The sequence below is a fragment of the Haliotis rubra genome, unplaced genomic scaffold (genome assembly GCF_003918875.1).
Source record: "Haliotis rubra isolate DU_JTF1 unplaced genomic scaffold, ASM391887v1 Scf981, whole genome shotgun sequence".
Lineage (NCBI taxonomy): Eukaryota > Metazoa > Mollusca > Gastropoda > Lepetellida > Haliotidae > Haliotis > Haliotis rubra.
The window spans coordinates 268612-332500 of NW_025767725.1; the positions used below are offsets into that span (position 1 = coordinate 268612).

The window sequence follows — 63889 nt, forward strand, 5'->3', positions numbered from 1 at the left end:
TCCTGTCATTGAATCCCTTAAAAATCGTATGTTATGTTAATGCTGTAAAATTAAACTGATATTAGGTACCAAAATTGTTCATTAGGTATATTAACATTTTGTTTCAAGGGAGGGCATCCGAGTGCGATCGGGCAGGTCCTGGTGGTGATCTGACATATACTTGTAGTATAAACACTGATGAAGTTGAATGCCTGGATGCTCTGAAGCAGATTCTGTATAAAATTTGGGGACTTAATGTTTTTTTTGCATATGTCATGAAAACTCGGTAAATGATCAATAAGCTTTGTGCAGCGTGAAGTGATTCAGGCAAAATTACTCAAAAGGAGGCACAAATACCAGCAATAGAATCTAGATCTGCTTCCAGCAATACACTAGCATTGTACCCATGTGAGGAATCGAACCAGGGCCTTCCATGTGAGTAGCAACTGTTCCCATTAGGCTACCAACTGCCTCCATTCTGAGATGAAAATTGTTTGTTGAAACATGGATGAAAAGAAACGTTGTCTCTATAAACAATGCAGCAACCCATTAAACATTAAACAGTCGTCCCCTTATAAATGTCTACTGTGCTCTCAGACCAACAACACACTTCTTAAAAATAAATAGTTGCATGATGTAAACATGTGACATTGAGACATCTCCTCTTGTGATCTGCGATCTCTTCAATTCTGATTAAGTTAGTTTGACTTGAGCATATACACCAGACATTTAGACATCTCCTGTTGTGATCTGCGATCTCTTCAGTTCTGATTAAGTTAGTTTGACTTGAGCATATACACCAGGCGTTGTCCTACAGGATGAGTCTTGCCTCCTTCTGCCACAGTCACTTCGTTCTTCTCCACACGGATGCTGAACACAGAGGAGTTGCTAATGGCAACAAGTCCTTTCTTGAGATTGTTCATGTCAGGGAGCTGTCTTGGTCCAACCACTGGGTCCTCGTACCTCAGCATCACGACCGAGGAAGGGTCTGGAACAAAACGAGTGAGTGAGTGAGTTTAGTTTTATGCCACCCATGTGGGGAATTGAAACCAGGCCTTTGGTGAGACAAGCGTACACTTTAACCACTAGGCTACCTCACCTCCCATCTGAAACAGAGAGTGGGAGCAGGCCTTGCTGAGAGTTGGTCCTCTTAGTCTTAGCTGATATTCCAAAACAACCCACTTTGGCAACAATTTTGACCACGCAATTCCCCATCTCTCTACTCATGGCTACCATCCCAGGAATACCTTTCAGCCTTCAGATTTATCAGTGATTGAGTGAGTGAGTGAGTTTAGTTTTACGCCGCTTTCAACAATATTCCAGCAATATCACGGCAGGGGACACCAGAAATGGGCTTCACACATTGTACCCATGTAAGGAATCGAACCCGGGTCTTCGACGTGACGTGACGAGCAAACGCTTTAACCACTAGGTTACCCAACCGACCCAGATTTATCAGTAACATACCTTGTATGTTCACAAATGTTACTACTTGAAGATATGTATAAGACTTTGACCCACCTTTGATCTTTGACCTCTCCATCTTATTGAGTCGGGTGAGAATCTGCTGGTATGTGTCCCCCTGGAAAACTGGCACTGTGGTCTCAAACAGTCCACTATATGGCTGAGGATTTAGCAACTTTAAAGGGACATTTGGCTGAAAATGAATTAAAAAATTAGGGAAAAGTTGTTATATCAACATAGTAATTGCAGCAATGTACCCATAGCTATTCGTAAAATGAGTTGAAAAAAGTGGCACCCATAGCAAGCAATATTTCAGCTGTATCACTGCAAACCAGATAAAACAAGAAGACAAGGTCATCAATATTCCCCACAATGGCAAAATATTCATCATGAAAATGTCAACTAGTTATGACTATGGAATTAGAGTATCGAAGGGTTTTAGAGTTCTGCTTCGGAAAGAACCACTACCACCAATTTCAGTCAAATTAAAACTTGTTGCCATGGAAACGCAACCATTATTTCAATCAGAAATCCAAAACTACCAAACGCACCAGTTCACTACCACACCTATCTATGTGCCAAGTTTGGTGAAGAAATATTTAACTGTTTGCATTTTAAATTTGCACGGACGGACGGGCGGAGTCCAAAATAATACCTCAGCAAACTGTGTTGCAGAGGATAACACATTGTGGAACACTACACCAGTGATAAAGACTGAGAAACAATCCATTCCATTCCACACAAAGGTCAAAACACAGAGCCAGCCATCCAATACCCATTTGAGCTTGATCCTAAATCAAGCTTGTGATTCATATTTAATGATTCAATACCCATTTGGGCTCGCTCCTACAGCAAGCCAGTGATACAGACTGAGCAACAACCCAATCCACTGATGCACAAAGGTCAAAGCACAGAACCTATCCAACCAATACCCATTTGGGCTCACTCCTACAGCAAACCAGTGATACAGACTGAGCAACAACCCAATCCACTGATGTATAATGTCGCACAAAGGTCAAACCATGGAACCTATCCAACCAATACCCATTTTGGCGCCAACAACAAACACAAGAAGCTATTTGGATCTGGAATCCCCACTGAGGCATCGAAGATGGACAAAAATCCCAAGACAGGTTCGTGTATTTACCTCTGTTCTGTAGGTGATGAAAGGCTTTCCTGGGCAGCAGTCTTGTTGAACCTTTTCATCCGCATCTTCAGAGAACCTGATGTCGATCTTCTCCAGCTAGGGAGACAGCAGGAATTATTCATTAAACTAGGTAACATTTATGCCATGACTGACTGACTGAATTTGGTTTTACGCCGCTTTTAGCAATATTCCAGCAATATCACGGCGGGGGACACCAGAAATGGGCTTCACACATTGTACCCATGTGGGGATTCGAACCCGGGTCTTCGGCATGACGAGCCAACGCTTTAACCATTAGGCTACCCCACCGCACCCTTTATGCCATGTCACAAATATTTACAGTCTGAGCTATGAGGAATTACAGACTAAAGGCCACAAATGATCCATTGTTTTAGTCCCAAGCTGTGCCTACCCCTTCTCATTTGACAACAATTTTCATGATGAATTACCTGAAACTGACATGAATGCCACAACCATCATATACATATACTAGTAATAGGGACAATCAAAGGCATTCATTTTAAATATACACGCATACATAAGTGAATAAGTTTTGTGTTTCCTGAAAAGACATTAATATCCTAGTTGAAAGTTGAGAACAGCCTGTATCTTGCTATAAGATAAAACTTAGCTAATTCTTGTAACATATTTGTGGAAACATAAACCTAACCATAAAGTGAGATTAGACTGGTGTCATCTGCTACATCTGAATTAATATTATCCAGTAGACAAAATTATTTATACTTATATATACAGCAGTATAGTCTTATACACACATACAATTGACCGCCTCCGGGGTGTAGTGGTTAGAGCGTCCGCCCGGAGAACGGAAGGTCGCAGGTTTGATCCCCGACCGCGTCATACCAAAAAGATGTTAAAATATGGTACTTGTTGGTCCCTGCCTGGCGCTCGGCATTAATGGGTACAACAAGGACTGGTCGGCTCAGAGTCAGTATAATGTGTCTGAGTGGGGTATTCAAGCTTCACTGCGGCATGGTATCTCAGTGGGCTAGCACTATAAAACCAGCTTAAGTCTGGGCTAGAACAAGCAGCCGCACATACACATACACATGCATGCATGTCGTCATATATTCTCAAAATAACTTAAAACCCAATTTCAAAACCCAATTTCACCTCACCTCACACATACAATTAGTTTGTTGAGTCTTCAATAAAACATTGTCTATGACAATAACAATTATCCTGTTTTTGTGCAAGCACTGGTGAGTTTTGTAGACATCATGACATCACAGCAATAATCTGGCTGGCTAAAAGATCGATAATTTCATGGATGGGAATCTTTATTAATTTTTATCAATATGAAAATTGGGTCATCGATAATATCGTACATGAACTATTGTGATGAAATAATGTTAAATGTACTCAGATAATACACAGAGTAAAGTCTTTATTCATGGACTGCTCTTAATGTACAGGACACTGTTAAGTTGGTAATCCTAGCCTAAACATGTTACCATTCACCACTGCTGAGAAAAATGATGATTACTTTCAGGTATTTCAGTAACTCTTGCTTAAAGATACTTCTCCAATACGTATTTATAATCGATCAATATTCATTTAATGATGATCGATCTGTCATCTTTGTTGATACCCAGCCCTAATGTTGTGGACATATACCACTTTGGTTATGCCAAACAGCTTGTTTTTGTAACGATTATATTTCTCATTTAAACCCACACTTAATATGATAGCAACTTGTGAATATCTGAGTCTGGAAAAGACAATCCAGGGCCTAGATTTTCAAAGCTCTCTTAGTGCTAAGATAGTCGTAAGTGCCATACATTAACATTAACTTATGACTATCTTAGTGCTAAGTGAGCTTCGAAAATCTAGGCCCAGAGTAATAAGCAGCGATCCAGCAATTCAGGTCATGATGACATAAAATGCACCAGGTCAGCGAGCCTGACCACCGACCTCTTACAACCAGCACAGGTTGATGGGCACCAACTCCAACCTGGAATCCCAGCCGCCATGATTCTACCAACACCTGACAGAGCACCATTAACGTGATTAGGTGGGACGGACTCGGGACGCTAACCTACATTCAGGAGAGATCTAATCAGCATTGAGCAAGTCCACCAGATTCAGCTTACTCATCTCTAAACAAGTGAGAAACAGACATCTCTAGTACTGGAACACTGACTGGGAGTGATATTATCATGATGTATACTGTTTCTGAAACCTTATCAGGTTTTCAAAGACATGTTACCAGCTCTGAGTAAATGCTCACAGGAATACTGAATAAAATTCTACAAAAGTGTAACAGTATCCAAATATCCCATTCTATATGTTAATTTACAAATGTATAACTGCGTATCTAGTAGCTTCAACTCCTAACATAGATCTATGGTCAGTAAATTTGGTTTCATGATGGAATAAGTATGTACAGGTTAAAAGAACACAAACAACTATGAAAGACTTTTTGCTATGATTTATTGTTGTGCTTGCTATTCATCGTTTTATAAGCTTTACATTAAATGCTTATTTGTTTTATCCAGAGTCGTGTCGTTTTTGTAATAGTAAGGGAAGCAACTCTTGCTTGAACTTGGGTCTTGATTCAGTAGTCTGGATAATTCGAAATCCGGACGAATTTGCTGAGAAACACAACCGTCCAGATTAACGAGGCTTCACTGTACTCCAGACATTCGCCAGGGATGCAAGCAATGGTTACACATGTTTGCAGCCTTGAGGTCACTAAGTCCATGCATTCTACATTATTCACAATTGCCAGAACAACTTTTCTTCCAACTATTTTAGGAGTAAATTCTTAATAAAATAACGAAACATTAAAGAGGTTGATATTTGGTCCTAAGTCAAATGCTAGAAGTGTTATCCCATGATTAGTATGACACCAACCACACTCCAAAAATTCTTGTTGATGTGGAACTAGCTACAGAATGTATCAGGTTACTAAAACCAAACAAGGTGTCCACATGTTCATAGACCAACTGCATGAGCATTAAACACATGGTCTAATGAACGGTGACAAGAAGTGGTGTTCAAAATGGTCAAGATATGCACTATGGGTGATAAGACCGGGTGTATCATATTACCTGATTTATAATTATTATAGGATATTTATATAGTGCACATATCCACACAACTAGTGCTTGCTCAAGGCACTGGTATTTTTTCCCCTCGATCATCGGATATCAATCTCAACGGCACATGTATTATCAATCTCATCTCCCTGGGGAGTATACAACTGCAGGCACTAGGCGAAACCGAGTTATCTTGGCTTTCTCATCCTACCGAGGTACCCATTCACAGCTGGGTTGACTGAGACACATTGTCACACTAGGTGCTTGCACGTATTCATGTGGCCACCATCTCATCATATACCAACGGATTCGTGGGTTCTTTTAAGTGCACAGGGTTGTGTACTGTACACTGGGGGTTGTGACAACACTGAAAGAGTCTGCACACAAAGTTGACTCCAAGGTTTTTACACCCGGTCAAAGGTGGGCTCGACCCCGACACCTCAACCTCGCTGGATCACTAGCCTGGCGCCTTAGACAGCATGCCCACCGCGTCCCCGCTATCTCTACATTTGGCCATGAGTACATCCATAACATTGCCTCCTTCATCTTGGTTCTGTCCTAATGTTCATCCAGTCACTCACCTCCAGTGTGTATGTTAAATACTTCAGACTTGTCTTCAGTATTTCGGTCTCATCATAGTCCATTGTCAGAGCCAGAGCTTTCATTCCTTGTTTGGCAAAATTTTCCTGTCAAACAGATTCAGAAATGATAATCTCATGAAACTCCATCATTTTGTGTCACTCAGTGTTGAAGAAAGTGGAACAATAAAAGAGGTTATCATTTAGAAACTATGTTCAGTGTCTCTTCATTCAATAAACATTCCCATTAAGTTTAGATAGGCAAATATGTCTGGACAATCCAGTGATCAACAGCATGAGCTTCGATCTACGCAATGGGGATACGATGACGTATGTCAACCAAGTCAGCGAGGTTGGCCACCCGATCCCGTTAGTCGCCTCTTACGACAAGCATGGGTTGCTGGAGACCAATTCTAACCTGGATTTTCACGGGTTCCAACAAGTAAAGGTAAATAAATACCACATGAGCTTACCTTCACTAGCTGCACAAAAGGCATCAGTTTCTTCATGTATTTCTTCAGTTCAGGCCTGTCCTTCAGTTCAGTGGCTATCAGCTTGTTTTCAGGGAGACCTGTTTCCGGCTGCAAGAAGATACTCATTGTGTGAGGACACATCAACCAATACAAATAATCAAGCAAGGAAAGAGTTACAGAGTTATCTCCCTTGTCCAACGCCTTCTTGGGGCCACATTACCACTGACTGACTGAGTTTGGGTTTATGCCACCAGATATGGGCTTCACACATTGTACCCATGTGGGGAATCAAACCCGGGGTTCGGCATGACGAGCCAATGCTTTAACCACTAGGCTACTCCACCGCCCCGCCACATTACCAAGTTCAATAAGCTTGTTGGATCTTTTTTACACACCAGGGGCTAATCCCACAGTACAATCGTTGTGCTAAGATTGCCTTCAATCTTGTATTTAAACACAAAGTTTTGAGAGCTGTAGCACTTAGATTATTTGGTGGAGCAGGGTTCGCGTGATCCAATTAACACAGCTGCAACATCAGGTTTACTCCTGTGTAGAACAATCTATGTTGTATAAGTTTATAATGAGAGATCTGAAAGTTAAATTCTCACCTTGTGTAGTTCCTTCAGCTTGGTGAGGACGGCACTCTGCCACGGTGGGAACGTCTTCGCCACCCACACTGTGGCCTGACTGGGAGCAGGGGGACCTTTCTGGAAGTGAGTGAGTGAGTTGGGTTTTATGCCGCTTTTTGCAATATTCCAGCAATATCACAGTTGGGGACACCAGAAATGGGCTTCACACATTGTGCCCATGTGGGGAATCGAACCCGGGTCTTTGGCGTGACGGGCGAACACTTTAACCACTAGGCTACCCCACCGCTCTTTCTGGAAGTGATCAGTAGCTGATGAAATATCTCACCTGACAAAAACACCCTGTCCTTAAACATCTGCATGATGACCTATACAACATATTTGTTTGTTGTTAAACACAATAATTAGCAATTTTCCAGCTACAAGATGGCGGTCTGTAAAAACTTAGTCTTGATCAGACAATCCAGTGATTGACATAATGAGCATCGATCTATACAAGTGGGATATGAAGGCATACATCAACCAAGATAATGAGCCTGACCACTTGATCCTGTTTGTTGCTTCTTACGACAAGCATGGGTTGCTGTTGACCGATTCTAGCCCAAACCTTCACAATGAACCATAGCAGACAGCTAATCTGCAGCCTTTCAGAACCTTACCTTCCCTTTGCCTGGTGCTGTGTAGGCCTTGAGACGGATGCGGAATTCGTGGGCAGCATCAGTGATATACTCAGATGCCTGGACCAACTTCATGTCAACCTCTCCTCCGACTGGCCACAACGCTTTCATGATGCTGTCAGGCTGGGAAACACAAGGCAGTGAGTTAAAGATACACAGGATACAATGTACTTCTGATACATTGAACCACCTGTCTGATCCACCACATCAGGGAGTTTAGGCTACTGGGGTACAAAATGTCTGAATCCTTTGTTTACCAAAGGCTTTGTTTTTCTCTCGCTCACTGGATGTCAATCTCAACGGCACATCATATTGTCAATCTCTCAACTCCCCTTTGGGAGCATAACCTGTCTTATCTCTTTGTTTTGGTTTACCATCGGCCTACAAAAGTCTTAGTGCTACTTAATGCTTTTTGGATCTGGATCCAGGAGCCAAAGCTTTCAGATGAACAATTCCAATCCAGAATCTAAATCAAGGACATAAGGCAGAAGTCTGATATTTTGGAAGAATAGAAACAAACTGCCACGATTCTACATTTCTGTGTGACAGAGGGCTGTTCTTACAAGTCTTTGATGTACTGATATTTCATAGAATAATAATAGAAGGTTATAGTCACATGACTTTTTCCACCCCGGTACCCATTTTCTGCTGGATCCAACCTGGTAACAGAGGCAAGTTTGAACAAACTCACTTGCCTAAGGTGAGACCACATGTATCACATGTGCTTCATTGTGGGCAGGACTGAAGTCTCAGAAACTCTCAGGATCTACAACCCTTGTATACTCCACCAGTTGATTATCTCCCTGGTCAAAACCACGGCTATATGATCCTGACATTCGTGAACTTACAGCTGCTAAATGGGTGGTCGTGGAAAATCGTATAGGACTGCAAGCCAAGGGGCGTTTGATTGTTAGCAATGTTCTTTGACTGTTGAATGCTCTTATAACTGTTACCACAGGTAACACTCGTTTCATTCGTTCTTTTGATGTCATGACCCTATAATCCTAAGTGATGACATAAATCTACTAAATTGTGGTTGTTCTTCCACCATAGTGTAGTCACAGGATTGAAAAAAATTGTCATAATTACATACTGCTGTGTAAGTTAAATAATGTTTCTCCTTTTAGAAAAAACTGCATTTCTAATGGTTTGGGGCTAAAGACCACCTAATATTTTCACTTTTAGTCTGGAATATTTTAATAAAAGTGAATAAAGATGTTTTGAAAAAATCAGTTCATATGGAGTTGTGTGTTATGTTCTCTTGAATGGTCCATGGCAACCGCGTTGCAACCGGGGTCAAGCTGCCAAACACGGTGAACCCATCCAAGGATTGTCCGAGCTCGATGTTGCTTAACTTCAACTGATTCACAGGACCGACCACCACAAATGCCAGACCTGACTATCTACTCACAGGACCAAACAAAACCACAAATGACAGACCATCTACTATAGCCACAGAATGAGTGAATTCAAGGAGTCTGCTGCTATTAAGACCAGAACAGATGCATGGCAAGCAATGAACTTCCACAACATGGTAACCCAGAATCCCTAATTCAATAGGATCGAATCTCCAACCGTCCTGTTACAGTACTGACCTTGCCGAGCAGCCCCCAGATGTGTTCACAGATGTGAGGGCATAGTGGCACCAGCATGAGGACCTGCACCTCGATGAAGCGCAGCACGAGGTCACGGTGCATCCCCTCCATCTCCACCTCCCGGTACTTGTCTCGGATGGCCTGAAATCACACATCGTAAACACAATATTCACACCAGAGTGCATGGACATACTTCTTCTGATAACACCAAACACCCCAAATATTACATTCCTAATATATACATTAATAGATCCTTTGTCATGAAACACATCCATACTTGTTTGTTTGCAAACACATTTTTGCAATGAAATAAAGTTTGTCAATCAGTGCTGACTACCAAGTCCATGTAGACAAGCAAAGGTTCCAGGACCTATCAAATACCCCCAAACCAATGCGTCAACAAATTACGGCAAGAAACGCCAATTTGATCGACAGAGTGAGTGAGTGAGTGATTTGGGTTTAACATCACTTTCAACAGTCCTGCAGTTATAGGTCTCTGATGTCTATTAGTTTGGTGAAACCCGAGTAAAATTACCGTCCCAAAAAACCTAGAAACATTATTTGAGACTGTAATCACAGGTTTCGAAAGACATCAAGGGACAGCGAAATTGCTGTGTCGGTGCCTTATAACAGGGCACCCATGGCCCAGATTGCCGTAGGAAGGGGAATAACTCTTGGACTTGGCAATCCAAACTGAGAGTCCTCATTAAATATATCTTCATTCTACCATCAATACAGTTATTACACTTAATGTACGCCTCAGAGAGTTCACGTTTATCAAATCATCAAATCCTGATCACAATGTTATCGACTATATAGTTTCAATACAAAACAGGTCCAGTTCAGAGAAATTCCAGTTCACTTAGAAATCAACAAGAAAACAAAGTCATCAATATCCCCCGCAATGGCAAAATACTCTTTACTCTTCATGATTATGTCTATGAGTTATGATTATGTCAAATATTTAGGTGTGTATATAGAAATGTGGAAGGAGAGTATTGAAAGGTTTTTAAAGTTCTGCTCCAGAAAGGAGCACTATCACCAATTTCAGGCTAAGTCAAAACTTGTTGCCACAGAAACGCCAAAAATATTTTATTCAGAATTCCAAAACTACCAAAAGGCACTAGTACACCACCAGATCTATCTGTGTGCCAAGTTTGGTGAAGAAATATTGAACGGTTTTAGAGGTCAGCTCCGGAAACAACAAATGTGCACGGACGGACGCACGCACGGAGTCCATTTTAATACCCCCTGCAAAACGCGTTACAGGTTCACCCTGAATGGATCAGGGCGGTGGGGTGGCCTAGTCGTTAAAGTGTACGCTTGTCACGCCGATGACCCGGGTTCGATTCCCCACATGGGTACATTGTGAGAAGCCCATTTCTGGTGTCCCCCGCCATGATATTGCTGGAATATTGCTAAAAGCAGCATAAAACCATACTCACTCACTCACTGAATGGATCATGACCGTAGTTCAAGGGAGATAAGCCGGATTCAAACAAACACAAACTGCTCAGTAATTGACTTGCCTTATCATTAGTGTTGGGAAGTGGTTTAAATCTCATAATTGATGATTGGTTCATTACAACCGATCAATCATCAAAAATAATTAATCACATTTCCGCGTTATGTTTGTTAATGCACAAAAAATAAAGAAAAAACATGTAGTTATTTCAGTTTTCTGCAAATTGCACGAAAATGCATTTGCAAATTTTACATCTTTAAAGGATGACTGTGTAAGGAACTTGAGTTTCCTGGAGTCGTTCATGACTGGAACAAGCTTGTAGTGCTTAGGTAATGTAACAGACAAAACCAACCCTGCGAAAAATATTGTCATTGCAAACAAGTGATCCAAAATTGTTTGTGTTCGATTATGAGAAAACATGACCGATTGCTTGGTCGTTTTGTCATTGTGACCAATCTTCGATTATTTCATCGATCAGACCACCACTACTGTGCATACACATCGTTACGTTCTCATTAATGCTACACCTAAACAGTTGAAACACAGTAGCTGTAAAAGAAAGAACAACGTAAGACTGTAAGTTTACCTGGAACTCAAAGAAGCCTGTCCTGAGAGCATCTTTGAAGAGGTAATTGTCATAGTTAGCTTTCGTGTCAGCTATGGACTTGTTCATTTCACTGAAGAAGGAAACATGTGGCATTAAAACCAGATCATTAAATTTCAATGCATCAATCTGTTTTCAAGAAACTTGAATCAGAATTTCTTGTAGAACTTCAAGTTATACATTAATTCTTACAGATTCAATTCAAATGAGGTCAATAATGAGTCCACATAACTAAACTGACTTCCTAGTGCACATAAATTTGTTTGAACTTGGTTCATTCTAACCCTATGGGTATGAATTACCCAAATACTCAAATATTAAATAATTCATCATGACTGACTGACTCTAAAATAGTTAATTTAAGAAAAAAGATTAATATTAAAGTGTCTTGAATAGACAGAATTTTCTGTGATGTACATGAAATATAACAGGAATATATCTCTGATACGAAATACAACTACAGTGTACTCTGTCAATACTGACATCACTCGGGACCGTTTTTTACAGATTCATTTTCATAACAACTTGTTCGTTGGGACTGAAAAACAATGCCGATATCCGGAGTAGACATATGCCGATGTTTACAGATGTTTCTAAATGATAATTAAGTGCATTTCTGCCGGGACTGAAACTTGCGATGTAGACAGAGTGCCGGTGTTTACAGAGGCCGATATTGCCAGAGTCCACTGTACATCAGATGTTTTATATAGTCATTATATTGACATACTCCCAACAATTGTGCCTGAACCAGTGTGAAAACCCTCCCCTCAAATACCTAATGAAGACTTTATCGTTGAATGTGTATTCACTCGATGGGCCTTTCCTCAGTGTGCCCTGATTTGCCAGAATTTCCTTCACCCATTCCAAAAGGGTGTACAGACGCAGGACACCAGCATCAGCCATTTTCTCCACGAAGTTGGCATCTTCCACAGAATCTCCAGCATCTGCTAGAGACAGTCTTGTGCCTGGACAGAAAATTTTAAAATATATTGCACAAATTTTTATTTATTATAACATTCTACATAAAATGCAATAAACAAGAGTCATCAGAAGATGACATATCCCCCCGGCCCCCACATTTTTGAAAGAACAAATAATCTGACAGTTACTTAAAGTCCAGCTTGATTTTTTTTTAGACTAAGTCCAAATCATTTCCATGGAAAACGGGAAAAATAAAAATGCCAAAAATATGTAAATAGCATAAGGCACCACTTTGGGATCGGCCTCACATATCTGCCAAGTTATGCTGAAAGATATTAAGAAGTTTTCGAGTTGTGCTCCAGATACGAAACCCACCCCTCCCTTTTGAGACTAAGTCCAAATCGTTTCCATGGAAATCGACAAAATAAAAATGCCAATAGCAAAAGGCACCCCTTCAAGATCTGTCTCATATATCTGCCAAGATATTGAACAGTTTACATGGCAGAGGAATAACAACCATGTTAAAGTAAACAAAACCTTTGCACCAGACATTGCAGTGATATTACACAGGACCAGTTTACTATAGTGTGAAAGCCAATCACCAAGATCTATAGCAAACCTAGGTCTCATTAAATTTAACCAAACCTGAAGAGGTTTTCAATTCTTCGAAGAGAGTCGTCCTGGGGTACATATTATGCATTTTCCAAGCTGAAAATGTCCTGTGACAGTTGTATCAATGTTTTTTGAATAAAAAGATTTTACAATAAATAAACTCTTTTATTTACTATACGGCCCCTACCTCACGGAGTTACCTCCCGTTGCGCATGCGCACCAACTGGGTAAGCTCCTAGACCCGTATCATCATTCCTTCTGCTGAATATATCAGTGAACAGAATTGCGGGGAGGCGGGAGGCCCTACCCCAAGGACGAATCTCTTCGAAGAATTGAAAACCTCTTCAGGTTTGGTTAATTCTTCTTCATAGAGATCGTCCTTGGGGTACATATTATGCATAAACACAGACTCCCAAAGACCGGAGGCCAGGGAAGAGGGAATTCTGTCCAAGCACACACAAAATATAGCGATCGTATCATGGAAAAAAATAAAATTGAACAGACGCCATAACACTCACCTGTCACATGTCCCAGTTGCGCTTCCCGCGAGAGGCATTATGGGAGGGGAACTGACAGGGAGGATTTGTGCTCAAAGACGACCTCCATACGTTTAGCATAGGCAATCGCACATGTCCGAATGTCAACAAAACCCCATCCACCTAGTGTCGATTAGTGAGCACCGTAGAGGGGAATGTCAATACCGCTCACAATCGACTAAGTACTCCTGAGAGAATCGAAAGGGGGTAGTTTAACTCACAGTAGCAGACATGTCAATAATACACAATTATTGTACAGCAGCATCAAGAAACAAACCAAAAAACCAAGACTCACTCGGTCAGGGTGGCAGGACACTGTCCACTGGAGAGAACAGAACGGCCAAAGCTCGCACGATTACGGGAATGCGTGTCGAGCTGGTAATGCCGTATAAACGTGCCTGGCCGGCTCCAAATAGCGGCAGAGCAGATCTCTTCAATGGGGAGTGCCGATGCAAAAGCTTTTGATGCGGCTACTGCCCTGACCGAGTGAGCCTTCAACCCCTCAGGGGGAGGCTTGCCCTTAGCCTGATATGCGCGCACAAATATATCGAAACTAGCCAGCCAGACAAAGTCTGCTTGCTCGCTGGCAGACCAGCCTTCCCGCCACCGTAGAACAACAGAACAGCTGGGTACCCGCGACGGATTCCCCGCGCGCTCGCTTGATATAGACTTTGAGCCGCCTCTTACGGACATCCAACGGGTGAGTGCTCAGAGGGAGTGGTCCCCGATGTGGAAGGCTGGGTAAGAGTGGGAAGTTTGATAGGAGCTGTCACATGGAAAGCGCGGATCGACCTTCGAGGGTAAGTATCCGGAGGTGAATGCTGACACGATCAGTGTGAAACACAGTCAGCTCGGTCGGACGACATAGCATGTAAATCGCCGACCCTACGTCCAGATGTTACCGCCACCAGAAAACACCCTTCCAAGTTAACAACTGAATGGAAATAGCCGATAGGTGTGAGAAAGTTGGATCGACAGCCAATCGAGCACGCATTGACAAATCCAAGGTGGACTGGTTCGCCTGAGAGCAGGTCGAATCCATTCCGCCAGCAAGAAAGCGCTGACGAGGGTGCTGCCCCAGAAGAGCACCATCGACAGGGGTGTGAAAAGTGGAAATAGCGGTGGAGTAGCCACTTAATGGTCGGGCCGCCAGGCCTTCTTCCAAACGAGCTTGCAAAAACTCCAATACTCAGACTAAATCCGCAGAAAAGGGATCTGCAATCCCCCTATCTGAACACCAGCCGCGATAGCGGGACCACCTATCCTCATACTGAACGCTTGTCTAATCCCACCGGGCCAGAATTGTGTCTGCAACTGCTGCAGGAATTCCAAGCGTGCCTTGAGGCTAGACCCGACAGAGGCCAAGCCACCCACTGAACTCCGCGGATTTGGGTGGGCGCCCGCTCTGAGTGAGAATGTCCGGTCGTCAGAAAGGTAATAGAACAGGAGGCTGAGCCAGAAACCTGAGAATTACCGAAACCAGCTCTGTGACGCCAAAGCGGTGCTAGTAGCACAAGCAGCCGAGCTGGCTGGGTGGACAGCTGTGAAAGGACACGGGAATGAGTGGTAACGGCGGAACGCCTAGAGCACTTTGCCCGTCCAATCCAGCAGGAAGCGCGGCAGCCAACGCCTCTGGGTCCGTATTCGAGAGCAGAACATCGGTGTCTGATGCCCCGCCGGACGCAAACAGATCCACCTGGAACGAATCCGCATAACTGGGAGATTACTCTGAAAATCTGCCTGTAGAGCATCCACTGCAAGGGCCAGGATCCGGCCAGAGAGCGCGATCTGCTCGCGACGCTCTCCAGCCCCGGGAGATAAACAGGGAGTATGTGACAGTCACACTGGTCGCACCAGAGGAGAAAGTCCCACGCCTCCCTGTGGAGCGCTGGGGACACCGTGCCGCCCTGCTTCAGGATGTACGACATGGCCGTCTGGTTGTCCAACTGAAGACGGACTACCTGGCCACGGACATGCTCTCTGAAGCGCTCGAAAACCAACCGCACAGCTCTCAGTTCCAACACGTTGATGTGAAGGTGGGCTTCAGCTTCGGTCCAAAGTCCGGACGCCGACAGACTGCCCAGAACACCCCCCCAGCCCGTGAGGGACGCATCGGTCTGAACTGTGAGAGCTGGCGTCAGGATTTCCAAGGGGATCCCCTGGTGAGATTCCCGACATTTGTCCACCACTGAAGGTGAGGTGTCAACCACTCGGGACTGTGAGACCGGGCGCCCAGATCCTCCGGTGAGCCCACAGCCGAGCCAAAGCTTGCTGTATAGGGCGATCCTCAACCGCGCCCGCCACACGACAGAGATCGCCGCCGCCATATGGCCCAGTAGACGGAGCCAAGTCCGCGCTGGTGCCTGGGGCTGGGAGGAGAGGAACGAAGATACCATCTCCGAACTCTGGTGATTCGGTCGTGGGGCGACAAGGAAACGAGATCCTTGTTTGTTTGAATCGCCCAAGAAAAACCAACTCCTGGGTGGGTACCAGGTCGGATTTCTTGAGGTTGATTATCCACCCCAGTCGAAGTTAGAATGTCTATCACTGTGTGAGTAGCATCTAGACTCGCTTGCTGTGTTAGTGCTCCGGAGCAACCAGTCGCCGAGGTAATGGTAACAACGCCTTCCTGCGAACGAAGCGAGGGTAGCTGGGACTAACATGAGCTTGGTGAACACCTTTGGGGCAGTCGATATGCCGAAGGGGAGCACCCTGAATTGGTAACACATCCCCGCCGTAAGAGAACCGAAGGTACTGCTTGAACGATGGATGTATGGGCACATGCAGATACGCGATCCTTTAGGTCGATTGACGGAGCCAATCGCCGGGCTGAACAGATGAGATCACCGAAGCGCAGTGTCTCCATCTTGAAGGATGGTACTTTAGCATGCGGTTCAACCCCTTGAGGTTGAGAATGGGGACGGAACCCGCCGCCTTTCTTCGACGCAGGAAGCACGTGGAGTAAAATCCCGCTTCGTTCCTCTCCCGGTGGAATGCGAAGCGATTAGCGGACTTGTCCAGCAGAGCCTGAACTTCGTCGGCGTTAATATGTCCGCCTCTTGCCTGACATGACGGCACCGAGGCGGCGTGATGCCCGTGAAGTCGGGCGGACCTCGCCCACAGTGGTAAATGGCCGATGCTGACGGTGGCCAGCACCCAAGCATTGTTGGTAGCCTTCTCCCATTCCGCAGGAATAGAGAGAGGCGGCCTCCCACTGGGATATGGGGTAGGAGCTGCGGCGTTGTCCCGAGCAGCGGAGCTGACTGGGCGTGACACACGGCTTGAGCGACAGCCTGATGGGTTAACGGAGGTCGGGCAGACCTCCCGCACCGCTGAAAAGGCTGGGAGCTAGTCGAGGACTGCCTTGCCCCTACCCTTGGCGGACCTGCTCTCCGCCTACCCCTACCAAGCCGCGCGAGCCAGCCGGCAGACTCGGGTGTAGGCTGCACCCCGGGCGGAGGAAGGTGGAACGGAGCTGGGCGCAGACACCCGCTGGTGCTCCAACAAGGCCTTAGAGTCCTTGAAGGAGGTAGCTGCAGCGCAGCCTCCCCAATGACCTGCTGTGCCCCTGGAAAGAGGGTTGCTCCCAGACGGCAAGGGAGGGCCAGCAAGGTCTGCTGCGCCGCTGCCGAAGTACCGAGACGCCGACAGCCACAGCCTCGCGCACATCCCCATGACTGCGCACATCACCGCCGACGCAGCAGACCGCAAAGAGTCGCTGCAGGTGTGCCTGTACTTCTAGAGCTGACGGAGCAGCACGACATGCGCGCGTGAAACGCCGCCAGCATGCCCTCCGCCCAGGGCCGACCTCTGAATCGAGGTGAGGTAGGCCTCATGGACCACCACCCTGACCTGCTGCATCGCTGCCCGTAGACCTCCTCGAGGTCCGGGTACTCGCGTGCCGCAGGGGATGCCCGCCGAGGGCAACGGTGGAGTGAGGCGCCTTGCCGAAAGCAGCCGAGCTGCTCCGAGGAAGCCGAAAGCCTCCCCAGGGCGACGGAAGTGAACACTCACTCGCCAACGATGGGAACCAATTTAACAGGGAGTCCTCCCAAGTTGGTATCTCCGCATTCAGATCCGCAAGTCGAACCGACACGGGAACCAGACAAGAGGGGATCAACCACGCCCTGGACCAACGGAAGGCAGAATGCGGAGCTGCGCCTGCAAGGGCTGCCGAGGGCAAACGCCGCCTGGCAAGCTGAACTCAGCCGAAGTCCGAAGCTGCCAACAGGCACCGCTGCTTGGGTAGGCCTCGGCAATTTTTGCCGGACCTCCCCCGCAGAGCCGGCAAAACGAAAGCACCGCCATGCTCCTCTACCTCCCCAAGCTCCATCGACTGGCGCTCGAGCCCGAAGTCTGAGGCTGGGTCTCCTCTGAAAGAGGACCCTAACCCCGGACCCGTGGGCTGCCTAGCACTAGGAACCACAGAGAGGGAAGAGCAGACAGAGTGCTCCACGCCGGGCGCCTGCAAGCTGCACGACCTCTCGGTCTCGAGACGCTGGGAGGCAGACCAGGCAGAACTGGTGCCTCCGCCTCATGGGGCGGGAGGGCGAGGGATCGGAATCCCAGGAATACTCAACGGTCCATGGCGCCAACTCCGGAGAGGGGACTGGGAGCACCTCCTCCAGGGCAGCCGAGGCGCCCGGACCCGGCCAGAGGCAACGGGTCTACAGACGCTCAAGGCTGAGGGATCGAGCCGAGCCCGGGCGATCCCAACCCATGACTCTCCTCCTCGTCCGAGTGAGCGAGGAACTCCTGCCGGAGCCCTCCAACAGACTCACGGACGAGGGACTTCACGGAGTCCATATGTTGCTGAAACAATTTATCCATTAAAGACATGTCAAACCCACCAGTAGAAGCAGGAGAGGGGGCTTGGCTTTGGGATTTTTTTCCTTACGCCGACCGCTTTTGGGCCTTAGACGGGGACCTGGGTCAGTTCCCACCCCGCCTCGTGATCTCTTTGTAAAAGAGTGTCAGCCGCCTCCTCTTTTTGGGCACAGGGGAAAACCTAAGACATATTGGACACACTTCAAGGCCATGGCCGGTCTTTTCCAGACAGGCGGCTAACATTGGTCATGCCTGTCGGCCCGCGGAATGCTCTGTCCACAGACCTAACAGGACAAAAAGGCCTGAAAGCAAACACGCTAAAGCATGTAGCTAACGGGCGACCAGCAACATATATATACGTAGAAAACATTGAAAAATACGCGGAAGGCTACCACGGAAGTAAGAGTTGGTTCAATACGCAATATTACTTTATCACATACGGCACGCTAAACTTCCCGCCATGACAGAGCAACACGCGGCGTAAAACCACGGAAAGTTAGTGTATTAAAATTAATACAAAGTCACAATTATGAAACAAACCAACTGTAAAGCTTTACTGTTTCTTTCATAGGCAAAAAAAGACCATACATACAGGTGGTGTAGTATCAGACATAGTTTTCTTATTCAGAAAGTTCAGCGCTGTACGGCTCATGGACGTCTGTTCACGGCAGTGACAGCAGAAGGAATGATGATACGGGTCTAGGAGCTTACCCAGTTGGTGCGCATGCGTAACGGGAGGTAACTCCGTGAGGTAGGGGCCGTATAGTAAATAAAAGAGTTTATTTATTGTACAATCTTCTTATTCAAAAAACATTGATACAACTGTCACAGGACATTTTCAGCTTGGAAAATGGATAATATGTACCCCAAGGACGATCTCTATGAAGAAGAATAAGACAGTTGTCTCCCTTGAGGTGTATCATCTTTTAGTGGCATTTAGAAGTTGGGAAGTACAATACTGACAAATTTATGGGTAACACATTCTTATATTTTGTAGGGTGACATTTTGGTAGAGCTTGAAGCTTCTTGTCGTAAAAGAGGCGACTAACGGATCGGGTGGTCAGGCTTGCTGACTTGGTTGACACATGTCATCGTATCCTAATTACGTTGATCGATGCTCATGTTGATGATCGCTTGATTGTCTGGTCCAGACTCGATTATTACAGACCACCACCATATAGCTGGAATATTGCTGAGTGCGGCGTAAAACTAACTTACTCATTCACTCATGAAGCTCACAAACATGGTGGTGATCAACCAAGCAGTATTGATCCTGGATTCAAACTCAGAATCACAGGATGGTGGCAAACCTAGTGACACAACATCTCACAACATACCATCAGCTGAGAACTTGGCCAATGCATCGTTCAGGCTCATGAAGTTCCCTGTGGACTTGGACATCTGTAAAGACATTGGTTGTGATGAAACAGTGTTCTCTGGGCCTTCATGTGAACACATAGCCACTAACATGGCAATGTCCCCAGCCGAAAAAGAAGAATGAAATATCTTTTGGCCACATAGAAGATTACCTTTTGTGTGATGTAGTTTTAGTTATGGTCACTTCTCAGAATCTTCTCCTAACTGTGAAGATATTTCAGGAATATAGTAGATGTGAATGTATAGACGCAGATGCACATATCCACTGTCGGTATCAGTGTGTCTTAGGGCTGAGACAGGTCCCAATTTCTACCCGGGTACCCCACCCCCTATTACCCCACCCTATCCTAATATCCCGTTATGTTAATTCCTGACATCAAATTTGTAAGAAATGGCAAAACATCCTTCAGCTCGGAGGCTAAAATTTTGAGTTTTTCAATATCTTAACCATGTATTATATTCAAAACAGGTGACTGTAAATTATGTCTAAACCTTCAAAGACAATATAACCTTTTAATCATGAAAGAATAACATATTACATTGTTTAATCTATTAGTCACATGATCATAACCGGGTCCAGGTACTGAGACGGGTGAGATTTTGAAAAGTATCATGTGACCTTAAAAATAAGGTCAAGGTCACCCTAAAATGACTCGTGTCTGCGTAACCACCCAACGTACGCTTTTGACATAATTGGAGGCATTGGGTGCAACGTTTCATGAGATATAGCATTTACATAAGCTTGAAAAGTGGTCAAAGTGTCATGGTGACCATGAAGATAAGGTCAAGGTCACCCTGAAATGACCCTGAAGTGTCTGCGTAATCCCCCAATGTAGACTGTCACCAAATTTGAAGACATTGGGTACAACAGTTCATGAGATATCGTGTTAACAAGAATCGGAACGTAAGTACATATGTACGTAAAGACGTACGGACACTGCTGTATACGTAGTCCCCCGTTCTGCGTTGCTTCGTTGTTGACGCGATGACATTTTGACACAACGGGATGTAGAAAATATCAAAATATCCTGTCAGAACATGTCATTTATGTGCATTTTAGAGATACCATAGATATATTTGGTGCTTGGAGAAATTGAGATGAGTGAGTGAGTGAGTGAGTGAGTGAGTGAGTGAGTGAGTGAGTGAGTGAGTGAGTGAGTGAGTGAGTTTTTTACACCGCTTTTATCAATATTCCAGCAATATCACGGCAAGGGACATAAGACATGTGACGAGCGAACACTTTGACCCGGGTTCGGTTCCCCATATGGGCGCAATGTGTGAAGCCCATTTCTGGTGACCCCTGCCGTGATATTGTTGGAATATTGCTAAAAGCGGCGTAAAACCATACTCACTCACTCACTCATAAGTTTCAGGTGCGTCTGAGGGAAGCAGCTCTGCAAAGAATCATCACTGACTGGTCCCAATACCCCATTCCCAACCAATAACGTAGCCTGGTACCCCCAACACAGGATCCTATGCCCCCAAAACATAACCATCATTCTTTTCCAGGGTTATATTTGTTCTGTTTACCTTCTCAGAATTCAGCATGATGTGGCCATTAGCTCTCACTCCCTTGGGCCATTTAGATCTGTAATAAAAGAAAAGGAGAGTCTGTGACAAATGATGGCCATGTCCTAGAAAACCTCTCTGTCATGTGACATGGCCCATTTCTCTGTGCACAACTGACCTGGTTGAACAGGTGATCTACTTGAGACGAAAGATGTACTAACTATGTTGCCCAAACTCATCCATGAACCACTTATCATTAGGCCACATGACACAGCTACACACCTGTCACTAGGCCACATGACACAGCTACATACCTGTCACTAGGCCACATGACACAGTAGCATACTTGTCACTAGACCACATGACACAGTAGCATACTTGACACTAGGCCACATGACACAGCTACATACTTGTCACTAGGCCACATGACACAGCTACATACCTGTCACTAGGCCACATGACACAGCTACATACCTGTCACTAGGCCACATGACACAGTAGCATACTTGTCACTAGACAACATGACACAGTAGCATACTTGACACTAGGCCACATGACACAGCTACATACTTGTCACTAGGCCACATGACACAGCTACATATTTGTCACTAGTCACTAGACCACATGACACAGCTACATACTTGTCACTAGGCAATATGACACAGCTACATACATGTCACTAGACCACATGACACAGCTACATACTTGTCACTAGTCACTAGGCCACATGACACAGCTACATACTTGTCACTAGTCACTAGACCACATGACACAGCTACATACTTGTCACTAGTCACTAGGCCATATGACACAGCTACATACTTGTCACTAGGCCACATGACAGAGCCACATACTTGTCACTAGTCACTAGACCACATGACACAGCTACATACATGTCACTAGTCACTAGGGCACATGACACAGCTACATACTTGTCACTAGTCACTAGACCACATGACACAGCTACATACTTGTCACTAGTCACTAGGCCATATGACACAGCTACATACTTGTCACTAGTCACTAGACCACATGACACAGCTACATACTTGTCACTAGTCACTAGACCACATGACACAGCTACATACTTGTCACTAGTCACTAGGCCACATGACACAGCTACATACATGTCACTAGGCCACATGACACAGCTACATACTTGTCACTAGACCACATGACACAGCTACATACTTGTCACTAGTCACTAGGCCACATGACACAGCTACATTCTTGTCACTAGGCCACATGACACAGCTACATACATGTCACTAGGCCACATGACACAGCTACATACTTGTCACTAGACCACATGACACAGCTACATACTTGTCACTAGTCACTAGGCCACATGACACAGCTACATTCTTGTCACTAGGCCACATGACACAGCTACATACATGTCACTAGGCCACATGACACAGCTACATACTTGTCACTAGGCCACATGACACAGCTACATACTTGTCACTAGGCCACATGACACAGCTACATACTTGTCACTAGGCCACATGACACAGCTACATACTTGTCACTAGGCCATATGACACAGCTACATACTTGTCACTAGGCCATATGACACAGCTACATACTTGTCACTAGGCCACATGACAGAGCCACATACTTGTCACTAGTCACTAGACCACATGACACAGCTACATACATGTCACTAGGGCACATGACACAGCTACATACCTGTCACTTAGCCATATGACACAGCTACATACTTGTCACTAGGCCATATGACACAGCTACATACTTGTCACTAGGCCACATGACAGAGCCACATACTTGTCACTAGTCACTAGACCACATGACACAGCTACATACATGTCACTAGTCACTAGGGCACATGACACAGCTACATACTTGTCACTAGGCCACATGACACAGCTACAAACCTGTCACTAGGCCACATGACACAGCTACATACTTGTCACTAGTCACTAGACCACATGACACAGCTACATACTTGTCACTAGGCCATATGACACAGCTACATACTTGTCACTACGCCACATGACACAGCTACATACCTGTCACTAGGGCATATGACACAGCTACATACTTGTCACTAGTCACTAGACCACATGACACAGCTACATACTTGTCACTAGGCCACATGACACAGCTACAAACCTGTCACTAGGCCACATGACACAGTAGCATACTTGTCACTAGTCACTAGACCATATGACACAGCTACATACTTGTCACTAGGCCACATGACACAGCTACAAACCTGTCACTAGGCCACATGACACAGCTACATACTTGTCACTAGTCACTAGACCACATGACACAGCTACATACTTGTCACTAGGCAATATGACACAGCTACATACATGTCACTAGACCACATGACACAGCTACATACTTGTCACTAGTCACTAGACCACATGACACAGCTACATCCCTGTCACTAGGCAATATGACACAGCTACATACTTGTCACTAGGCCATATGACACAGCTACATCCTTGTCACTAGGCCATATGACACAGCTACATCCTTGTCACTAGGCAATCTGACTGAACCACCTACTTGTCATCAGGCCAGATGGCACAATGGCTGTAGATGAAGTAGGTCAGATGGTTGGGGATCAGATCTTTGCCAGACATCCTGACATCCAAAGGGTACCAATAGTTGAACTCATTCTTCAGCTTGTCCAGCATGGCCCTGGGAATACCTTCCTTCTTTGGAAATGGGACATCCTTGAAGAAGATGTAATCCCACACTTCTGGAGTCAGCTGGTCAGTCCTAGCACAGAAATACACTCACAGACAAAGGGCACCTGTTTAAAAACTGAGTGATGGAGTGTCATAGTGATGGAAGATTTCATAGCTTCACAGAAGTTTTCAAACAAGTTGAGAAAGAACCAAACTTTTTGTTTGAATCCTTTCCATAAACCACCTCACCATGAGGACCAAACTACTGAACATTAACCCATGTTTGCTGTCTAGACCACACTTCCATTAACTTTCGCAACACAGGGGCTTACCAAGTATTGAGCAAAAACTAGTGTTAGGAATTGGTTCAAGTCTCACAATTAATGATTGGTTCATTACAACCGATCAATCATCGAAAAAAATTGGTTAGCGTCATTTATCAAATTTTCCTGGTTTTCTTTGTTAATGCACAAGAAATAAAGAAAAAACATGTAATTCTTTGGGGTTTTTGCAAACTGCACAAAATGCATTAGCAAATTTCAAATATTTAAAGGATGACTAGTATGTTAGAAACAAAAATTTCCTGGGGTCTTTAAGATAGATTCAGTCATGACTTGGAACAAGCTTGGAGTGCTTATAAAATGTAATAGACAAAACCAACCTTGTGAAAAATATTGTTAATGCAGACAAGTGTTCAAAAATTGTTTGTGTTCGATCACAAGAAAACATGATCGACTGCCTGGTCGATAAGGCACTGTGACCAATCTTCGATTATTACAATTACTCGGACCACCACTAGCACAAACTAATACTGAACTCTACACAACACTTACCCCCCTCAAATTTCTTGGGACTAAAACTCACCTGATGCTGGATGGGCCAACCCTACTTCCATCGATGGCTCCGCCCTGCAGGAGGTGAGCTACAGTGTAGTAGGCCATGTAGATCGTGGAGTCGGACAAACTCTCAACCAGGTAGTCGGGATCCCACGGGATCTTGGTTCCTGGGAACAGTCATTATCACTCACAGACACAGAAATAAGCATGAAAGTTGTCTTGAGAGACTTATTACCAATGTTGGCCCTGGGTACCAAATAACTGATGAATATGATAGCCATTAAATTGATTTGGAGGATGTTAAAGGCCACCACAGCAGTTCATAATCTGCCGGCCAAACACGATATTAACATCTTTGAAAAGAGATTACACAATAGTACTTGTTTATAATTCTTAGTATACTGGACAAAAATGTGTAAATTTTGAAATTATGAATAATGATCTATTTATTCATTGACACACTGATAAAATATCAATCATAAACATACCAATATCCCTAACTTATTTTGTCTAGTATATTATGCCCTGTAAAAGAATATATTATATTCCTTCAGTGTATCCATGCAATATCAAACACTACACTGAGTTAAGGCTACACTGAAGTTTAATGCTGGATGAAGTCAGGGTGCGTACACAATCCCTGCAGCATAAGGTGCTAACAAACTTAGAGTGAGTGAGTTTAGTTTTATGCCGCACTCAGCAATATTCCAGATATATGGTGGTGGTCTGTAAATAATCAAGTCTGGACCAGACAATCCAGTGATCAACAGTATGAGCATCAATCTACACAATTGGGTTACAATGACATGCATCAACCAAGTCAGCGAGCCTGACCACCCAATCCTGTTAGTCTCCTTTCACGACAAGCATGGGTTGCTAAGATCAATTCTAGCACAGATCTTCATTGGTGAAGGTAACTCACCTAAACCATATGATCTTGAGAAGGCATGCTCATGAAGCCATTCGAGTGTAGCCTGGAAATTCTTGCGAACCTCATCGTGGAATGTCTCCATTGACGCAAGACATTCCTCAGCTTGAGCTCTCCACGTAGCCTCTCCATAATCCAGGTACCTGCAAGTGTCCAGCAAATACCATGATGTACATAAGTGAGATGAGGTGAGGTGAAATTGGGTTTTACATCGTGCTTGAGAATATTTCGCTTATATGACGACGTGCATGCGTGTGTATGTGTGTGTGCGGCTGCTTGTACTAGCCCAGACTGAAGCTGGTTTTATAGTGCTAGCCCACTGAGATACCATGCCGCAGTGAAGCATGAATACCCCACTCAGACACATTATACTGACTCCGAGCCGACCAGTCCTTTTTATACCCATTAATGCAGAGTGCCAGGCAGGGACCAACAAGTACCATATTTTAACGTCTTTTGGTATGACGCGGTCGGGGATCGAACCCGCGACCTTCCGCTCTCCGGGCGGACGCTCTAACCACTACACCACGGAGGCGGTCTGATATACATTAGTTAGCAACAGGGCAAGCAGTGTGGAAATTCTTGTCTAATGCCCATTACAAAAGCACAATACAATAACTAGTCCATCAATATAGGGATTTTTTGGTTTGTTTGTTGTTTTGAAGTCAGTGGGGTAGCCTAATGGTTAGAGCATCCCGCCGAATAACCGGGTTCGATTCTCAACATGGGTATAATGTGTGAAGCCCATTTCTGGTGTCCCCTGTTGTGATATTGCTGGAATATTGCTTAAAGCGGGCCAAAAACAGAGTCACTCACTTGTCTGTAGTCACTCACTTGTCAGTATTATTCCTGTTATAAGATTTTGGTTGGTAAATGAGTGTGTCTGGACCAGACAATACAGTGATTGACATCACAAGCTTCGATTTAATCAACTGGGATACTATGTCAAGCATCAACCAAGTTACCAAGCCTGACCACCCGATCCCATTAGTCACCTTTTACGACTAACATGGGTTGATGAAAACCAATACTAACACGGATCTTATGACATGCATCTGGGACATGTGACTGGGACATTATGACATGCATCTGGGACATGTGACTGGGACATTATGACATGCATCTGGGACATGTGACTGGGACATTATGACATGCATCTGGGACATGTGACTGGGACATTATGACATGCATCAACCAAGTCAGGGAGTTGACTGTCTGACTGCGTTTGGTTTTATGCCACTTTTAGCAATATTCCAGCAACATCACGGCGGGGGACACCAGAAATTGGCTTCACACATTGTACCCATGTGGGGATTCGAACCCGGGTCTTCGGCGTGACGAACCAATGCTTTAACCATTAGGCTACCCCACCGCCCTGTCAGGGAGTTGAATCATCCAATCCTTTTAGTCATCTCTTACAACAAGCAGGTCACCTAACGTGGCAAGAATGGGTTGCTGAAGACCAGATCAACACAGGTTCAAGTCTTAAAAGGCCCCATCGAGCCACATCCCAGAAACAGAAGATCACAGGTGAGTGAGTTGGTTTAACATTGCTTTTAGCAATATTCCAGCAATATCACGTCGGGTGACACCAGAAGTAGGCTTCACACATTGTACCCCTGTTGGGAATCAAACCCAGGTAATGATAATGAGTTTTGGTTTGTTTGCACAATTCCAGTGCTTACGGGTTTTACTGAAGTGTAGTACGCCCTGACATACTACTTAAGTCATCCAGAACTCACCACTGATCACAAAGTGCTACAACACACTCATCTGCAGACCGTGACATCACCTTCCTCTTTCTGGTTCCATGTCAAACAGAAAAACACTGACAGCCTCATTTTAGAAGCAGAAAACACTGCAGCAAGGACATTTCAGAGAAAGAAAACAAACACTGCAACAAGGACGTTTCAGAGAAAGAAAACACTGCAGCAAGGACATTAAAGGGGAAGAAAACACTGTGCAGCAAAGACATTTCAGAGGAAGAAAGCACTGCAACAAGGACATTACAGAGGAAGAAAACACTGCAGCAAAGACATTTCAGAGGAAGAAAGCACTTTCAAGGACAAAGAAAACACTGTAGCAGCAAGGACATTTACAGAGGAGAAGAAAACACTGCAGCAAAGACATTTCAAGAAAACACTGCAACAAGGACATTACAGAGGAAGAAAACACTGCAGCAAGGACATTTCAGAGGAAGAAAACAGCAAAGACATTTCAAACAAGGACACTGCAGCAAAGACATTTCAGAGAAAGAAAACACTGCAACAAAGGACATTACAGAGGGGGACACACACTGCAGCAAGCACTGACTGCAGCAAGGACATTTCAGAGGAAGAAAACACTGCAGCAAAGGAAGGAAAACATTACAGAGGAAGAAAACACTGCAACAAGGACATTTTAAAGGAAGAAAACACTGCAGCAAAGACATTTCAGAGGAAGAAAACACTGCAGCAAGGACATTTCAGAGGAAGAAACACACTGCAGCGCAGCAAGGACATTTCAGAGGAAGACAAACAAAGGACATTTTAGAGGTAAAATTGAAAACACTGCAGCAAAGGACATTTGCTAAAGCTGTTTGCTCTAAAGCTGTTTGCTCCAAATAAAAATTGGTATGCAGGTATGAAATTTATGGTATGACTTCATCAAACTCAAATAACACGGGTGGAGTATCTTGACACTCACCTGGGCTACCATTCCTTTCTGAATCTTCTTCTTCACATCCTGGACCCTCTGACCTTTAAACTCTCCAACTTTCATGATCTGGAATAAAAAGGGAAACCTCAATAACAATTCACTTAAAATTCAAGTAAAACTAGCTGGAATATATAAACAGCAAACAATGATGAAACCAGAGATGTTTAAGCATTTGGAAGATGAAATAATGTTCTTAATCTTCTCATAACAGTTGTCAGAAACAAAAAACATCCGCAAAAGGATATTAACATACGGTCCTCGATTTGAATTATTTGGTTCAAAAGTGCTGGTAAGTGTTAAGCTTTATTTCATAACTGATTTGATGCAATAATGCAAAACTATTTGCTCAATCTTATTCTGTATTACTGAAATATTAATAAGTTATCAGTGTTACTAGTTACCTCTACAATGCCTTAAATTAGTGATAACCTGATAACTGTACTGTACATATTTAAACATGAAACTGGAATTAATTCTACTTTGTGAAATGTTCTGGAACCCTACTTAGCCCATAGTGCCACAACACACTTGTCTGCAGGCTAGGGTTCTCTTGTAAAAAGCGATCTTTTAACTAAGGTAGCACTAAGTCTAAGCACCAAGGTTTGTTTTGTACAACACCCATGTCTATAAAACAACAACCTCTGATTGGATGATGATAAATTTCATTAAAAACGTCGAATCATGGATTCAATACCACAACCAATAAACATTGCAAAAAAAACATCCTGTGTTACTTAGACCACTGAAAGTGACCTCCCTTTTCTCAGAATGGTTTCACAAAACATATAGCGTGATTCATAAACATGAACAAAACACTGGTCATTACTGACCCCTTCTGTGAAGCTCCTCAAGTAGACCTTCTCCTTGGCCTCCAGCAGCTTGTCACGGTCATTCTGACTCTGGACCTTCAACATGTCAATGACTGTGACAGCAGACAAGTCTCCTAACTCTGCAACGTCTATGATCGGTACCTGGAAAGGAGACAGCAAACATCAAGCACAGTTCCTGATACTGTACTACCATCAGTGTGCAAAATAGTCACTGGCCCGCTAGCCCATGGCTAGTATAAATCCAGTCGGGCCAGTAAATCTCTCCAAAGTTACTAGCCCAACTGGCTTGTGAATTTTCATGGGGTCATTTTGTAAACATATCACTCTCTCCGACGTTTTTTTTGTTATAATGCACTTTCAAATCATGCAAGATTATGGCCTGATAAAAATGTTCATCATACTAGCAGCTTAATGATGAAACCCGTGTCATGCTGACAATATCTTATACTCATCTGTTTTGGTAATCTTTTGCTTAGTTTCGACATTCAAATTTGGGGCTAGTGAATTATTTTGTGGGCGAGTAACTTTCATCCATAGCTAGCCCGCCTGGCTAGCAACATTCGGATACTATTTCACTCACTGACTACCATCATGATTATTTTATGAAATCATGGACCATGAAGATGGTAATCTATAGTCAAGCACAAATAAAGTGTGTGGGCACTGGCGCTTCCTGTCTTTGTCTTGTCTTGGAACATTGAGGTGAGAATTTATGGAAGTCAACTTCTTTATTTTGACATCCATAAATTCTCGTCTTCATGTACATCACTTCTAAATGCTGTTCTAAGACTTGTCTTGAAGCAGTTTGAATACTTCCCCATAGGTATGATTCAATATGTAAAGTGAGTGAGAGACATAGTGTTTAACACCACTTTGAACAGCATTCCAGTTACAGTAAGGCGAGCGAACGCATTAACCACTAGGCTACCCCACTGCCCCTTACCACTTTGGAGAAACCTACTATCACAAGTAGGGTAATGATGATGCTGACAAAGCTAGAAACATGATCATGATAATCAAGGCAAATCAGGCCCCAAACCAACAATCAGAGACCTAGGCCTGCCCATGGGAAGTAACTCTGCACTGCACATGGTTAAAACTCATAACGACTGAAAGAGGGTAGCCCCTTTAAGTATGTATGACTTAATTGATAGTTGAAAACCATACTCACGGGTTCAAAGGGCATCACCATGTGATCCTTGATGCCATACTTTTGTCTGAAAGGCTGCAACAGAGTAAACATAATTATCACAGCAAACACAGTGAAGACATTAACACAAACATAAAACTCTAACCATGAAAATGTCAGGCTTCTCACAAAGTTATTTTACCTCATGCCAGTGTATGAAATAAGCCCAAAACCCAGCCAGAACAAAAGCCTGATTTAACCAGACCAAGACACCAAGATATGGTGAATTTACTCAGATGTAAGGAACATCTAAAAAATGTACCAGACCATTGGGCTGGCAAGCTGTAAATTTAGACCATCCGTCAGAAATCTAGCCCGTCTCGGGTGGTTATTTCATAAGCCCCAAACCCAGCCAGAACAAAATAGATTTTACCAGACCAAGACACCAAGATATCGTGAATTTACTCAGATGTAAGGCACATCTTAAAACATTTACCAGACCATCGGACTAGCAAGCAGAATACTAGCCCGTCTCAGGCGGTCGGACGGGCCTTATTTCATACACTGCCTCATGCACTGATTTTGGATTCTAATTGGCTGAGACCCATTCTGATAATGTGCATATGAAGCATACCAACCATAATGAAGCATACCAACCATAATATTTAGTCCAAATTTATCATGTAATTTTCAAATATTTACCAATATTCAAAATGATATAGATCTAGGGGGGGATAACTGTTTGTTTCTATTGTCTGCTCTTCTATAAGTTTTATGTTATCATATACACATCTGATATTCTAGCATTATCATTCTGTGTGAGGTAACATAAATTTGTGTCCACCAATGACACCTTCCCCATCAGTTTAGGATCACTAGCAGTGGCAACAATAGTATTCAGCATAGTCAGTGTGTGAGTATGGTTTTACGCCGCTTTTAGCAATATTCCAGCAATATCACAGCGGGGGACACCAGAAATGATTCACCATAGTGATCACCGGCCAGGAATACAGTCATTTTTGATGTATCAAACATCGAAGGTATTTTATAACCCTTTAGAAAATTAGTGTTCTTAACTTGTACTGCACTGGAAGGCATATCACAACATTGTGTCAATAAACAAATGTTTAACAGACAAACCAGCGTTCATCTATGCTTAAAGTGTTCAATTCACAGATAAGTGAGTGAGTATGATTTTATGCCGCATTTAGCAATATTCCAGAAATATCAAGGTGGGGAACACCAGGAATGAGCTTTACATATCGTTGTACCCGTGTGGAGAATCCACCCAGGGTCTTCAGCGTGAACCATTAGGCGGCACCACTGCCCCCAATTCACAGATAAACCTGCTGTGCTTTCAAAATTGATGGAGTCAATCAAATAGATATCTCTTATCTCAATTTATAGCCAAGAGGTTTGCAATTTTAATTGGCAGCCATGGTTGTAAGGCAGCCTTGGCTATGGATACATCAATGTTTTCATATGCACATCTTTTGTGAGAAAATTTAAAACAGGTATCAAAAGGTAAAATGGATACCTTTTGTCAACCAATCTGCAATGAGCATTCTTAAATGTCATGGCAGAATACCAGATTGAATTGTAAAGTATAATTTCCACCATGGCCAAGATAAATTAATTACCAGATTTTCTTCCTTGCTCAAACGTTCCATCATTTCATTACCCATTTTCATTTCTAACCCCAAGACCTGTGAAGATCCGGGTTAGAATTGATCTTCAACAAACCATGCTTGTTGTAAGAGGCAACTAATAGGATCAGTTGGTCAGGCTCACAGACTTGGCTGACACATGTCATTGTATCCCAATTGCGTAGATCAATGTTCATGCTCTTAAACACAGGATTGTCTGGTCTAAACTTGATTATTTACAGACGGCCACCATATAGCTTTAATATTGCTGAGCACGCGTAAAACTAAACTCACTCACTCACTCTAACCCTCAAACATGGCCATGTGTGCTCCATATTTTCCTCATTTGATGAACAGCATTGCAGTCCAACTATACATTTTGTGTTTCATGGATGCCTTGATCAATTTGTTTTGGTAAATGTACACAACAAAATAGAAATGCCTCCTGGCTCACATTTTAATATACTTTTTGTAAATTAAAAGTATACTTACTTCTTTCTTCTTGAGGTCTCGCAGAGCTGCGATGTCATCAGGAGAATCGGAGGGAACACTCGTCACAATACCTGTCCCTGAATCACATACACACATAAACTGTGTATCACAAAACATCGCCTCATATTCTCATACTGAAATAAGTAGACAATTTGACAAAAACAAAGATTTGGGGATAAATGTAATGTTATACGTATCTGTTGCTGCATAAAACTAAATTCCTTCACTCACTCTTCCCTGTCTGTAAAGGTAGGGAAGCTAAAGCAATATGTAGCACTTTGTAGCTCTGTGTAGCACCTTGTAGCTGTGTAGCCTTGAGTACTGTTCAGTACTTTGAGCTCTGTGTAGTACTTTGTAGCTCTGTGTAGTACTTTAGGACTGTGTAGCACTTAGTAGCTCTGTGTAGCTTTGAGTAGTACTGTGTAGTACTTTAGGACTGTGTAGCACTTTGTAGCTTTGAGTAATACTTCAGGACTGTGTAGCACTTTGTAGCTCTGTGTAGCTTTGAGTAGTACTGTGTAGTACTTTGAGCTCTGTGTAGTACTTTGAGCTCTGTGTAGTACTTTGTAGCTCTGTGTAGTACTTTAGGACTGTGTAGCACTTTGTAGCTCTGTGTAGCTTAGAGTAGTACTTTGAGCTCTGTGTAGTACTTTGTAGCTCTGTGTAGTACTATAGGACTGTGTAGCACTTTGTAGCTGTGTAGCTTTGAGTAGTACTGTGTAGTACTTTGAGCTATGTGTAGTACTGTGTAGCTGTGTAGTACTTTAGGACTGTGTAGCGCTTTGTAGCTCTGTGTAGCTTTGAGTAGTACTGTGTAGTACTTCAGGACTGTAGCACCTTGTAGCTCTGTGTAGCTTTGAGTAGTACTGTGTAGTACTTTGAGCTCTGTGTAGTACTGTGTAGCTGTGTAGTACTTTAGGACTGTGTAGCGCTTTGTAGCTCTGTTTAGCTTTGAGTAGTACTGTGTAGTACTTTGAGCTATGTGTAGTGCTGTGTAGCTCTGTGTACTACTTTAGGACTGTTTAGCGCTTTGTACCTCGGTTTAGCTTTGAGTAGTACTGTGTAGTACTTTGAGCTATATGTAGTGCTGTGTAGCTCTGTGTAGTACTTTAGGACTGTGTAGCGCTTTGTAGCTCTGTGTAGCTTTGAGTAGTATTGTGTAGTACTTTGTAGCTCTGTGTAGTACTTTAGGACTGTGTAGCGTTTTGTAGCTCTGTGTAGCTTAGAGTAGTACTGTGTAGTACTTTGAGCTCTGTGTAGCACTTTGTAGCTCTGTGTAGCTTTGAGTAGTACTTCAGGACTGTGTAGCGCTTTGTAGCTCTGTGTAGCTTTGAGTAGTACTGTGTAGTACTTTGAGCTCTGTGTAGTACTTTGTAGCTCTGTGTAGTACTTTAGGACTGTGTAGCGTTTTGTAGCTGTGTAGCTTAGAGTAGTACTGTGTAGTACTTTGAGCTCTGTGTAGTGCTGTGTAGCTCTGTACTACTTTAGGACTGTGTAGCACTTTGTAGCTCTGTGCAGCTTTGAGTAGTACTGTGTAGTACTTTGAGCTATGTGTAGTACTGTGTAGCTGTGTAGTACTTTAGGACTGTGTAGCGCTTTGTAGCTCTGTTTAGCTTTGAGTAGTACTGTGCAGTACTTTGAGCTATGTGTAGTGCTGTGTAGCTCTGTGTACTACTTTAGGACTGTTTAGCGCTTTGTACCTCGGTTTAGCTTTGAGTAGTACTGTGTAGTACTTTGAGCTATATGTAGTGCTGTGTAGCTCTGTGTAGTACTTTAGGACTGTGTAGCGCTTTGTAGTTCTGTGTAGCTTTGAGTAGTACTGTGTAGTACTTTGAGCTCTGTGTAGTACTTTGTAGCTCTGTGTAGTACTTTAGGACTGTAGCGTTTTGTAGCTCTGTGTAGCTTTGAGTAGTACTGTGTAGTACTTTGAGCTATGTGTAGTGCTGTGTAGCTGTGTAGTACTTTACGACTGTGTAGCGCTTTGTAGCTCTGTGTAGGTTTGAGTAGTACTCTGAGCTATGTGTAGTGCTGTGTAGCTCTGTGTACTACTTTAGGACTGTGTAGCGCTTTGTAGCTCTGTGTAGCTTTGAGTAGTACTGTGTAGTACTTTGAGCTCTGTGTAGTACTTTGTAACTCCGTGTAGTACTTTAGGACTGTAGCGTTTTGTAGCTCTGTGTAGCTTTGAGTAGTACTGTGTAGTACTTTGAGCTATGTGTAGTGCTGTGTAGCACTTTACGACTGTGTAGCGCTTTGTAGCTCTGTGTAGCTTTGAGTAGTACTCTGAGCTATGTGTAGTGCTGTGTAGCTCTGTGTACTACTTTAGGACTGTGTAGCACTTTGTAGCTCTGTGTAGGTTTGAGTAGTACTGTGTAGTACTTTGAGCTATGTGTAGTGCTGTGTAGCTCTGTGTACTACTTTAGGACTGTGTAGCACCTTGTAGCTCTGTGTAGCTTTGAGTAGTACTGTGTAGCTCTGTGTAGTACTTTAGGACTCTGTAGCACTTTGTAGCTCTGTGTAGTACTTTATGTACCTGAGTAGTACTGTGTAGCTGTGTGTTGCTGTATGAGACTGTGTGAAGCTCTGAGTAGCAATGTGTGGCAATGTGTAGTACTGTGTAGTACCATGAGCTCTGTGTATTACTTTGTAGCTCTGTGTAGTGAGTGAGTGAGTTTAGTTTTACGCCGCACTCAGCAATATTCCAGCTATATGACGGCGGTCTGTAAATAATCGAGTCTGGACCAGACAATCCAGTGATCAACAGCATGAGCATCGATCTGCGCAATTGGGAACCGATGACATGTGTCAACCAAGTACTGTGTAGTCGCCCGATCCCGTTAGTCGCCTCTTACGACAAGATAGTCGCTTTTTATGGCAAGCACATGGGTTGCTGAAGACCTATTCTACCCCGGATCTTCACGGGTCGTAGCTCTGTGTAGGAGTGTGTAGTACTGTGTAGTTCTATGAGCTCTGTGTAGCTCTGTGTAGGACTATGTAGTACTGTGTAGTACTATGAGCTCTGTGTTGGAATGTGTAGTACTGTACAGCTGTGTTTCATTGTAAGGCACAATGTACAAAACTGGCCATGTACTGACTCTATGAGTTGAGATTTGTTGTGTGTTAACAACAGAGGAGGGCCACTTCATTTAGAGTATCTTCCTACCTTTATCTTCTTTGATGGTCAGCATGGGCAGGGTGTAGATTGTCTTGTACGCTGACAGAGGCGCTGACAGAGCATGACCCATTATGTCCTGGAAATTAGCAAGAAATTATGCAGACAGAAATGGCACTAGAAATACTGCTTTACCTTGCTCTATTGCCTGACATAAATGATTATCAAAAATACAAAAAAGGATGCTCCAAATAAAGAGTACACAATATGGGTTGAATATTACTGCTAGTATTGCAGTGATCCTTCCATTAAAGTTTCCACAGCTGGATCAGACAATCAAATGATTGATATTTACAGTTACTATCTGTGCCATTAGAGCAAAAAGAGTGAGTGTGCTTTTACAACGCTTTTAGCAATATTCCAGAAATATCACAGCAGTCGACACCAGAAATGGGCTTCACACATTGTACCCATGTGGGGAATCGAACCCGGATCTTCAGCGTGACGAGCGAACGCTTTAACCACTTTTCTATCACACTGCCCCAAGAGAGAATGAAGCAAGTCTGAGTCCGGCTACCTATCTACTGTCTCTACCTGTAACATGCCCTACCATTCCAACAAGTTCCACCAGGACCTTGTACTCTCCATTGACCGCTGTGAATCCCTGGTAGCTCATGTTCCGTGCTCCTCTGCGTGTGCACACAAACACCTCTCCAGTCACAATCTCTATGGCCACATACTTCATGTCCGGATGCAACCAACAGTTGGTCTGTCCAAACATGGTCTCTGGACGCAGAGTTGCAGGAACCAGGAACACCGGACGACCCGTCAGAGAACTGTGGAGTGAAAGAAATGAAGCATAATATACTGGCTGAAATAAAATGAAAATGACAAATCCAAATGGTATGATCACTTGGGAGGTTCAAGTTGCCTCTTTGCCAACTCTTTTAATGGCTATTTTTCCCTTCACATCAAATGGATTTTTTCTGTGGGCATCATGTGTGAGGATGGGGTGTGGATGTGGGTGTGGTTGTACATGTGGCTGAGGGCATAGTGTGTGAGGGTGTAGTGTGGGGGTGGGCATCATGTGTGAGGGTGGGGTGTGGATGTGGGTGTACATGTGGCTGTGGGCATCGTGTTTTAGGTGTAGTGTGGAGGTGGGGGTGGGCATCGTGTGAGGATGGGGTGTGGGGGTGGGTGTGTACATGTGGCTGTGGGCATCGTGTGTGTGGGTGTAGTGTGGGAGTGGGGTGTGGGGATCGTGTGTGAGGATGGGGTGTGGGTGTGGGGTGTGGTCATCATGTGTGAGGGTGGGCATCGTGTGTGAGGTGTAGTGTGGAGGTGGGGGGTGGGCATCGTGTGAGGATGGGGTGTGGGGGGTGGGTGTGTACCTGTGGCTGTGGGCATGTGTGTGTGGGTGTAGTGTGGGAGTGGGGTGTGGGGATCGTGTGTGAGGATGGGGTGTGGGTGTGGGGTGTGGTCATCATGTGTGAGGGTGGGCATCGTGTGTGGGTGTAGTGTGGGTGTGGGTGTGGGGGTGGGGTGTGGAGATTGTTTGTGAGGATGGGGTGTGGTCATCATGTGTAAGGATGGGGTGCGGGTGTGGTTGTACACGTGGCTGAGGGCATCATGTGTGAGGGTGTAGTGTGGGGGTGGGTTTAACATTTAACACACTGATAAAAATGAGAGCTTGATTTACATAAGAAAACTTACACAGAAATTTTGCAACCATGTTAACAGAACACTCACCTGAGTTTCTGAGGTAGAGGTTCGGTGAGTTTCATCTTAATAAGTGTGTACTCTTGAGGTGCTACACCCTGAAATATTGCAGTGATCTCATGAATTAAAATAATCACCATTAGAGCTGTTACAATTCACTCACTGTAACAGTTACAGGGCTGGCTAAAATTATCAATAATCAGAAATATTGTCAATGGGAAAGATTATAAATGATTATTGATATGAAAATTGTGTTAATAATATCATAGATTAACTTTTGTGATAGAAAATGGTTTACGTCTTTAATTATAGTCAGCTTCTAAATTATGTTCAGGACGCTGTTTTGTAAATAATCCATGCAAGAAACATGTCACCACACACCAGTGATGTGAAGTATATTAATTTCTTTCAGACATTTTTGTTCAAAGTTATGTCTCTGATATTTATCGACAATCGATCAATATTTAGTCAATGATTATCAATCTCTATAATCTATACTGATTGTCAGTTGCAGTTGTAGTAGCATATCTATATACTGTGCAAAACTAAATGATACCATTTCAGAATATGGCTCGGTTAATTTGTTGTGAGTGAGTCAGTTTAGTTTTACGCCGCACTCAGCAATATTCCAGCTATATGGCGGCGGTCTGTAAATAATCAACTCTGGACCAGACAATCCTGTGATCAACAGCATGAGCATCGATCTGCGTAATTGGGAACCGATGACATGTGTCAACCAAGTCAGCGAGCCTGACCACCCGAACCCGTTAGTTGCCTCTTACGGCAAGCATAGTCGCCTTTATGGCAAGCATGGGTTGCTGAAGACCTATTCTACTCAGGGTCTTCACGGGTCTAGTTTGTTGTCTAAAGTCACACACAGCAATATTCCAGCTATATGACGGCCGTCTGTAATTAATCAAATCTGGACAATCCACTGAGCATCAATCTACACAATTGAAAAACAATGACATATGTCAACCAAGTCAGCGAGTCTGACCACTTGATCCCATCAGTCGCCTTTTATGACAACCATGGGTCGCTGAAGACCAATTCGAACCCGGATCTTCACGGGTATCAGAATATGGGCTTTTGTTTACAAATATGTGAAAGGTCTAGTCAAATGATAAGCAAGTTATCCTTTGGACATGATGCCATGCTAAAATCATCACTATGCTGGAGTGTGGTACTGGATTATAAGCCCCGCTTACCTCCCCTGAACTACGGTCATGATCCATACATGGCTGGTTGTCCTTAGGGGAGAAGATGGTGTACCTGTAACGAAATGTACCTGATGTATATTCAGTACATCAGTGTGTTTACACATGTGTAAAGGACATTATTCAATCTAAGAAAAACCTTTCAAAGTCAACCCACATACACTCATTAGAATAAATGTTAACGCTACATTCACCAATATTCCAGCTCTGATCGTGTTCTGTAAATAATCAAATCTGACCAGACAATCCAGTGATGGACATTGCAAGCATCGATCTGAGCAATTAGGATACAATGACATGCACGAACCAAGTCAGTAAGCTTCACTATCCGATCTCATAAGTCCCCGCTTGCGAAACCATATGCAGCTGAAGATCACCCCTGACCTGGATCGAAAATTGTGTTCATAAACCGTACAAGTATTAGTGTAACATACAGTAAAATCCTATCAGACACCAGTTTAAGCGCCCCAACTGACAAGATCATTTTTTTGTATATAAGCAAACGGAATGATTCCAAAATCCTGTGTCCTTATGAATGTGAGTGAGTGAGTTTGGAAATTTTAAATTTTACATTGTATATTTATATACTTATCCTATCTCACGGTTTGCACTTCTCTCTCTTGATTCGACACTGAGTGGAACGATGTAACTTTTTTCCCTTGGCCTCTCTTGTCCATCCGCCCAAGCACTCCATGCTACCCTCATTATAAGACAGCTTCCTAGTTGTCATGCAAAGCATGTGGCATGCACCACTAGCTACCCACGTGACTATCTCTGAATCATCATTCTCATTCTTGGAGCCACTGGAATATCAATCTTGGAGAATCTGCGTAGCAGGCAGGATGGGCGGGAAACTGTTGCGTGAGATAGGATAAGTATATAAATATACAATTTATATTTAAAATTTCCAAATTTTTAAAGTCATAGACAATAATCGGGTCAGCCCCTGCTTCAAGAAGACCCCCACAGACACCAACCAGGGGGCAGGTGAAAGAGAAGCACTACTCGAAAAACTCGCAGTTTTAACGTTCAGTTCCAATCAACATCAAATTGACCCTCACTGCTTTACATAAGCTTAGTCAAAGGATGAGCCTGGCAATGAAATCCACTGGAAGTAGTTCTAACCCATAGGCAATCAAAACGTAAGGCAGACATCAAGTTGAGACTTATATTCAGGAAAGTACAGGGAAGCAGCAACCGCATGGGACAGTCCCATATCTGCATTGTTGGGCCATAGACAGCTGTTCTGCCAGAACAAGGGGTCCAAACTGGTACAGACCTTGGACGTCCTTGGCTGAGAGGTCCCGAAGGTAGTGGGAGGAGAAGACCGAGTCAGATCGCCAAAAGCATCCTTCCATAATGGCGTGGAGAGAGCAGTTACTATGCAGAGCCATCGTAGATGCTAACGCCCGTGTCTCATGTGGATTGGAAGCTGTCGGGGACGGTAACCCAATGAAGGTGTATAAGCCCGTAGGATGGTGGCTCTCATCCAGAAGGATAATGTGGTGCGAGACACTTCCGCCCTGGATGTTGAGGACAACGGAATGAAGAGGCGCCTGCGGAGATGGCGGCGATCTTTAGAAGCAGTAAGAAAAATCTTCAAAACCCTAACAGGGCAATGCTGCAGGTCTTCATTGTGATGCAGCCCAAGAATCATGGACAACGGTGGGATGGTAAAAGTATGATCGGGTTGTCCTGGCAACTGATTCTTCGCTACGAAATCCCAACGCAGACCAAGGAAGACTTTGCCATGCTTCTTCCATTCGAACTGGACTCTGTTAACGTCCAAAGCGTGGAGTTCAGAAATCAGAGCAGCTGTAGCCAAGGCCACAAGGAAAAATGTCTTGAAGGAGATCTTCTCAAAGTCATTCTGAGCTAAGGGTTCATAGTTCGCCAAGGCCAAATGACGCAGCACCACAGATAAATCCCATGCAGGAGGTCTAAACTTCTTAGACTGATCGGTCAACTTGAAAGACCAGAGCAAATACTGAAGCTCAGGAACAGTCGAAACCTTAGAGCCTGTGGTGGTAGCCAGGACCGAGCTGATCGCAGCAAGGTAAATGGCCAAAGTGGAACCCTTGAGCTTCTTAGACAACCGCAAATGCTAAAGAAATTCAGTGACGATTTGAGGTGAAGTAGAAATGGGAGATGTAATGCCTTTTCGACTTGCAATATCCCTCAAAACACTTCCACTTCTCATTACAAAGTAAGCGGATGGAAGTCCGATGAGCAGAAGTGATGGCAATAGCCACTCCCTGAGAATACCCCTTGGCGATATAGGACTTCTGCAGATGCGCCAACATGCAGAGACGGGGTGTGAAGGGAGACACGACGCCGATCTGAGTGAGGGTGTAACAGTAGGTCGTCCCGATCGGGAAGAGGAACTGGGTTTAGGTTTGCGAGCTGTGCGAGATCGACAAACCAACTTCTGGCTGGCCAGTAAGGCGCGACCAAAAGCAGTAGAATCTGTCTGGTCGCTTGGAGTTTCTGGATGACTCTGGGAAGAAGAGCCGAAGGGGGGAAAGGCACAAGCAGTGAGCCTCTCCCACAAAATCACCGGAGCGTCGAGATCCAATGCTAGTTGGTCTGGTATCGGCGAGATAAACTTCGGGAGCTGATTGTTGAACTGTGTGGCGAATAGGTCGACTTGGGGCCTTGATAACGGGAAGACCAGTTCCCGAAAGGTCTGTGGGTTTAATTGCCTCTCCGTGGGAGATGACCAATCGGAGCAGGACAGCACATCTGCGATGACAATCCTGACTCAGGGAATGTGTCTGGCTTGAGCATCGATGGCGAGGGAGTCAATTAGATGGAAGAACCGAAGCACCAGCTGAAGAAGCTTCGCCAAACCTGTCAACCCGAGATGGTTGATGTACCAGACGACCGTGGAGTTGTCTGTCTGAATCAGCAGGGAAGACCCCCGAAGTTCCATCGCCCAATGTCGAATGGCGAGTCGAACCGCCAAGAACTTGAGTTCGTTGATGTGCAAGTCCTGTTCTGCGGGCTACCACAGCCCGGCCATCTGATGATGAAGAAAGTGAGCCCCCCGACCCGTGAGGGATGCATCGAGGAACAATGATGTGTTGACACGAAGGACAACATTCTGCTCGTCTAGCACGGCTGAAGCTGAAGCTACCCTCTGGTAGTTGGGGCTTGAGCTGACGTAAGAAAGTCTAGCAGCTGCCACTAAGATAGCGCTTGAGGAATGCATTGCGGGGTCATGATGCACCTGTCTTGAAAGGCCACCATCATCCTCTGACATGTGTCAAACAATGTATCGAAGAAGTGGAGTCTCTGGATCGATGTTAGCTTCAAAATAGCAATGTACACTAGCCATCCTAACTGCCAGAGCAGCATGGTGGTGAACTACAGTTAGCGGCTAAGTACTATCAGATCCTGTTGTGCCTGGATGCAATCATCAATGTAGCTTCGAAGATGAAGTTGACTTCTGTAAATGAAGGCTTGAGCTTAGGTGAGGAGACCCAGCAACTCTTGCCACTGATGAAGGGGTATCTCCTGATTGAGTGCTGAATGAAGTAGATCGGCGCATGGAGATTGTCAGTCAATCTACAGGAACATGTACATTGTAAACGGGGGATGAAGGTCGTACGATCGGCAATCTGTGGAACATTAGTTCACCAAATGAAGTGTTGGTCCGCTGGATGGAGTGATCAATGTAGTAGACTAGATGCATGGGGATCGTTCATCTACCGCAACGTTCGCAAAGTTGTTGGAACGACGAAGGTAAAAGAAGACCGGCAACCCCAGGAACGTTCAGGGAGGCAGTAAACAAGTGCCTGGTGACTGCAGTGACCTCTGAATGGAGGGTTTGGGCTAAAGTAGAAAACCCGAGCAACCCAAGTTGAAGCGTTCAGGGACATTTCTGTTTAACACCCTCGGCAAGATGTCTCTCTCGGCACGTTGACGAATCCCGACATAATCACTCTTACCAGGAATGGCACCGTTCATCGTCACTGGCGATTAAAGGCTGGAGTTATTATCCGCTGTGTAGGACCAAGACAATTCTGTCAGTGCACTTCATAGTCACTCTCAACATCACAATTCTCCGGTAAACAAACAGTAGTCCACCATTTGCAATTGTTACCCACAATGCAACAGTGACAAAATCCGGACAACACGGTCTTCGGTCACAGCCCATAAAAACTGGTAAATGGATGCTCGCTACTTGACAAGACATCACTGCTGGTACCATGCACAGAAACTTGACATATCTGTTCAGAAGCTTGCTGGTGATGTAAAAGGAAGGGTGAGGAAGATGACAAACCAGGCCATGATTGCATCCCGAGATACACCATGACGCTGTTACGAGTTGTCTGTAGTAACAGGACTCAGTGAAGCATCAAGTTTGTCTGGTAATGCACAAACAAGTGCCGGCATAATGTAGATGTGTGCGCTACTGAAAGCTACTACCTTCGTTCAACCAGTTGAAAAAGGGTACCAGGTGGGATAAGTCATGCGACTTAAAACTTCTAGCGCCTCACATGCCGTTGGGTAACCCGGAGAACAAAGTCAGATCGTCATGCTAAAAGCATGCCATGTCGTGGTGAGAAATTCATCGTATCACAAATACCCTGAATAGTAACATCGTGTTGAAAGCTGGTAGCGTTTGAATAATAGCTGGGGTAATTGGCCGTATCTAGATGCAAGTTGACCATCCTCGATGAAGATGTAATAAACCAATGTTGACCAGTTCCAATCCTTCAAGTTGAATGTAGTAAGTAGACCATCTGGTATCATCTGGTATAATGATGATTCGGAGATAGTCACGTGGGTAGCTAGTGATGCATGCCACATGCTTTGCATGACAACTAGGAAGCGGTCTTATAATGAGGGTAGCATGGAGTGCTTAGGCGGATGGACAAGAGAGGCCTTGGGAAAAAAGTTTACATCGTTCCACTCAGTGTCGAATTAAGAGAGAGAAGTGCATACCGTGAGATAGGATAAGTTACATTTTTTTTAGTTTTAGGCCACTTTTAGTATTGTTCCAGGGGACACCAGAATTGGAAGGGGTGTCCCCAGAACATATCACGACAGTCGAGACCAGAAATGGACTTCACACATTGTACCCATGTGGGGAATCGAACCCAGGTCTGCGGCGTGATGAGCTAATGCTTTAACCACCAGGCTACCCCACTGCCCTCTTTATGAATGTATTCACAGTCCAATCACATCTCCCACCTTTTCCCGAACTTGCACTTGTCCCGTTCCTTCAGTCTGATACACATCCAGCGGACAAAAGAATCATAGTACTGGTTGTAATCAGTTGTCATGAAGCTCCGCCTCCAGTCAACCTGCAGCAGCCAATCAGAGAGTTTGTAAGTGAAGGAGTGACTCATTGGGCCTATATGACTCTTTGAACAAAATTTCAGTCATATCAGAGGCTGTAAGAGGCACATGCTAAAGCCTGAAGCGAGGGATATCTCATTGTATACAATGTTTACTATTTTCAATTCTCAGAGCATGCATATGGTAAAAACAACACTAGAAACATAATCCTGGTTGAAGCAGGATTTGAGATAACAATCTGAGTTAAAGATTCCCATCCTAACACACTGTCACCCCCAGCAGTAATCACCTACCCTGACTCCCAATCTGATGAGGTCACTCTTGCAGTGAGGGGGGAAGTACTTCAGCCAGTGTACAGGGTCAGCAAAGGCTTTGATCTCATCATCGGTCAGTCCTAGGGCAGCCATGATAAGCCACTGATATTTAAGACCACCTGTCTTTGCTAGCACTTTACTCTGAAAGGAAAACATGACCATGTAGGATATTATCAGACCTGAAGTAAGCAATTTTCATAGGCTATGTGGGGCAGCTTAGTGGTTGAGGCCTTCGCTCGTCACGCCGTTGACCCGGGTTCGATTCCACACATGGACACAATGTAAGAAGCACATTTCTGGTGTCCCTGCCGTGGCATTGCTGGAATATTGCTTTGAATAGCGGCGTAAAACTAACCTCACTCACCCATAGCAGCGTTCGAATTACCTGCCTGTCCGACCGCACGGGACAGGTAATTTTCAACACGGACTGCAAGATTCTCACATTCACCTGCCCAACGGCCGGGTTAAAATTTAGACGTGTATGAAGTTAGTTTTAGTGTTTTTCAATATTTTACAAGTTTTAATTCAATTATACTAACTAAATTAGTATTTTTGTGGAAAGGCCTGTTTTACATCTAACCAGCCTTGTGGTCTCACTGAAGTTTTTTTGGGAGTTTCATAACCTGCTCCAAGGCTATGTCTTGATCTTACAATAACCATATCCTTTTCTCTTATACCTTCCTATGTGAAGATTTGAGACCCTATAATTGTTTTATCCCTTAAAGCCAAGCACAGGCAGGTCAAGAACAAGTACCATGTGTTTGAAATCTCTTACAACTGCTATCATCTCATCAAGAGATCAGAGCCTTCTCAGAAGTACAAACACACATGCTACCGTCAAACTTACAGTTGTCATGTATTGTCATAACTTGGGGTTCATAACCTAGTCATAATTTGGCCCTTTGTCAAATGTCAGATACTTAACTATAGGTTATGTAACTTTAACACAAGAGTCTGTACTTACAAAATGGTAAACTGAATTTAGATTTTATTAGCATTTACTTTCACTAATCAACACAAACTACTTCATGCCAAATATATTAGTCTTACACTCAGATAAACAAAACTATTTTCAACATGTCCGACCCAAGTCAATCAGCATGCAGAAATTTTTATACTGTATTACAAGACTGACTGAGTTTGGTTTTACGCCGCTTTTACGAATATTCGAGCAACTTCACGGCTGGGGACACCAGAAATGGGCTCCACACATTGTGCCCATGTGGGGATTCGAACCCGGGTCGACAGTGTGACGAGCCAACTCTTTAACCACTAGGCTACCCCACTGCCCCTGTATTACAAGAGTTACCTCACCTTCTTGCCTACAGCCTTGTCCTTGATCACCACCTCCTTTTCTGCAGGGGGCACCTCCTCTTCCGTGGTCTCGGGGGGAAACTTGGGGGGAAATCCATAGTCTTCCATCTCCCGCTTCAGCTTATCTGCACATGCCTGGTAAACAAAGGCACCTGCTATCACATCACAAATCATGTACAGTGATATCTCCCTAAAACAGAACCTGACTAAACCAGACCTCTGCCAACACAAGTCCAAATTTAGAATGTTAGTTTGTCTTGAAGTAACTCTTACAACAAGCATGTTATATAATGCTGGCCCCTTAAAGATTCTATTACTAATATACCTGTAAACACTTTAGTGGCAACAGATTCAATGTTCAAGGTTTTTCGCTACCCACCTTGATTGGCATGCCAGTACAGTGGAAACCAAATGGAAACAGACATTTCTTCCCAAGCATCCTCTGGTATCCCACAGCAAACTGAAACATGAAAGTGGTGTCACAAATTACATGCATTAAAATAATACTGAAGCTGTAACTTTCCAAAACTATATATAGAGAGTATTTTGTGACATATCATAGTTGGAATGAACAGAGTGCGAAATAGTTTCCAAATTTTGTTAGCCAGTCAGTCTAGCTATGCCTGAAAGTTACTAGACCGAAATTTGAATGTAAAAACTAAGCAAAAGATTACAAAAATAGATGAGAATAAGATATTGTTGGCATGACACGGGTTTCATCATTAAGCAGCTAATATGATGAACATTTTTATCAGGCCATACTCTTGCAAGATTTAAAAGTGTACAATAACTTAAAGAACAAATATACTTTGTTTTTTGGTACTCTTTTAATCATTACATATGAAAGATTTGTGGTTAGTCTTATGCGGAACACCAAATTCATTCTTAAAAAAACTTGTGGTTAATTAATACCGAGCGATTAAAAGTTTCCAAAAAGTCGCCTGCTTCACTTTCGTCCGCCAACAAAACCACAGACAGGTTACATAACTCTGTCGCCAGAGCACTGCAGTGACACCATGTAAGGAAGGATTTTCAGTTAGTTGTATATAAAGCGTGTAGCAAGCTCGCCATTTTGATGATTTCTCGACATCAACGAAGACATGCCGAATCGATGTGTTGTCGTCAATTGCTCTTAGGGGTCGGGCGATGGTGTCACCATGCACAGATTTCCATAGGACTTGTACCCTTGTACTGCATCCATGGTTCAGTCAGGCAATTGTCTCATCTCCCTTTGCTGGCTGAGCCTTCTTACAGTAGCCAATCAGATAGGCCATTACAACTGCGTTTGCCAGTGTCAACAAAGATGGCGGCCGCAGCTGCAAAGGTTTCTTCACTGTGCATGTCAGATTTACTCAGTACTTTAGGCCCCACTTAAAATTAGTACGATTCTAAACAAGCACTAATTCAAAAAGCTATTGTAAGCTCTACATGCTAATATACAGAAGGGTTTAAAGTATGACCAGATATATATCCCACCTCGCATTTGGACAGCGAGAACGTGTGGCCAAGGTGAAGACGGCCATTCATGTACGGGAAGGGGAATGTCACCATGTACTTCTCTTGTCTGAAACAGATTTATTATACATGCTATGTTAGTGTCTAAAATAAACAAAACATTATCAGATTGTACGGTTTGTTTCATCAATATTTGGTATGTTTGTTGTGCGAAGGCCTCACTCAATATCAGGTCTGTTTTGATTTACTCGCATATTCAGTGAATTAAACCCTAATCCTTCATGAATTCATTTCATTATTCGTGGTCTCTTGAAATGCCAGACATTCCAACGAATGACATCATGAGAAATATCACCATCAATCTATGCTAATGGGATACGTTGACAGGGGTCTACTCCCATTTGCGAGAACTCCCAGTTGTGAGACACGCGAGACTCCCAGTTGTGAGACAGTGGAGAAGGTAAGTAGCAAAGAAAATACACCTTACTCCCCTATCTGATAGAATGGATTAACCCCAGCTAATTAGGGATTAGCTATTTAACTGAATCTTGTGGAGGTAGCTTAAAAGATAAAGATAAAGTAATTAACCTACTCAGGTAAATGGCTTTAAAAAATAAACACTTTGTGTAGGTAACTTCGTGATCATTTGAAAGAGAAATTAATTTATCTACTCAGATTTACGTGCTTGAAATATCTAGCAATAACGCAAATCATCAAAATGTGTGAATAAAAACTGATAATGAAGTATTTAATGAACAATTCTTCTGTGTAAAATAATGATAATCTTTTTCAGTATTTCAGTATTTATCTTCTTCTTTATTGAAAACAATAAATGCTCTTCAATGAACAATGTCTTCTGTGTCTCATTAATGAACTATGGCTCCTGCGGGTACTCTTCAGCAACAGGGCTGTTCCCACTTTCATCGTAGGGATTGGGAAGCACCACCTGTGTGCACTGAACCATTAATTAATGTGTCTCACAACTGGGAGTTCTCGCAAATGGGAGGACACCTTGACAGGCATCAACCAAGTCTGCGAATCTGACAAACCAAACCCCTTAAACATTTCTTACATGTATCCTATTATGACAAGCATGGGATGCCAAAGACTAACTGTGACCCTTATATCCACGAACAAAAGCACTACAGATTGTTAAAATAGAATTATAAACCCAACATTTAAACTCACTTTGCCTCTGCTGAGCCACTTGGAGGAGCATCTTCTTCAAAGATTTTCAACTTTTCCCATCTTGCTTGCACTTCTTTCTCTATCTGCTGTAGTTCTGACAATTTGGCAGTACTTTTCCTCTCCATGTTGAGGTGAAGTTAGGTTCAGTACTTTGACTATACTTGGTAAACTGCATCAAGCAAACAATAAGGCAGTTAGGTACAGTGGGGCCTGTAATGACAAATCTCACATCAAGATATATGTTGTCACTGACAGGGTCTTAACACTATCCCTTTATCGAATGTGTGTGTTGTATGAGATGTATTCGAGTATGCTATTTACAAAAATGAAGATACAAAGAGACATGCAAACAGTTCTCCTATATTCCTAGCTGCTAGTACTCTTTATTCGCTCGTCACACTCTTAAGTATTTGCTCGTCATGCTGAAGAACCAGGTTCGATTCCCCACATGGTACAATGTGTGAAGCCCATTTCTGGGGTCCCCTGTCGTGATGTTGCTGGAATATTGCTAAAAGCGGCATGACTCACTCTCTTACATTCAGAGCATTTTCTTGCATGAGCTGGTTATCAGATGAACCTGAACAACATGAACCAGCTTGGTTTTGGTGGTAAGAAATATGGACTCATTTAGGGTACTCATTTATCGCCAGTCACTTTTATGCAAGATGGTTCATACAGTTTCGAAGAACGTACACGTTTCAATGCAACAACAAACAGGTGTGCACTCGTGTGAATTGAGAGCTGCATATATATTTTGAATCTATGATGAATGAGCTTTCAGAAAATACTGAATTTAAGTGTCTGAAAAATATGAACATTGGTGAAATTTGCAGTTAAATATAATCAAATTTGCTTAAATGTTGCACATTTTTGTCAAAGAGTAATTAATGTGTTTTCTATTTTTGGTAAGAGTTCCTCCCGTTCCCCCATCCAAAATAATATGTATAAATATTCTAGAATTATAAACAAAACTTAACACAACATTTACTAGAGAACTCACAAAATGATTAAAAGTCCAAAATTTAAGTTACGGCTAGGTTTAAAGTTAGGTTTAGAGTTTGGGGAATGGAAGGAACTCTTTCCTTACTCTATTGGGAGTACTGCACTTTACACTTTGCAGTTTCCATCACCTTAAATTTACTTACAAAAGTTTAGTTACATACACGGCCGTTTGATCAAGAAAACATAGGAGATGTTACAGGCGACGTACGTGTTAAGACGATCCAAGTACTGCGATCACCGCCTCGTTCAGCTTCAAGCTGTAAACTAACATTAAGCAGTTGAGTTGAGCCGTTGTCAGTGGTAGAAAATTATTTCAATACCTTGCATGAGACTCGTCAACAGTGATGATGAAACATATGGAAAAATCACGCTTCGTCCATGTCCAACCGCTGCCGTAAGTGAAGGCGACTATGTATAGCTCCACTTCATCGCATGCTTTTCATTGCATGTGGTGTTCATAACGACGTTGTCACTGTTTGGAGCTTAGGTACATATGCGCTTTCCGTACACGTGCAATCTCTTATGGATGCTAGTCAAGACAGTCCCTTATTTTATATCTATACGACATAAAACACCATTTATTATATTTCGTTTATCAGAAACCATAGTCACAAACATGAATATTGTTCTGACGTCGCGGTGTCATTTACGACATATTTGTTTTCCTTCAAATGCAGAAGATTCAAGATGTCGGACTTCGACGACAAGAGCGGTGTCGTTGCATGTAAAACGCCATGGGGCGAGTGGTGGCAGACAATCGAAGAAGTGTTTATAGAAGTTGACGTTCCCAAAGACACAAAGTCAAAAGAGATCAAGTGTGAAATTAAGCCAAACTGTATTCGTGTTGTAGTGAAAGAAAAGACGATCATTGATGTTAGTATCACTGATTTTACTACGCTTCAAACATGTAACCTCCATACTCTCTGGCTGACTGACTGAGTTTAGTTTTACTCCGCTTTTAGCAATATTCCAGCAATATCACGGCGGGGGACACCAGAAAAGGGCTTAACACATTGTGCCCATGTGGGGAATCGAACCCGGTCTTCGGCGTGACGAGCCAACGCTTTAACCACTAGCCTACCCCACCGCCCCCCATACTCTCTGGACAATATAACAAATGTAATAGGGGATAGTGATTAGCAATCATGGTTCATGTACTCATTCGTTCGCTACTTGTCTGCAAATCTAAAAACTGAGTAGAGAAGAGAAAATTTGGTGTACACTTTCTAGCCTTCTGTCAATATAGTGTGGCACCAATACAAGTGAGAAATTACTAATACATGATATGGCTAGGCTTTGTTTATATGTTTTTATGGTAAGAGTTCCTCCCGTTCCCCCATCCCAGATAATATTTATAAATATACTAAAATTATTAACAAAACTTAACACAACAATTATCATGGAACCCTCTATTATCGAGGTAGTTAATGTGGTCGCCATCGGGATTATGAACGGCTACTGACATTTAGCATTTTATATATATTTTCACTTGACTGATGTTTATTCTTCATTTCTGTCACAAATAATGTGACAGTCGCAACTCGTTTAATACCATTGCGGCTATTCCGATTGTCTCGTTTGACCTGGAAATTTAAACAACTCTCTATTATCGCGGTATTGCTATTTTCTTACTATGGCGCGCGGTACAAGCAGATGACACTGTGAAACGTTTACTAAGACAAGTAACCAATCTAAATAGTTTGATCATTTGAAAATATTTAGGAATTTTATTCACATTAGTAATATCATCATGTTTTTAACCCAAACATCTGAAACTTCTATTCATTTGGATACAAGGTAACAATAACGTTACAAAATATTGTTTTTCCGGCTTAAAACGTACCAAACAAGTTGCTGCTGTGTGCAGAGTGAAGTTGCATAAATAAGTCACTTCCTGTTATATTTTTAGCACGGAAAATACGCTAATGACCTTATAGTTATCGCAGGATTGCTTTTGATGAAGTAAGTTTTGATTCATGCTAGATGTAATGGCAGTAGGGGTCATGCCAGTTTCAAAATGTTCTAGAACTTACTGAAAAGACGAATGCTTTAATATTTCTCCGATTACACATAACATTCAAATGAAATAGATGACTTTTTCAAGAACGATGAATATATTTTACGTAATTTGCATATGTAAACAGCCGATGCGGGGCGTGGTGTTTCGGCTTTCCCGATGTTTTCGCGTGCCGCGATAATAGAGAGTCCACGATAATAGAGAGTCCCAGTATACTAGAGAGCTCACAAAATGACTAAAAGTCCAAAATTTAAGTTAGGGTTAGGTTTAGAGTTAGGTTTAGGGTTGGGGGAACGGAAGGAACTCTTTCCTTTTTTATGCATTCTGTTCTAAGTCATATAGAACAATTGACCTTCATGGGAACAGGTGACGCAGTTGTGCTAATGGGTCGTCAGAACAGGTACTACAGATATGTACCCCATGTATGTTTCTGTATACAAATATTTCATGATGCACAATACCACTTTCCATCAGCTGAACGGGAACAACTACATACACTTTCTGTTTTTGATTTTGGAATATGAACTCGTTCCCCATGTTGGGTACCGGTATGTTTTGTACTGCATTTTGACTTTGTTTAGGCAGTGTTTAACACTCCCAAAATCCCAAGCTAACCAGCCGGACTGGTAACTTTACAAAATTACCAGTCCGGATACATACTTGCCTGTCCAGTTTTCAACAATGAAATTTTTGTAAAACTCAGGTATCTGAATACTTTACTGTTTGTAGACATCGCAATGAACAACATAGCAGGCAATGCACCGAGTTTAGGTAAACTGAAAGTACATGTGTTGTGATTGGTTATTGTAAAATGAACTGTCCAATCGTAAATAGTTTAACATAATTATCATAATACCTTAAACACCTCAAACTGACGACAAGAAAACCTGTCTGATATTATGAAATATTTACTGTTAGGGGTAAAAACATCTACCAGACCACCGGACAGGCTACTTTTGAAATTTGACTGTCCTAGATGAAAATAGACCGTTCCGGAATTTTAAACACTGGTGTAGGGTACGTGTCTGTATACAGAAACGTACCTGGGATACATATCTGTACTACCTGTGCCGGCAATGACCCTTTCAGCCACAGTTGTCTAAACTGCAGTAATTCGGAACTGAAACACAACAATATTTCTGTCACTGCTGTATCAGTTCCACGTTTCAATCATCACAGAAGATTGTATTCTGGTCATACTTCAAGTATCGGTCAGAGATCATGGTTTCAAGTCAAAGATTCACACATATTCAGTTTCTTGTCTGTAACTTTGTATATGGCTTTCACCAAAATAGTATACCTGAGAAGATCTGGGTTAGAATTGGTCTTCAGCAACCCATGCTTGTCGTAAAAGGCGACTAACATGATTGGGTGGTCAGGCTCGCTGACTTGGTTGAGACATGTCATCGTATCCTAATTGCATAGATAGATGCTCATGCTGTTGATCACTGCATTGTCTGTTCCATACTTGATGTTTTACAGGCCACCACCAAATAGCTAGAATATGCCTGAGTGTGCATAAAACAACCAACCAAACTAGTCATCATTTAAGACCTGAGTATCTTTTGTGTAGCTATAGCATTAAACAGACACACCATGATATTCACTTACCGGTAAGTGCTACAAATTGAAATGATACATTTTGATGTGTTGTAGGGTTGCTTGTTTGAGACTGTAAAAGCTGATGATTCTCTGTGGACTTTGGGTAAGAATATTCATAAATAAGGCCAGACCAATTTTATTTCTTGTTTTACGGATCCGCCGGTTGTATTTTTCCTAAATAAGAAAAAAAAATAAGAGTTAATTTTCTCGAGTTTTATTGGTCAAAAATTTAAATTTACAAGAACAGTTTTTTTTAGATTGTGTTTTTCCCCATATACACTTCATAAATTGCCAAAAGTAAAATACTTGTAGTATTTATTTTTATTTTTATTTTTTTCCCCTCCTGCCTTTAGGTTTTCTGAGTACATAAATCCGTAAAACAACAAATAAAATTAGCCTGGCCTAAATAATTAAATTGCAATTGAAACTGACTATCCAGCCAATACTTTTTGTGTTTAAACCGCTCTGTCTCCATTCTGCCCTATCCAGTGTATCCTATGTATACATGGGTGGATCCAGGAATTTTGAAACCCTGAAACCCCCTCCCCATTGGCTCATAGCAAAAAAAGAAATCTTCAATGTGATCTTAAGTCATTTTCCAAGGGGGGTTCGAACCCCCTGAACCCCCCCTCTGGATCCGCCAATGGTATAGGATTTACACAGTATGCACTATATAAGCGAATACATAGTGAAGTCAGTTTCAAAGTAGCTCACTAACACTAAACATGGCTAGGATGGTTACAACATATTATATTATTGATGTATTATAATATACAGATATGTCGATTCACTATTGTATTTTTAGACTAGTATGTTTTGTACTGTAGATGAAGTCATTCCTCAAGAAACCTAACATATAAATATATAAGTAATTCAGATAAATGATTATATTTTCAAGTTCAACCTACCCAATCTTTTTTCTACTGAAAAAAACAAATAAGAGTAATACTTTGCCCACATTTGTATAACCTTCAGCCCGAATTAGCATATTAGTACTGTATAATGAACAAAAATGTGTTTTGTGCATCATACACAATGATGTTAATGATTGCAGAGGACAGGAAGTTGATGAGGATTTGCCTGCTGAAATGCCACGCGACTGCAGCACACTGTTGGAAGTCCCTCATCCGAGGCCAGGATGAAGTGGACCCAATGACACTGAGTGAGATGGAGAAGAAGCTCACCCTGCAGCGCTTTCAGATGGAGGTGAGAGTGACCGTTAGGGGTGACTATTGAGGGGGAAGCAACTATTGCGATAGCGATAGTCTATTCCAACATACTATTGCGATAGCGATAGTCTATTGCGACCAACCAACTAATGCAATACTGTTGCAACAGTTATTTTCTCCCTGAATTTTCTCATTTGAAGTCATTTCCCAAATGAATGTATAGTTTATGTGAAATAAAAACAAGTTGAAGTAGTTTCATTCTCTTTCAATAACTGACAAGAAACTTGAAACCCAGATCAAGTAAACAGTTAAAACATAAACTCAATGAAGCTGCAAGTCTGCACCCAATCATCCTGTATTTTGCGCTGCGCATTTATAAATGGAAGTCAATTACTAAACTATCGATAGTCTCACATACTATCAATGCATCATCGATATTTTTCGTTTCTACCATCGATTAATTGCTGTCGAAGACTCGATACAGTGCACTCTGTCTAATTCGGACCAGCTTGGGACCGACTAAAAAGTCCGAATTATACAGTAGTCCGAAGTACACAGATTTTAATGGAGTTATCTCCCTATTATCAGCAGAATTAAAATTATAAACTATTTTTCGCAATGTTATTGAAAACAACGATTCTCGGACACCTGCTCCGGCAGCGGGTCCACAATAACATTGTCAAAGAGCAAAATTCATGAAATAAATTGAACAAACTAATGAATGAAATCAAACAACATTCATAAAAGTTGTCAAACGTACATATAAAATTACTATTTCCATCTGTTTGTGCGATCATGTAATGTAAGTCAAGTCACTGACAAGTGACATCTCGGCTCTCGCCGCCTCAATCTTCACGCCGGACACGATGTTCAATGCGAAAATATATACATGAAGCATTTTTGTCACAGGTCATAGCCTAGCACGATAAGTCGAATACGTTCCATCATTTACGTGATAGGTAGCAATTCCTTACTAAATATGTTCAGAATAGCATTATTTTACCCAGAACTTTTGTCTAAATCTAAAAGTTTTCGTTTACGAGGACGGTATCCATTGCCGTAATATGATTGGCTGCCTTAGGTCATGTGTCTGATTTTGACCAATCACGACCCTGATAGCAGACTGTGGCGAAAAAGCGTCATTAGAAACCAATCTTTATCCAATAAAATCGCTTCTTACAACTGATTGATATCACACTGTGTCCAAGCGGACTTCCTGCTCAGTCCGAATTATATAGCAATGTTTTTACATGTAACTACCTTATCGGGCCGACACTTTGGTCCGAAATCCGAAATAATGAGAGTCCGAGATACAGAACTTTTTTATTATGACAACAAAGAAGGATTACGTCGGGACCGTGAGTTCAGTCCTGTTTATACAGCAATCCGAGAAAGACAGAGTCCGAGTTTGACAGAGTGCACTGTAGTTCGATGCATCGTTACAGCCCTAGTTACTCACTGACTGTGCTCACCAGGGCCCTCTTGCCCAAAGCCATCTCTGCTTAAGATGATCATAAGCCAATGTCAAAGCATTGAAGTTTGATCATAGTGCTAAGATAGCATTGTGCAAGTGGATGCTGGATGTAGAAAATGTCACTGCATGGTGACTTTTTATCATGAGTGAGTGAGTGAGTTAGGGTTTTACACCACTTTTAGCAATGTTCCAGCAATATCACGGCAGGGGACACACATTGTACCCATGTGGGGATTAGCACCTGTGCCCTCAGCATGACGAGCGAATGCTTTAACCACTGGGCAACCCCACCACCCCCACACCACCCCTCTTCTTTTCAGCCTCAAAGTACATATGGATTAAGATGGGTCTGACCCCAACATATTTTATATATTACAAACAAAAAGTATGGGAACACCCTAAAATTTGGCAGTCATATATATATTTAAACGTGGTGTGGTCATTTATACACTAAGGTGAATGCAACTTTTGTGTGCTTAGTGGGCACTTTAAACGACATGGGAGGTCTGTCTTCCACATGCACTAGGCTGTTGTGTTTGGACGTTTGAATCAAACATGGTGAGCGTGTGTTTCAGACCCTGGTATTTCGCTGTTTTTGACAATGTTTCATTTCACTCAAACTTACCAAATATTGAAGTAGTTGCTTCACTGCAAGTTCTAACATGTCTTTTATAGTGCCCATTAAGCACACAAAAAGTTGCATATACCTGAGGGTATAAATGACCTCACCTGGTTTAAGTTTATAAATGACTATCAAATTTTAGGGTGTTCCCATACTTTTTGTTTGTAGTACCGGTATATCACTGAACATGTCTTGGTTATACTACAAGTGTAAATATATTCAACAACATTTAGAACAAATTGCATTTAGTTAAATGTTTGTTTTTAAATAACATGACAACTAAACAACACACATTGCTGGGTAGACTTTTTGTATTCACCAAGCACTTGGATACACTCAATACTCTCTTCAACATAAACCTTAAGTCTATCAGAGACCATATTGGTATATGGTCTGTGAGTCTATTGAAAGAAAACTGTTAACACGGTGACTGCCACCACGAGCATACACATAGTTTCAATTCTGGCCGAATTTGCCCCTACGAGTTTTCTCATAGCTACATCAGTGGTATTTTCAAACAAGTTTCACGTGTTGGCAAAATAGGCACAAGAAACAAATGTCTCCTGGCGTGCTGCTTCTTGTGCCGGTTTTGCCAACATGTGAAACTTGTTTTAAAATACCACTGGTGCAGCTACGAGATAACTCTTAGTGGCAAATTCGGCCAGACATTGATACTACGAGTATGCTCGTGGTGGCAGTCAACGTGTTAACCAAGAAATATAGTTTTAAAAAGCCTACTTTGCCAAGTTGGGGAGAGACAGCCCATTTGATATTCTCAACGAATCCATAAGGTCATGAGTGGATTACATTGGAAAGTGAAAGTGTTATGTGTAAAAGTTTCACTATCTTCCACTCAGATGCAATCTTCATGGAATATGTTTCATACAGAAATCTTATTTTATATGTTTCAGAATCCAGGATTTGACTTCAGTGGGGCCGACGTAACAGGCAACTATTCAGGTGGAGGACCTCAGCTGTCTGCATCGTGACACAATGGTTTCATCATAAAGACAGGTGTGACCGTAGCTGTCTGCATCATGACACAAGGGTTTCATCATAAAGACAGGTGTGACTGTAGCTGTCTGCATCATGACACAATGGTTTCATCATAAAGACAGGTGTGACTGTAGCTGTCTGCATCATGACACAATGGTTTCATCATAAAGACAGGTGTGACCGTAGCTGTCTGCATCATGTCACAAGGGTTTCATCATAAAGACAGGTGTGACTGTAGCTGTCTGCATCATGACACAAGGGTTTCATCAAAAGACAGGTGTGACTGTAGCTGTCTGCATCATGGGTTTCATCATAAAGACAGGTGTGACTGTAGCTGTCTGCATCACGACACAAGGGTTTCATCATAAAGACAGGTGTGACTGTAGCTGTCTGCATCATGACACAAGGGTTTCATCATAAAGACAGGTGTGACGGTAGCGGTGTGCATCATGACATAAGGGTGTCATCAAAGAGACAGGTGTGACTGTAGCTGTCTGCATCACGACACAAGGGTTTCATCATAAAGACAGGTGTGACTGTAGCTGTCTGCATCATGACACAAGGGTTTCATCATAAAGACAGGTGTGACGGTAGTGGTGTGCATCATGACATAAGGGTTTCATCAAAGAGACAGGTGTGACTGTATCTGTCTCCATCGTGACACAAGGGTTTCATCAAAGAGACAGATGTGACTGTATCTATCTCCTTCGTGACACAAGGGTTTCATCATGAAGACAGTTGTGACTGTATCTGTCTCCATCATGACACAAGGGTTTCATCAAAAAGACAAGTGTGACTGAAAATGTCTGCATAGTGAACCAGTTTTCATCATAAAGACAGGTTTTCATCAAGAACATAATATATAGATTTCTCACCAGTAACAGTAAAACCAAACTGTCATTTCATCCTCTTGCTGTGTTGGGAGACTGTGCCTCAGGGAGTGCTATTGCTATCAGTGTGTTATTTGAACAGGTTTACTTCATTCAGGCCAGACTACATGTATATTTAGTGAAGCCTTAAGAATGAAGAGAACCCTTTCAACAAATTTGTGTTTTCATGTCAGTATTTTTATATCAAATTATCCATTATGACTGTGTGAATCATATCAAGATAGTCAACCCTTTAAAATCCCCTGTACTTGTTATAGGAATATACATACTAATTTTTACTTTGTCATAAAACTAAGATCATAACCAGTTTTGTTAATGTTTTATTTTATTTGTGGATATGTATGCAAGTGCCAAAAGTATTTCCTCAAGGCTGCGGGCAGTGGGGTAGCCTTGTGGTTAAAGCGTTCGCTTGTCACGCCCAAGGCCCGGGTTCGATTCCCCACATGGGTACAATTTGTGAAACTCTTTTCTGGTGTCCCCTGCCATGATATTGCTGGAATATTGCTAAAAGCGGAGTAAAACCACTGTCAGTCAGTCAGTAAGTCCTCAAGGCTGCTGTTGGAGTGACTCTTCATGCTTCACCCTTTCAAAGTCCCTATGAAGGGTACACAATGTACTTGTTTGTATGGGTAAACTTTTTGGGATACAGGGGTGGAAATAACCCATTGCCCGACATCCCAGTCCAGTGTTTTTTTCTGTCGGGCAAGCAAATTTGTATATCACGCTGTACCGGTGTCCAGTTGACTTTCCAATGTTAATTATGTTGCTTATTTAAAAAATCAACAAGAAAATCGGCCGGTATAGTGGAACAATTATCAGGGAAAGTGATTTTACATGTGCTACTGTACCGGAGTACACTAGCAATTTTAAAGTTATTTCCACCTCTGGGGATAGAACTTAATTTTCATGTGCCAGAAATTTGTTATATTAGCCCATTTTGTTCATATGTCGTCTGCTTCATAATGGCCCCCCAAATACAGAAATATTGATTATTAACTAAGTTTTTTCAAAAATTCTAAAAACAATATAAAACCTGAAAACACTCATCGAAGTGGCAGACCTAGAAAGAAGGACTCTTGGTAAGAACAGCAACTTTTACAGATTGTCAAGAACAAAAGTAGAAGAAAACAATGAGTTGCCTCAGTGATACCTGTGAGATGATTACAAACCCTACATACATCAGCACTACCACTATTTATGTATGATGAGGTGAGTTGGGTATCTCCTGGTATAGGTGACTGAGTTTGGTTTTACGCCGCTTTTAGCAATATTCCAGCAACATCATGGTGCTGGGCACCAGAAATAGGCTTCAGACATTGTACCCATTTTGGGAATCGAACCTGGGTCTTCGGCGTGACAAGCCAAGGCCTTAACCTCTAGGCTACCTCTCCGCTCCCTGGTATAGGTGAACTATGGGGCACCAGCACTCAACTATACACAAAGAACTTAATTAAGTGCCCCCTGTATTTTTGCAATGATAGGTTTTCAACACTTACATAAAACTTCTCGACCATGATGGAAAAACATGAGTTTCTGACCCATGTGATCCTTTGACTGATAGAAAAACAATGAAATGATTGGAATCCATGGTGATTTTATGATGATAATTGCTCATTCTAAAAATACACTGATTTTCATACAAAACCATGTCTGCACAAGTATGGCTCTGGAATGTTTAATGTTGAATTTATTGGTGAATTTGAACATTCAAAATGTCATTTGGGTCTTACACGATTCAAGGTCAGTACCGAGTGTGACTCCAATGTGACTATGACAGCCAGCACACTCCTCCTCATACCCCCTGTCAGCCTCCTGATCCTCTGAAGAGGCAGTCTACACCATACCTCATGTACAGCAGCTTTCAGTGGGACCAGGTACTGTACAGGATCCCTTTATTGCACACAACGACCAATCATGTCCTAGATATGCTCGAAAAGGGTTAAGATCGGGGCTCATTCAATCGTGAGGTGTGTCAGGGGGAGCTTAACTAAGGTCTTTGTGTATGTATTGTGTGGATGAGTATAAGACTTCCCAGTAGAACTAACTTTCATCCACTCATATTGTGCATGATGTGGTAAATAGGGTCTGTCATGCATTAGGCAAGACTATAAACGAACCAGACAGGTGTCTTAAGCGCACAGTTCCTATTGTATGTTTCAGAAACGCTTAAATCATACACTCGCATGTTTATGTAAAAATATATTGGGAAAGGTTTCAAAAGTGTGCTACTTCTGGTTAATCCATTTGATGATTTGCACAAAATATGTTTATCAAATCATGTCATTTCCAGATATTTCATTGGTACAAGTATATTTCTTTTCTATATTGGTACGATGGGGTAGTATAGTTTCTTTCCTATCCCCACATGGGTACAATCGAGCCCATTTCTGGTGTCCCCCTGCCCAGTTGCTGGGATTGATAAAACCAAACTCTCAGTCAGCAGTCCTATATGGACACGCAGTTAGGATTGATCTTCAGCAGCCCATGCTTGTCGTAAGAGGCGACTAAGGGTTCGGGTGGTCAGACTCACTGACTTGGTTGACACATGTCATCGTATACCAATTGCGTAGATCGATGCTCATGCTGTTGATCACTGGATTGTCTGGTCCAGACTCGATTATTTACAGACCGCCGCCATATAGCTGCAATATTGCTGAGTGCGGCGTAAAACAAGAAACAAACAAACAAATATCATCTCACGTTGTTTGCATTAATAATTGTTGGTTTACGTCAAGAGTAGTTTGACCTGACACTCCAGAAAGTTGAGCGTTCCTGTTGACGACAAACGTGCAATTCCTGTCTTGCTCGTACACAAGTAGACGTTATGATCAGTACATTGCCATATCGGAATCAGCTACAAGTGTTCTGTATACAGATATGGCAGATGCGGACCGGCTGTACGTGTGATATGGGGTTTCCGGCCATGTTGATCATAACACAAGAGGTAACGGTCTCGGCGATTCGGTTGATTGCCAGTTATCGCTCCTGCATCGTTGATCAAAATATCATTCACTGGTTCTTATACAAGACGTATTTATAAGCTGCTATCAAATATTGCAGTTCAGAGTCAAAATAGATTTACGTAAATTACGTAAATTTAATGTTACCCCTTACTGTGTACTATAGATACGCCACATTGGTCAATCTTTTATAGGATGGGACGTATCTGCAATATTTCAGCCATAATGCCGCGGTCTGTAAATGATCGAGTCTGGACCAGACAATCCAGTGGTCAACAGCATGAGCATCGATCTATGCAATTGGGATAAGATGACATGTGTCAACCAAGTCAACGAGCCTGACCACCCGATCCCGTTAGTCGCCTTTAACAACAAGCATGAAAGAACCAATTTTAACTCGGATCTTCACGTACGTTCAATGCCGTATCTGCTCAGAGATATGTTTCAAAAGTGTGCAATCGAACAAAGTCCCTATCTGGGCAAGTTTTTCAGTCAGACCGTATTTTTGGGCCGAAGTCACCCTTTGGGTCTTCATGATGTTCCAGCAGGAGATGGAAACGAACAACTCAGGAATTGTTTCATTCCTGCTTTACGCCTCAGTCGGCAAGGGTATAGCGAAATCCGGATAACTGTAAATATTCAAACTTTTGCGAGATAAACCATGGGTTGATATTACGAGGAACACCCAAAATAAGAACCATGTCATCGAGCCTGACCACCCGATCAGTAGAGTGCACGAGATTGCTGGATTATCCATACAAAATTGGTGAAAAGTGGGTCATTATTTTCATGCAAATAGAATAACATCGGATCATTCGTAACTGATCCACAACGATTCCGTTGCTGGACCCATAAAAAGGGTCTATTTTAGATGTTTTATGTGAGTGAGTTTAGTTTTAAGCCTCACTCAGCAATATTCGATCTACATTGTATATGGCGACGGTCTTTAAATAATCGAGTCTGAACCAGGCAAAGCGTGACCTGTGTCAACCAAGTCGGCGAGCCCGACCACCCGATCCCGTTAGTCAGATGGTTTAAAGTACATTTATAATGCGGCAGCACTAGATTCAGTTTGAGTGAGTGATTCACTTAACGCTGCATCAACAAACAACCGTGCTACTGTTAGACAAAGATTTATTTTGAAGGCGAACGTCAAACGTAAAACAGAATATAGAGTCGTGTTTATATCCTGAGTGTTTGTAGCTTGACGTATTAATATGTGAACAATCGTACCGAACCACTATAATTGGCAGATATGGTAAATCCGCAATAACAGCAATGGAGCACCAAACTAAATGTTAGTAATACCATTGATTTGTTTGTTGTTTAACGCCGCACTCAGCAATATTCCAGCCAAAGGTGGCGGTCTGTAAATAATGGAGTCTGGACCAGACAATCCATTGATCAACACAGATCTACTCAACTGGGCTACGATGACATGTGTCAAACAAGTCAGTGAGCCTGACCGCCCGATCTCGTCCTGTTGCTGAAAAACAATTCAAACCCGAAACGTTGCGGGTGTACCATTTCTGAGTGGATGAATAGTGTATGGCGGCAGTTAGGTCACGGTTACCTTAGTCTGGAATCATAAAGTAGTACCTAAAGAATGAGCAACGATCCACAACACCATGAGAACGATAACGCAAGGGGACTGATCACCTGGGCCCTTATTCTCGAAACGTTCTTAGCCTTAAGAATTCTTATTGGGCTTAAGAAGTTCGTAGGTTTACGAACGCCTCGAGAATAGATAGCATGGTTATGTTGGCTTTTGCGACAAGCCCAAAGTACTGAGAAACTGTTCAGGGCTCCGTTCTTCTAAGCGGTCGTAACCCTAAGGTGACCGTAACTCCCATACTTTAACATTGATTTTCAACAGTCGGAGCGCTACGATCGCTTTGTGGAACGAGCTCAAGGCCTGAATCAGACTCCCTACATGGCTAGAGTATGTGTTAAGCAGGAGAAAGACGCGTGAATATCCAGGTCAGAACTGGTCTACATTCAGGTCAGAATTGTTCTGCATTCTCTATGCCCATCAACTGTGGCTGTACATAGTTGAGATAGCTAGCCTCGGTATTGTCAGCATGACTTAAATCTCCATGCAATGTTTGTGGATGACCACTCTGTTTACGTAACGTATGCATCTCCCCTGAACAGTGGGTGTACATGTCAGTCGATTCGTGTGTGTTTTCTGAAGACAGACACATATTTAATTATTGCCTCACCTTACATACAACAATTATCCATGGGGTAAACCTTTCGAAAATGCCATGTGTTGCAAATGAAACCGAGCAAAGTAACAAGATACATGTAAAATACATGTCATATACACATGTTGAAGAATATATAATATTCTTTCTATTCAATTCTATTCAATACCCAGTGCATAAAGCATCAGCTTAGGGTCACACCTGACGTCACTGGAATTTGATGTTTTTGAGAAGGGTCCACTGGTTGACTGACTGACTGAGTTTGGTTTTACTCCGCTTTTAGCAATATTCCAGCAACATCACGGCGGGGGACACCAGAAATGGGCTTCACGCATTGTACCCATGTGGGGATTCGAACCCGGGTCTTCGGCGTGACGAGCCAACGCTTTAACCACTAGGCTACCCCACCGCCCCTCTACTGGTTTAACAAAGACGATCTCTGTTGCCATGACTGATGGCCGAACTTGGGTTCAGCGCTACAGAAACACTTCATATGCACAACGAAATATCTTGGAGCAAGTACAGTTAGGCCGGGGTTCACTGATGGTGTGAGGATAGGACAAAATCCCACCCGGACAAAATCCCACCCAGACAAATTCCCTCAGGACAAAAGTCTGCACACTGCGGACAAAATCCCAACAGTCTGAAACATGACATACAATTTATTTTGAAATAGATAGTTGTACTTTT

General features: G+C 42.9%; 2 protein-coding genes across 4 annotated transcripts; one reads left to right on the plus strand and one right to left on the minus strand.

The window, feature by feature from the left end:
• Positions 1–709: 709 nt before the first annotated feature.
• LOC124265527 (leucine--tRNA ligase, cytoplasmic-like) lies at positions 710–49627 on the minus strand. Its single transcript, XM_046700315.1, has 31 exons — positions 49471–49627; positions 48261–48429; positions 47094–47181; positions 45997–46077; positions 45618–45752; positions 44283–44444; positions 43882–43994; positions 38674–38737; positions 37496–37563; positions 36357–36582; positions 35798–35885; positions 32638–32714; positions 30542–30595; positions 29371–29511; positions 28506–28606; positions 27586–27645; positions 25838–25986; positions 24944–25082; positions 23955–24170; positions 21435–21492; positions 19865–19928; positions 12407–12596; positions 11614–11704; positions 9563–9703; positions 7950–8090; positions 7312–7410; positions 6704–6811; positions 6234–6338; positions 2591–2686; positions 1501–1636; positions 710–967 (listed from the first exon to the last, which is right to left on the minus strand). Exons 2-31 carry the CDS (start codon positions 48383–48385, stop codon positions 756–758), a joined length of 3528 nt encoding a protein of 1175 aa, XP_046556271.1. The 5' UTR covers positions 48386–48429; positions 49471–49627; the 3' UTR covers positions 710–755.
• Positions 49628–49837: 210 nt separating this feature from the next.
• Positions 49838–58335, plus strand: LOC124265526 (nudC domain-containing protein 2-like). 3 transcript variants are annotated; one of them, XM_046700312.1, is made up of 5 exons: positions 49838–50135; positions 52936–52984; positions 53936–54087; positions 57058–57368; positions 57465–58335. In XM_046700312.1, exons 1-4 carry the CDS (start codon positions 49950–49952, stop codon positions 57133–57135), a joined length of 465 nt encoding a protein of 154 aa, XP_046556268.1. In that variant the 5' UTR covers positions 49838–49949; the 3' UTR covers positions 57136–57368; positions 57465–58335. The 3 variants fall into 3 exon arrangements, with proteins under 3 accessions (XP_046556268.1, XP_046556269.1, XP_046556270.1); XM_046700313.1 differs by having other exon boundaries at positions 57058–57212; XM_046700314.1 differs by having other exon boundaries at positions 57058–57194; positions 57499–58335.
• The last annotated feature ends 5554 nt before the right edge of the window (positions 58336–63889 follow it).

Excerpts from the sequence above, each read along its gene's own strand:
- LOC124265526 (XM_046700312.1), top strand. The coding sequence starts at position 49,950 with ATGTCGGACTTCGACGACAAGAGCGGTGTCGTTGCATGTAAAACGCCA. Across the intron at positions 50,136-52,935 it reads AAGAAAAGACGATCATTGAT|GGTTGCTTGTTTGAGACTGT; the intron begins GTTAGTATCACT and ends GATGTGTTGTAG. Across the intron at positions 52,985-53,935 it reads TGATTCTCTGTGGACTTTGG|AGGACAGGAAGTTGATGAGG; the intron begins GTAAGAATATTC and ends TAATGATTGCAG.
- LOC124265527 (XM_046700315.1), bottom strand. The coding sequence starts at position 48,385 with ATGGAGAGGAAAAGTACTGCCAAATTGTCAGAACTACAGCAGATAGAG. Across the intron at positions 38,738-43,881 it reads AAGTGCAAGTTCGGGAAAAG|GTACACCATCTTCTCCCCTA; the intron begins GTGGGAGATGTG and ends ATTTCGTTACAG. Across the intron at positions 21,493-23,954 it reads GCCATCTGGCCTGATGACAA|ATCTAAATGGCCCAAGGGAG; the intron begins GTAGGTGGTTCA and ends CTTTTATTACAG.